This window comes from Metopolophium dirhodum, unplaced genomic scaffold, assembly GCF_019925205.1.
Source record: "Metopolophium dirhodum isolate CAU unplaced genomic scaffold, ASM1992520v1 scaffold1, whole genome shotgun sequence".
Classification (NCBI taxonomy): domain Eukaryota; kingdom Metazoa; phylum Arthropoda; class Insecta; order Hemiptera; family Aphididae; genus Metopolophium; species Metopolophium dirhodum.
In genome coordinates, this window is record NW_026869896.1 from 2046655 (window position 1) to 2118743 (window position 72089).

The 72089-nt window shown below is 34.8% G+C and overlaps 9 protein-coding genes across 9 annotated transcripts; 6 read left to right on the plus strand and 3 right to left on the minus strand.

The window, feature by feature from the left end:
- The first annotated feature begins 4883 nt into the window (after positions 1-4883).
- Positions 4884-5237, plus strand: LOC132953201 (uncharacterized). The gene has a single exon (XM_061025724.1). It carries the CDS (start codon positions 4884-4886, stop codon positions 5235-5237), a length of 354 nt encoding a protein of 117 aa, XP_060881707.1.
- A 3638-nt stretch (positions 5238-8875) lies between these two features.
- Positions 8876-9427, plus strand: LOC132953175 (ATP-dependent DNA helicase pif1-like). Its single transcript, XM_061025704.1, has one exon. The coding sequence runs from the start codon at positions 8876-8878 to the stop codon at positions 9425-9427; it is 552 nt and encodes a 183-aa protein (XP_060881687.1).
- A 1935-nt stretch (positions 9428-11362) lies between these two features.
- LOC132953176 (uncharacterized) lies at positions 11363-13014 on the minus strand. The gene is made up of 7 exons (XM_061025705.1): positions 12948-13014; positions 12754-12834; positions 12621-12665; positions 12459-12548; positions 12319-12357; positions 11651-11703; positions 11363-11380 (listed from the first exon to the last, which is right to left on the minus strand). Exons 1-7 carry the CDS (start codon positions 13012-13014, stop codon positions 11363-11365), a joined length of 393 nt encoding a protein of 130 aa, XP_060881688.1.
- A 5575-nt stretch (positions 13015-18589) lies between these two features.
- LOC132953177 (uncharacterized) lies at positions 18590-23002 on the plus strand. The gene is made up of 5 exons (XM_061025706.1): positions 18590-18651; positions 18719-18890; positions 21151-21474; positions 21525-22138; positions 22744-23002. The coding sequence occupies exons 1-5, from the start codon at positions 18590-18592 to the stop codon at positions 23000-23002; spliced, it is 1431 nt and encodes a 476-aa protein (XP_060881689.1).
- Positions 23003-24597: 1595 nt separating this feature from the next.
- LOC132953192 (uncharacterized) lies at positions 24598-25034 on the plus strand. The gene has a single exon (XM_061025718.1). The coding sequence runs from the start codon at positions 24681-24683 to the stop codon at positions 25032-25034; it is 354 nt and encodes a 117-aa protein (XP_060881701.1). The 5' UTR covers positions 24598-24680.
- Positions 25035-25621: 587 nt separating this feature from the next.
- Positions 25622-27333, minus strand: LOC132953283 (uncharacterized). The gene is made up of 2 exons (XM_061025807.1): positions 27168-27333; positions 25622-27065 (listed from the first exon to the last, which is right to left on the minus strand). Exons 1-2 carry the CDS (start codon positions 27249-27251, stop codon positions 25746-25748), a joined length of 1404 nt encoding a protein of 467 aa, XP_060881790.1. The 5' UTR covers positions 27252-27333; the 3' UTR covers positions 25622-25745.
- Positions 27334-30424: 3091 nt separating this feature from the next.
- Positions 30425-31459, plus strand: LOC132953178 (ATP-dependent DNA helicase PIF1-like). Its single transcript, XM_061025707.1, has one exon. The coding sequence runs from the start codon at positions 30425-30427 to the stop codon at positions 31457-31459; it is 1035 nt and encodes a 344-aa protein (XP_060881690.1).
- Positions 31460-45344: 13885 nt separating this feature from the next.
- Positions 45345-47217, plus strand: LOC132953196 (uncharacterized). Its single transcript, XM_061025721.1, has 3 exons — positions 45345-45689; positions 45740-46353; positions 46959-47217. Exons 1-3 carry the CDS (start codon positions 45345-45347, stop codon positions 47215-47217), a joined length of 1218 nt encoding a protein of 405 aa, XP_060881704.1.
- Positions 47218-51871: 4654 nt separating this feature from the next.
- Positions 51872-53775, minus strand: LOC132953288 (uncharacterized). The gene is made up of 8 exons (XM_061025811.1): positions 53583-53775; positions 53351-53464; positions 53130-53159; positions 52913-53044; positions 52757-52828; positions 52431-52678; positions 52207-52366; positions 51872-52116 (listed from the first exon to the last, which is right to left on the minus strand). The coding sequence occupies exons 1-8, from the start codon at positions 53641-53643 to the stop codon at positions 52001-52003; spliced, it is 933 nt and encodes a 310-aa protein (XP_060881794.1). The 5' UTR covers positions 53644-53775; the 3' UTR covers positions 51872-52000.
- Positions 53776-72089: the final 18314 nt, after the last annotated feature.

Genomic DNA, 72089 nt, shown 5'->3' on the forward strand with positions numbered 1-72089 from the left:
TGTTTCGTATTTAATGTTAATACGACATTTGTACTTCCGTGTTCATATCCGGACATAGACTTAAACGCCTACGTGCACAAAAATCTTTAAACGACGCTTTTTGCAGTTACGATTTCCAAGACCATATTGTGTGTGCGGACGTCACCCTACAATAGTATGTCACTTTTGTTTAGTTCATACTCAATACTCTATGTACACTTAATAATATTTTATACCTACCGTGAACAAATAATATTTACTGCATTTCTAAAAATAAACACAACACCGGATTATTAACTGATAACATAGGTACTGATAAGATAATTCCATTATACGAACACGGAGTTTTGCTTATATTATATTATATATTATATAATATAATAATAATAATAAATATACTAAATGTTTGGCCATTACCTTTTAAAAATGTTATTATATATCTTTTCAGACAAATATAACAATGGTCAAACATTGTATGATTTGTGGCAACGTCGAAGGCGTGGATGGCGTTTCAGTGCATGGGTATTTATATAATGTATACGTACTTATTACGATTACTTTTGACATATTATAACACAACTATTCATGATACGATGATTGTATTAGTTTTCCAGCAAATGTCGATCGGAAGCGTCAATGGGTGATGTTCACCGAGGACAATGGTGTCAATGCTCGACGAATATTGGCTCACTCCAAGCTCTGTTCAAGGCATTTTGTTGCCGGTCATGATTACTACGGAGGAGCCGTACATCGCCGTCGACTAACTGTTGGAGCAGTGCCGTCAGTAGTGAGTGACAACCAACATACAACCTTTGATCACTTTATTAAACAAATAGTGTCGGGCTGCACCTACCGTATAAGATTCACTCGCTTGATCATTACATTACTATACTCACTAATACAGTGTGCATTAAAATATCACATATGGGTTTATTATTTCAATATACCCATTTTGATACTATTCTATAGGTACTTGCATTAAGTTATTGTTGTTGGTTAACATTCTGTATTAAATTATACTCTTTTTTATTGTTTTTATTCTTTAAAAAATTACAAACAACATTGCTGTCTTATGGGCATAGCTTATTGTGACATTTATTATGGGTATTTACAACCAATAAACAAAATACTCAAACGTTTTCTTACAGTTCTTAATATTACTACTACTACTTACTACAGACCTAGGTCTACTCTTCTTTATTTGTAAGTTGTGTACTAGATAAGTATTTTATCATTTCACATGTGGTACTCTTAGAAATGTTTATACTATTTCAATACTTAATACAAACAATAGATTGTTAGATAGAGCTTACTTACACATTCAATTAAACATTATTTTGTACAGCTCTGAAAAATTAACTATAACATGTATACTTTTATTGGTATATCATAAATCTTAAATTATTATCATATGATTTCACTATAACACTTACTGTTATACAGTGCAATACAGTTTTACAATGCTTCAAAGTTATTAATATGTGGATTTCTTTGTACTATGATTGGTACTTGTTAATTTTTAATACAACATTTATCTTAACCAATAGCATTGTACAATGTTATTTAGGTAGACTTTTTTCAGTGCTCACACAACTTCAATGGCAGTATTATACATGTTCTACGGTTACAGTTAGTTATTATATTATTATAGGCATTTGGAATGTTTTCTTACACAGTTCAAAAAATTCTCACTGTATTTTCACTTTTATTATGGGTGTTTACAACCAATAAACAAAATACTTAAACGTTTCCTCACACTGTTCTTAATATTACTACCACTACTACTACTCACTACTTACTACTGACCTAGGTTTAAGTTACAATTATCTCACTTTATTTTAAATGTTACCTACTATATCAACTTTTGTGCATTAATATGTGTTTATTATTTCAATTTACCCATGTGGGCGGTATTTCACAGTGGCTACAGTTTGATACTTTACTAGACTGCAAACCAAATCCAATAGCCTACTTGCTGTGCTGATGGTTTATAATTCTCACATGATTTTATAACTAATTTTATTTCAAATAAAGTGTGTAGGTACACTGTACTCCCAGTACAAAATGACAACAGCAAAAACATTCTACAAACCTTATTGCCAATATTTGATATAGTTATGGCGTTCAATATACAGCTCACTTTTTAAACTTCATTCAACCAAAGTTTTAATTTAAAGTTAAAATTTATTTATTTCACTGTAACAAAATTCAGTGCATCTTTTATTATCTCAATATACCTACTGCAATGTTATCATAAAAGATTGCATTAAGGTTAGGCAGGGCTTGTATATATGTGTGACTTGATCACATTGAACACACATTCAGCTAAACATTATTTTGTAACTATTTAAAAAAAAATTTGAACCACAACATGTATGCTTTTATTTGTGTGACATAAACCTTATTTCATATAAATTCACTTATTGCATATTATAGGTACCTACGCTTACTGTCATAGATAGCAATAATTATTGTTGTTATTATTATAATTATATAGAATTATCAATACAATTGTACCTACTCTAAACTCAACCTAACTTTTAGGTGCTTGGGGACGTCGAGATGGAAGAAAGAGAGCACGTGGAGGTCGTCGGCGTCCCAGTGGAGGGTGTGGAGTACGTGGAAGTCGTTGGCGTCCCAGTGGATGTAGGGGATGATGTGGAAGGAGTAGAGGTGGTGGAGGACATTGAATTTGTCGAGGTCCTGATGGAAGGTGTGGAGGAAGTGGAGGACGAGGTAGTCCAGATGGAAGTGGTAGAGGACGAGGTGGTCCAGATGGAAGTGGTGGAGGACATGGAATTTGTTGAGGTCCAGATGGACGGAGGGGATGACGTGGAAGTGGTAGAAGTCCAGATGGACGGATGGGAGGACGTGGAAGTGGTAGAAGTGCAGATGGACGAAGTGCAAGCGGAACTGGAGTTTGAGGACATGCTCGACGAGTTGCAGCCAGACGTCGACGAAGAGGTCAGTAAATATGTCTTACTTATAAAAAAACCATAAATAAAACTTATCATTTAAATTGCAGTTCCGACCACTTGCCGTGGGTGAACAACCCCGAGGGCGTGCGCCAATAATTGACAGGCCGGCAGGCGTGACACACCCGCTTGCAGGACAACACGCGTTGTTGCCCGCCCCTTTTTTACTAATGAGTTTGTTGATTGGAGATTCACAGGATAGTCGTAGATTCCGAGACGACATTCGCCGGTACAACAACGCCCTGGCATTCGCTGCGTTTAGCTGTGGCACAAACGACAGGCGTTTGCGAGGGCGTGGACCGCGAACGATGTGTATCCAAGGCCAAACTTATCAGAGGATAAATAATGACGTGGCCGTTGACCGAGTAGATGCCAACTACTGTCAGTTGTATTTCCTCGAGTCCGCAGAGGCCAACACCCGCCGCGTTGGGATGGCTCTGCAGAGAAATCAGCGTGAACTGTCCGTAGTTGTGATGGGACTATTGGACGGTTTTCTGCGGGACGTAAATCCGTACGCAATGGCTTTTAAGTAAGATATAAATTTATTGTATTTATTAACATTAGGAATAGGAATTGCCCCTTAGAGTACATTTCTTTTACAGATACCTTTCTCAAAGTAGACAGAAAAACAAAAAAACTGTAACCAATAAACTAACTATGTCAACTGTCAAACTAGATACTACGTTGATATTAGACACTCGCAGCTACCAATATACTGCAGTTATTACTTAATGTAATATTACAACCATATTCATTATAAATTATGTTCATCTTGTAGTGATAGTATGACAATAAGTCGTGTTATGATTTGTATGTAGTGTACTATATAATTTATCAATAATCAAACATAATATAGTCACATTACTTCGGTGCTTAATTCCATGATTTGTTTGGACTTCATAACAGACATCACTTACAAATATACACTATAAATCCTTGGAATACAAAGAGATCAGAGTTAATATTTTTTTTACACATTGCCTTTCTTTTGCGGTTATGTACTTGCTATACTCACAACACAATCACAACTCCATCCTCTAACCCCCAGCTACTACAAATCGTTGATTTAGCAATTCACTTTAAATAATATATACCATTCGTTACATTTCACAAGGGTCGTGTCACTCGGATCCGATGTTGTATCCGCTGTTTTTCCCGTACGGCGAGGCCGGTTGGCATAACGGGATGTTGCAAGCGGGCAACCGACGAAACAATGTCCGCAATCGCAACAGTATCAGAGAGTTTGCGTGCTACCGTTTGGCTGTTAGATATCAGGGAAATAACGACCAAAGGCATGAACTGTTTAGTTTATTACATCAAGGTCGGTTCTTGTTGCAGATGTATGTGTGCGACCAGTATGTTCGAATGGAGTCGAACAATCTGAACTACATACGTTTGCACCAGAGGGATCTCCTCGCCGAAGCGTATCAAGGGCTCATGGACCATGTGAACCAACAGCTCCACGTCGATCCCATGGCGGTCGGGCGTAGGGTCATATTGCCGTCGACGTTCACGGGTAGCGACCGATTCAACAAGATGAATTATCAAGACGCCATCACCATAGTGCGTACCAAAGGGAAACCCGACCTGTTCATAACGTTTACGTGCAATCCCAGGTGGCCAGAGATCACTGAAAACCTGGCTGCCCACAGCACGGCAAGCGACAGGCCGGACCTGGTGGCCAGAGTGTTCAACAGGAAGCTACAGGAGCTAATAGGTGACATAACTGTGAATCGTGTGTTTGGTAATGTCGGCGCTTACGTGTACACTATCGAGTTTCAGAAACGTGGTCTGCCCCATGCGCATATACTGATAATCCTGGCAGAGGACTGTAAGTTCCGCACGGCCGAGGACGTGGACGACGTGGTTTGCGCCTTCTTGCCGGACCCCGCAATCGACAGGCGCTTACACGACTGCGTCAAGTCTCACATGATCCACGGGCCGTGTGGAACAGTCAATCCACAGTGTCCGTGCATGGTGGACAACAAATGCTCCAAAGATTTCCCGAAAGCGTACGCAGAGGAGACTGTGTACGTTGCGGACGGCGGATATCCAAAGTACCGCCGACCAGATGACGGCCGGGTGGTACTTGTGAGAGGTCGTGAGGTTGGTAACGAGTGTGTAGTGCCATACAACCCTTACCTTCTGGCCAAGTATGACGCGCACATCAACGTCGAGATATGCACGTCCATAAAGAGTGTCATGTATATCTACAAGTATATATACAAGGGACACGACCGTGTGACGTTGGAAGTTCAGGACCAGGATGAGATTGCCAAGTGAGTCTTAACTTAATTTTATAATAATTTACATATTTCTAAATTTAGGTATAATGATTATAATAGTATATTGTATATGTTTAATTAGTGTGTTTACTACTTTTTATGTTCAGGAATTTTAAATATTAAATTGGACAATTTTTAAAATTCACATAAAAATCTTAAATTTAAAAATTCTGTTACTTAATTACATTTGTTTTTATTCCATTGTATTACTCTTGTTTTGTTTTTAATTTTAAATATGTACACGTTTTAGTTTGAAATAATAAAATTACTTTGGTTTGACATTGGCTAAAAACTAAAATTTTAATGATTAAAGAACTTTACTTTTTTATGAAAAAATTTCTAAATTTTAATAAGAATATTCAGTTGAGCAAAACTTTAGGAACTTCTACATTTATTAACTATTATTATTATACAGTAATAAACATCAATTGAATAAATAGTTAACTAATAAATCATTTATTAATTTTTAATAATTCCCATCAATAGTGTCTAAGATTTTTATAATTTTATATTACATTTAATCCTTTTTTTCATGTGTCTTCATTCAAGCTGTGTATAATAAACATTCTATTGCATACAGTATTAAACATAAATTAAATAAATAGTTAATTAATAAATGATTTAATAGTGTCTTAAGATTTTTATAATATTATATATTAATTTTATAATTTTATATTACATTTAATCCTTTTTTTCATGTATCTTCATTCAAGCTGTGTATAATAAACATTCTATTGCATACAGTATTAAACATAAATTAAATAAATAGTTAATTAATAAATGATTTAATAGTGTCTTAAGATTTTTATAATATTATATATTAATTAATATGTAGGTTGTACCTTATATTATGTACTTCTACAGAGAGTTCTATAGGTGGTCTACATTATTATTGATAGATTTTTATTATAGGTATTACATTGAAAATTATTACCATTCCATCATTATTAGCATATAACAATATTTTATGCATGTGTCATTTTTAGCAGTGTGTCCAGTGTGTATGAATTATTTTACTCACTATTTTTTAGGTTTTTAGGGTAGTTGTAATCGTTTACCGATAACTTTTAGTTTTTTTACTATTGTATACTAGCTATATTATATACTTAACATTTAATGTGTGTTTTTTAGGTATTATTATTATTACATTAAATTTGTTATTTTATGCTTTTTCATTCAAGTTGTTTATACACATTACATTGCATACAGAACTGAACATCAATGACATTAAGTACACCAATTAACTAACATACCTAATAGATATAAATTTTGGTTTATAACCTGATCTAAGTTTAACCGTGATCACATAATATACTGTCTCAAATTGTAAACTTCAACACCTCGGCAATGTGAAACACGCTTTTATGGATTGTTATTTTCGTTGGCATAAATTAACATTCCTACAGCTTTGCCATTCTTAAATAATATTATACAGTTATAATGTATTCCACCTGATACAAATTTTAAAATATAATATAATATAATAATAATAATAATAATAATAATTTAAATTTTGAATATTTTATGTGTACACTGTTATCACCTTGATCACCTAATATACTACTAATATACTAATACCAACTCTGTACATTATAGATTAAATTGTATACTTATATAACTATAACTTTTATGTCACTAGACTAGACGTCCACTATGATTATATTTAGCTACTCGAGTTGACATTTCACGACATTTATTTATCAAAACATCATAATATATCAGTCACATTTATTGTATGGCAAACGTTTAAACACCGTTCAACGGTTGTAGGGATTCTTCGTCATATGCACATTGTAATGCAATGCTATGTGTCTACAGAACAAAAAATTAATTACATTTACTTGAATTATATAATAATAATAATACCAATCACAACACCAGACGGTATCATCTATAGAGCCATTGTTAGTTATCTTTTCAATATTAATTTTCAGTTACGTAAACTCAAGATATGTCAGCCCACCAGAAGGCATCTGGCGGTTGTTTTCGTACAAATTGCACGGCAAAAGTCACACGGTCGTCAGACTTCCTGTCCACCTGGAGGGTCGTCAGAACGTGTACTTTGCGCCGGGCCAAGCAGAAGAACGGCTACAGAACCAAGCTGTGCGTAGTACGAAACTCACGCAGTTCTTCGCGCTCAACACAACAGACGTGAATGCTCGACAATACTTGTACCAAGAAATACCGACGCATTACACCTGGCAGATGCCACGTAATCAAGAAAACGTACTCGTAAGAAATGTCACCCAATGGTTGCCGCGGCGGATTCGGATGGCAAACGTTACGTTGGCTCGGATGTACATAGTAAACCCACTGGACCGGGACCGTTTCCACCTGAGATTGCTACTTCTGAACCGAAGAGGCCCGAAGTCCTTTCAAGACATAAGGACGGTGGACGGGGTCGTTCACGAAACATTCACGGCGGCTGCCGTTGCACTCGGATTATTGGAAGACGACCGAGCGTGGCGGGATTGCTTGACGGAATCGGCGACGTTGGACACACCGCGGCAGCTGCGGTATCTGTTCGTCACTATACTGGTGTTCTGCGAGCCCTCAAACCCGCTGGCGTTGTACGAGGCGAACGATGCAAACATGATGGAGGACTTCAACCGCCGTCTCCAAGACGTCGACCGCGCGAGGGCCGCGTGTCTGGCGGCCATCGAGGATCTACTTCGTGTACACCGGAAATCGCCGGGCGACTACGGTCTGCCCCTCGCCGACCCCCGTCTACTGGAACCGCTGCAGGACGACGCGCTGTTACGGGCAATAGACGCGGCGGCACGGTGGGCCCCACAAGTAGACGCCTTGAACGCCGAACAGCGAACGGTGTACGACCGCGTGATGGCGGCCGTCGACGACCAACGCGAGGTGGCGAAAACTTTCTTCGTCGACGGACCCGGGGGTACCGGAAAAACGACGCTGTACGGATGCCTGATATGGGCGCTTCGGCACCGACCTCCGCAGCGGGAGGTGTTGTGCGTGGCGTTCACCGGTATCGCCGCGTCGCTCATGGACGGCGGCATGACCGTACACTCGACGTTCGGACTGCCTTTCGGCACGCTGACCGAAGACTCGACGTCCAGCGTCACCATGCAGTCCGAGCGAGCGCAGAAGATACGCAACGCGGCGCTCATCGTCTGGGACGAAGCCCCAATGTCGCCGGGACTGCAACTGACGGTGGTGGACCGCCTGCTCAGGGACGTCATGGCATCGGAATTACCGTTCGGCGGTAAAACCATGCTGTTCGCCGGCGACTTCAGGCAGATATTGCCCGTGGTCCGGAGAGGGACGAGAGCCGAGATCGTCATGTCGTCGATCAAGGAAAACGGTCTTTGGCGCGTCATGGAGCGCTTCAATCTGGTCCAGAACATGCGCGCGGACCACGACGCGGACTTTGCGACTTGGTTGCTTGAGCTCGGCAACGGCCGACTGCCCGCGGTTGACGGCGTTCCGAACACCGTGCAAATCCCGCGGCAAATGGTATGCGACGTTGATGATTTGATCGATTTCGTGTACCCGCAGCAAATGTCGTTGGCCAACGTCGACGAATTCGCTCGGAGAATCGTTGTGTGTCTCACCAACGAAGACTGTAGAGGTGTCAACTAGGACGTGCTGGAGCGCGTCGACGGTGCTCAGATGAGCTACACCGCCGTCGACACCATGATGGCGGACGATCCCGACGAAGTGGCCAATTTTCCCACGGGGTTCCTCAACAGCTTGGAACCGGACGGCCTGCCGCCGTACCGGCTGACGTTGAAGGTGGGGTGCATCGTGATGTTGCTCAGAAATCTCGATCCGAGGAGACGACTGTGCAACGGTACGAGGTTGGTGGTCACCGAACTGCGGCGTCACAATTTCAAGGCTAGGATTTTGGGCGGTGAAGCACAGGACGACGACATCGTCGTGCCCAAGATACCGCTCACGTCCAGCGGTGAGGACGACCTGCCCATCTTACTGCGGCGCCTTCAATTCCCGGTGAGATTGTCGTTCGCCATGACCATCAACAAGTCGCAGGGTCAGACGTTCGACCGTGTAGGTTTGTTACTGACGTCGCCTGTGTTCACGCACGGGCAACTGTACGTAGCGTTTTCGAGGGTGAGAAACGCACAGTCCGTGAGAGTCGGCATGTACGCCGATGACAGCGGCCGATTCGTCACCAAGAACATAGTGTACAGGGAAGTTCTGTAATGCAACGAGTGGTGACAATGGTAAGTATATTATAATTAGGTGACGCCTGCTGATAGTCTAGGTGACTTTAAACCTAACACGTGTAACATATTTTTCAAACATAATACGTTACACCGCTGTTCTACGTGGTATGTGTTCTACATGCGCCCGATGGTCAAAGATGATGATGATAGTCTAGGTGACTTTAAACCTAACATGTGTGACATATTTTTCAAACATAATACGTTACACCGCTGTTCTACGTGGTCTGTGTTCTACATGCGCCCGATGTTCAAAGATGATGATGATAGTCTAGGTGACTTTAAACCTAACATGTGTGACATATTTTTCAAACATAATACGTTACACCGCTGTTCTACGTGGTCTGTGTGGAGGTACTTCGTGGACCTTGCCTTCGGGCTTAACGGAGAGAAAGTTTGACAACCTCCTCGTGGTTCTCTCTGGATGCGAATTCACTATAATGTGAATTCGTAACTAATGTCAAACAATGTATGTAATGTCTGTGTTATTTGTATTGTACCACATCCTATTGAATAGTATGATATAGTACAGATAGTACAGACAATTTAATTTAAATGTTGTATTTTATTTCACACATTAAGATTCTAATGTACCTATATTATATGATGTATAAATAACATTAATAAGTTAATTTCACTATGTTCCCAATATTTATTACACCATTTTATTGTTGTATTTCTTTCTTAAGTAGTATTAATTTATATTGTATTAATGGTTCTCCTTTGTTTTTATGTAATCATATATATGCTATTGACATTAATCAGTCAATTTCACTGTACTCACAATATTTTTAATATTTTGTACACTGTATTTCGCTGAACTACTTGATTGATTTATATTGTATTAATGGTTGAGACATTACTTAATTGTATTAACGTATTGACATATTTTTATTAATTGTTTTACTCATGATTGAGATTTCATTACTATTAGATTCTATATAATTAAATTTTATTACTATTTACTTACTATATATAAATGTAATTATTTCAATATTTATATAATTGACATTGTATTAATTGTTTTGCTCAGTAAAAGAGTATTTGTTTTGTGTTAAACACCATTTGTTCAATAACAATTTTTTTAAAATACAGTAAATTAATAAGCACAACAGTTTTGTCCTATTTGGTACATGAGTAGAACCTAACCTAACTAATATAACTAAAATAACAATTTAAAAAACCATTGATACTATACACACAATTGGATATCTTAATAACAATATTTAGTTTATAATTTATTATATAAGATAATGTGTAATGCAACATTTTGTACACGCTACAACACTGCAAATTGCTGTTGATTATTTTTTACATAATTTGTTTTACATAATAAAACACCATTGATGATACTATTTTATTCACTAAAAACTTTAATATTATGTAGTGTGCTACTACATACTAGGTCACCGTGAATTGATATAATTTATTTTGCCACTGGATCAATTGCTATGAAAAGTAACTCTCGGATGAGACGGAAACACATATTATATTATTTACTTTTTTATTAGTTTTTATTAGTTTTATATTATTATTACACATGAAATTAAATTACTTTAACAATGGAAATATGTATACAATTTAGGTTGTATTTGTTTTACTCATTGTAGTATATTGATTCTAAAATCTTTAATTTTGTTACATGCAAATCTTTAGACATCCCATGCAATACCTACCTAATGTCATTAACTTCACTGACATCCTGACAACCATTATAACTATTTATAACTCTTATTTGATCCACACACCACACATAATTTATTGTGTTGTAATAGTATGAACTATATTATGTTTTTGGTAACTAATAGAAATTTAAAAAAATCCTTCATACTGTACCCAAAGTACACACATAGTAATTTAAAAATATCCAGTAGGAGAGGAAAAGGAAAATAAAATATAATTTTAAATGATATAGTCATGTTTTATTGATCATCTGAAAAAAACATAACAAATAAACATAGAAAAATTTTTGTTGAGAAAAAATGTTCCTGTTAAAAACTCACTTATTGGGTGTCTGCTATCGGTACCTGAAAATGATATGTTTGATTAGAATTATTAATTTCAAAAACTAAAGTATTTATATTATATCCTTACGACGTTTGGCGGTGGGCTCGGTGGCGTCTCCCTTGCTGTGACGTAGAGCTCCTGAAAATAATGTGTTTGATTAGACAAAACTTGAATTTTTCTTAAATATATTATATACTAATATATCCTTATGTTTGGCGGCTGCGCAGTTTCGGCGGTCTGATTGAGGTCCTGAAAAATTTGTTTAATTAGATTTATAAATTTCAAAAACTCAATAGCTTTTTTTTAATATACTAATATATCCTTACGTCTGCTGGTCGACTACTGCTGGCCTCCTGAAAATAATTTGTTTAATTAGATTTATAAATTTCAAAAACTCAATAGCTTTTTTTTAATATACTAATATATCCTTACGTCTGCTGGTCGACTACTGCTGGCCTCCTGAAAATAATTTGTTTAATTAGATTTATAAATTTCAAAAACTCAATAGCTTTTTTTTAATATACTAATATATCCTTACGTCTGCTGGTCGACTACTGCTGGCCTCCTGAAAATAATTTGTTAATTAGATTTATAAATTTCAAAAACTCAATAGCTTTTTTTTAATATACTAATATATCCTTACGTCTGCTGGTCGACTACTGCTGGCCTCCTGAAAATAATTTGTTTAATTAGATTTATAAATTTCAAAAACTTGATAATTATTTTAAATATACTAATATATCATTACGTTCGGCGGCCTCCGACTTTCCGTCTGCCTACGGTCCTGAAAAATTTGTTTAATTAGATTTATCAATTTCGAAAACTTGAACGCTTTTTTTAATTATACTAAATATATATCCTTACCTTCTTCGGCCGCGGCGAGGCCGTTTTCAGTAGACCGTCCTGAAAATAATTTGTTTAATTAGATTTTTTGATTTCGAAAACTTGAATGTCTTTTTAAATATACTAATATATCCTTACGCTTGACGACGGCCGCCGCCTACCACCATCACCACCCCTCCGCCTACCACCATCACGACCCCTGACACCGCCACCGCCACCGCCCCTTTTGGACGGACCACCTCTGGACTTGGCTACAATATAAATTACAATTATATACATAATATTAAGACTGTTATTAAGGAATATGTAAAGTAAACACTCACCGCAATCCCGGGACAAATGTCCCTGTTTACCACAGTTATAGCATTCTGAAACGGGTAGATATAATTTTAATCGTTTCTAATTGTATACAATATATATATATTAACCAATAGTCTTATACAAATGTATGCTTACTTCGGTCGCGACCTCCACCGCCACCGCCATCGCCATCACCACCACCACCGCCCCCTTTCGACGGGCCACCTCTGGGCTTGGCTACAATATAAATTACAATTATATACATAATATACATAACAGTTATAAAATTCTGAAACGGGTAGATAATATATAATATATTAACCAATGATCTTATACAAATGTATACTTACGTTGAGCGCGGTCTTGCCCGTGGTTAACATACACTGTGCAGCTCCGACTTATGTTGAAGACGCTCATTCTAAATTTAATAAGACAGTTGAAAAGAACAATTGATTGGTCTGCATTATTATGTTTGTGGCATTATAAAATATTCAATTCGTCTAACGAAATGCATATGGTGCACACTAAAACTAAGCCAGCGTTTGAAAATTTATATGGTATAACAATATACATTATACATTAATTGATAAATACGATCGGCGGTGACCGTGTTAAAAACAAAAACAAAAAATAGAAAAAATATTTAGTTTCACAGAAAGCATGTGTTGCAGACAAAACTAAGGCTCGATTTTCTTCGCAAATTTATATTATTATTTTATTATTTAAATTAATAAATTATTATATACGATCCGCGTTGAACGTGTTAACAAAACAAGGCCCTGATGTACGCTTGGCAATTGCCGTTAATGTTTTAGACTTTGTTACTCATTCTGAAGTTGACAAATAAAAAGCAATAAAGAAAGTGTATAGTAAAACAAACAATAAGTGATCTGTCGGTATTATTAAGTCGATGGTATGATAAAATATTAAATTCGTTGAACGGAAAGCATGTGTTACATTACATTGATTGATTAATACCTACGATCTGCGGTCAACGTTTTAAAAAGCAACAAATTAAATTAATACTAAATTGTATACTCACGTGTTTTCTGTTATTCACGGCTGTCGGATGTTTAATAACGGTTATAGTCAGACGTCGGGTCGTCGGCGCAGTCTTAGAGCGGCGACAATAACAAGAGTCAAGGCAGGTAACCCATGCGGGTGACGATATCGCACGGCTGATTTATTGAATTGACATATTATATCGATATTTTATATTTTTATTATTCATTCGAACACAGCATTACACCTTACACTTTTGACCATCATTCTTTTTTTCATTTTTGCAAAAAATTTTCATATAGTCATAATAATGCCACAGGATCATCACTCAAATTCATTAATACACACGCAAACATGGTTTTCAAACATTCCCGCCTTTGACAGAATACCGCCAAAGTGGTAGGCCTTATCACCGACCGTTTATCGTCGATCCTCTCACTATCAGCGAATGACTTACAGTAAGTTGTAGGCGCGACTTTTAACAAGCCGACCCCGCGTTACGTATCCCCCGATTACACGATACGGGAGACCTTGGGTCAAACATCATGTTGGTGCGCGGAAACGTTTCCGTGTTTTTCGGAGGTTCGTATGGGAAACAGAACCCCGATCCGCTGATCGAGTTTCGCTTCTATATTGCTCTACTCTACTACTAAGCTTATGACGACAGAAATTATTAACGTGGCCGCTGGAAATTCACATAATATTTCCAATATATATTACGCATGGAAATGTTTAATGTTTTTGTAGATCGTATTGGTTTTTGTAATTTGTAACATTATATGGGTTTGCTTATTATATACCTAAAGTTTATTTACATATATACATAGTATACATAGTATAACATTATACTGCATATATATAATTATCCGGACCACTGAGGTGACTGACCTGCTAGACACCCTAAAAAGACGGTTACTATAAGATTTGCATAGAAGCCCGAAATGTTTTGAATTTTTTTTCACGGACATTATTACTTAATTTTCTGTTTTCGGAGACAGTTACGGAGACAGTTAAGGAGACCTGGCCGTCGCATATTGTCTGCTATCCGACGAAGTCGGATTGCCTACTCGGACCCCTGAGGTGACTGACCTGCTAGACACCCTACCCTTATTATTACGGTGAACGTCATTCGAGGTGACTGACCACCTAGACACTCAAAAAATGATGTTGGCTATATGATTCGCATAGAGGCCCGAAATGTTTTGAATTTTTTTTCCCGAAATTTATTACTTAATTTCGTGTTTTCGGCGACAGTAATGAACGCTGTCCGCGATTCGACGCAGTCGGATTGCATACCTGACGACGTGACCCGGCCGTCGTACATTGTCTGCTATCCGACGAAGTCGGATTGCCTACCCGCACCACTGAGGTGACTGATCTGCTAGACACCCATAAAAAGACGGAGGCTATATGATTTTCATAGACCCCCGAAATGTTTTAAAATTTTTTTCACAGTAAAGAACGCTGTCCGCTATCCGACGCAGTCGGATTGCATACCTGACGACGTGACATGGCCGTCGCATATTGTCTGCTATCCGACGAAGTCGGATTGCCTACCCGCACCACTGAGGTGACTGACCTGCTAGACACCCTAAAAAGACGATGGCTATATGATTTGCATAGAATCCCAAAATGTTTTGAATTTTTTTTCACGTAATTATTTTTTCCATTTTCGGTGACAGTAATGAACGTTGTCCGCGATTCGACGCAGTCGGATTGCATACCTGACGAAGTTACGCAGCCGTCGCACATTGTCCGCTATCCGACGAAGTCGGATTGCCTACCCTTATTACTACGGCGAACGTCATTCGAGATGACTGACCTGCTAGACACCCATAAAAAGACGGCGGCTATATGATTTTCATGGACCCCCGAAATGTTTTACAATTTTTTTCACGTTTCACGTTTTGAACGTTGCATACCTGTTGCCGAGACATATAAGTTCAACGTCGAGGTAGGTGACTGACCCGCTAGACCCCAAATAAATCGAGGTGGCTCTATGATTATCCGAAATATTTGAATTCTATTACTTGATTTGGCGTTTTTGAAGGCAGTAAAAAACTTACAGCTCTCCGGTTAACTAATCCACTATCCTTCTCACAAATCCATCATTCTTTTCATTAATCCAACATCCTTATCAGCAATCCAAAATCCTTATCACTTATCCACTTTTCTTATCAATATCCACCGTTCTTATCATAACACTCATAACCGACATCGGTTGACGACCAGACCACAAGACCACTGCGGCATCCGACATCGACAACACTCATAACCGACACCGGGGGGTCTGGGGGTCTCCCCCAGCGACGCTCGGAGAGCTAGTCTTATAGTATAAAACAGAAACCCGAGGGCGCAGCCTGTGGCGAATTTCCGAACTGACTTAGTGAATTTTGGTGGGAAAACGGGTTCCCGGCGCTATCACTCCTTCTTATCACTTTTCGCGATTTTTTTCAACATTTTTGCAGATTTTCGAGTTTTACCCCCCCGGGCGGCCCCGTTCGGACCTTATTCGCGTTCCCCGCTAAATTTACATACCGCGCGCGGCCGTACTTTTTTCCCGGCGGGCCCGCCGCGGTGGCGATTACGTGCAAACCGTCCGCCGCCGTCGCGCGCGTTTTTTGCCTTTGTTTTCAAGAATTCGAGTTTTAGCCCTTTTCGAGGCGTCAGCCTTTCCCGTTTGCCCCTTATTCACGTTCCCCGCTAAATCTGTAGGCCGCGCGCGGCCGTACTTTCACCTGTACGATTCCTGGGGCCGCGGGACGGCGCCGAGAGTCGAGTGCCGATATCGCCGCCGTCGAGTAGGTATTACTATATACAGGCATAAATACGTGCGTCAGAGGGTCCGATATTTTTCGCGAATATCGCGTTTTCGACGTCCGACGGTGGCGGAGCCGGTCGTCCGCTGCCCGAAGCCGCGGGATCGCCGGCTCGAAAGCCCTCTGCGGACGTCGAATCCGCGTTCGTAATTCGCCGGGACGTCGAAACGGCTTAAGAGTCATAGATTCGACATAGGTTATCAACTCGGTAGGTAGGTAGGTAGGTAAGGCGTCGGTGCGGATGACCCGGGGGTCGTGGTTTCGATGCCGGACGCCGGGATTGAAAATAATTTGCGGCGGCCGTGTTAATTCGGAATTCTTTTTTTCGCGTTTTTTTTTTTGGTATTTAACTTTCGCCATCGCTTCCGCCTTATCGTGATATTCGTATTTAACCAACATTTTACGTTTTTTTTTCAAAATTCGAGTTTTACGCCTATCGAAGACGTCGGACCACCCCGTTGATGACTTATTCGCGTTCCCCGTCAGATTTTGAGTACTTTTTTGCCCTCCGCGGCCGAGACGACGCGCTTTACGTCCGCCGCCGTTGCGCGCGTTTTTTGCCTTTTTTTCAAATATTCGAGTTTTAGCCCTTTTTGAGGGGTCTGCCCTCCCCGTTTGCCCCTTATTCGCGTTCCCCGCTAAATTTATAGGCCGCGCGCCACCGTACTTTCTCCTGTACGAGTCCCGGGGCACCAGTTTCCAACTCAGTAGGTAGGTAGGTAGGTGAGGCGTTAGTGCGGATGACCCGGTGTCGTGGTTTCGATGCCGGCCGCCGGGATTGAAGTTAATTTGTGGCGCTCGTGTAATAACGGACCTCTTTTTTCGCCTTTTATAATTCTGACTCCCCGTTTGACCGATTGACGTCGCGGTGAGCGCATAAAAATAAATGAATTAGGCTTGAATATATGCGACGAAGAGCATTTTTTTCACGCGATTTTTCAAATATATGTATATAGATATACATATCATGCTTAATGTTTATGTAGGTCGTATAGGTTCTGATTATCCTACACGTGTATCTGATAAAAGACACCAATATACTAAACACGTATATCGTATGGTAACTTATAATAATATTATATCATGTACCTACATAATAAATATATAAACATAACGGTCACGATGTTTTCGTTGGGTCGGTACCAAATGTCTTGACACATAATAATTATTATAATAACTATTACTTCAAGTGTAGGTATACCAATTTGCGTTCAATTGTACACTAATGACGTAGGTAAATATAAGTACGTTAGGTTATGTGGTTGTTTTTTCTTATTATTATTGTGTGCGTACATACCCACAATACAATAATAGGTATAAGTGTTTATGCGTGCGTGAGAAATATTAAAAGTGGACCATCAATATTATACAGTGCACAATACTACGCGCGATAATACAGTACGACCGTTATTATACGCAACATTATACGCTTGGCGTGGGGTGGAGTGGAGCCGTGGGGGGACAACTTTGGCGACGCGAAACGCGCCCGTGTCAACCTGCCTCAACTCGTGACCGGCGCTCTTGCAACGTACATCAAATCTCACCGAAAAGCCTAATACGTTGTATTATTTAATATTCAGTGCTTTTCTTTGAGTTTTGTTGTTCTGCATTGGGCGCTTTTCACAAACCGGTGAGTAAACTTTTATATCTACTACTACTATATTATACTATTTAGATAGATAAACTACAGGTGTATTCGTGGAGGCGGCGCGTATCGCCAACGAACATATTTTCACCGCCTACAGACATCGTTCTCCGCTGCTCACGGCGCATTTCGAGTTTTTTTCGTACACTTTGAATACCTACAACGTTAATTAAACCGCATTCGTATTAGCTGAATACGTATTAGACGTGTAAGTCCGTTGGCCGTTTCGGCGCGTTGCCATTGCGGACACGTGTTTTACGGTTAATTCATAATATTGTGCTACTGCGAGCTGGGTATGTAATTTTTCGTATTTTTCTATTTTTTATGTACATCATGTAAGCCGGTGTGTACCTATTAATTCTAAAAATAACACACGATACTCATACATCACCGCTGATAACAAACTGTATCAGTCGTTTTTTTTTTACCACGAGGTTTTCATAATATTCAGTATTTACTTTTCACTTATTATTATTCCTATTATTATAATATGTTCGTTCGTGATGATGCTTTTAGGCTATTCAAAATGGTCAAACGCTGTGCTTTATGCGGAGTTGTGGACAACATCGATGACGTTTCCGTACACAGGTATTTCACACAACACGTTGATACATATCGATATATATATTATAATAAATAATGTGTCGCCTCTTAGATTTCCAACTGCCGTACATCGTCGTATTGAGTGGGTGGCATTTGTGGTGGACCATGGTTTTCCCGTGAACCAAACATCTCAGCTGTGTTCGAGGCATTTCGTCCCCGGTGTCGACTACGCTGTGGGAAACGCGCGGCGCCGCCGTCTGTGGCCCATGGCAGTGCCTTCTTTGGTGAGTGTGTTCAATAAATATCATTTCATTGCAGTACACCATGACTGTATGCCCGTCTGACTGGACTTCTAATACTGTTGTATACTCTCGTGAGTTTGATGTACCTACTGTGTATTTCAAACCTAACTTAATTTCTTAACTTAACTCAATGGCATTCAAGCTTTTTGTTGTAACATAATACATATGACCTCACAAAAGTATACTTCTAGACCTTATAAATACGGTTTAATACACAATATCAAGTGAATGACATATTATAACAAAATTCATGATATTACACTCATTTGGATCACATATCTTCATTATTTCAAGTTTGATCAATTTTCACAACATTTACAATTTCTGCAGTGCTAATTTCATTTCATTTGTTTACGTTTATTCCATAGTATGTAATTTTTAAAGTTAAGCCAATGACAATGAGTAGTACCCAACCTGCGGTTAAAATTCCTTACATGCTTAATTATTCACTGTGCTCTTAGATGCATATCATTGTTTCTGTACTCTACTATACTACCATACTATACTGGCTCGGTACAACATTCTTGAAAACTAAATGTCTATTTTATCATAAAACTTTCATTCAACTTATTATATTATGATTAAATTGTAGAATAACTTGAACGACATTCAATTGTGTTACTGCTGTTTCAGATTTCAAACACTTTGCTTATCAAATACTGGGTAAAGCTTATTTTACCTAGATTAACTCATAACTATACTAATATATCAACTTTTACTATAGAACACTTAAGGTTTTCTCACAGAAATTTACATTTTCTTAATGTTACTACTACACAAAGTAGGTATTACTAGAGACTCCTAACTAACCTCTCCTTTTTTTGTGAACTGTGTACTGGATAAGTGTTTTATAATTTCACATATTGCCGTACTGTTAGCAATGTTAAGATTATTTTAATACTTTCTTTCCTTTATTTATACAACTAACTTTGTTTGTACTACGGTGTAACATATTTACTACTGATGTGTGTTATATCAATACTTAGTGGTGATAAATATAGGTGTGCTTGATTTTATCACATTGAAGACTCTTTAAAAAATAACACCACATATATGATTTCATATTCAACCTTACATTCAACTTATCATATAATGATTTCATATAAATGCACTTATTGCATACGAGTACCTACACTTACTGTTATAGAGTGCAATACATTTTTTAAATGTAAGTCGTTATTGTTGTTGTTACAGTAATACCTAACCAACACAAGATTGAACACACAATCATTAAAATGTTTTCTTTTTATTGTTGTAAGTTAAACTTCTGTATTAAATAACACATTTTTTTTTCTACTATTACTACTACTACTACTACTACTACTACTACTACTACTACTACTACTACTACTACTACTGAACTAGGCCATTTGTAAGTTGTGTACTAGATAAGTATTTTATTAGTATTTTATTTTAATACTTAATACAACATTGTACTGATGTTAGGATGGACAGAGCTTAGATTTAGGCGTAGTCACACACATTATTTTGTACAACTCTTTGAAAAATGATCTGGACTACAACATGTATACTTTTATACTTTTATACAGTGCAATACAGTTTTACAACGTTTCAAAGTTATTGTTGTTAGAAAGATTATTAGTATGTGTGAAACAACTTAAATATTCTTCTGTGGATTTCTTTGTTCTATGATTGGTACTTGTAAATACAACAGATATCTTAACCTAGAGCATTGTACTGATGTTATTTAGGTAGACCTTTTTCTCTTGAAAATCTCTTAAAAACATTTATCTTATACTATCTATATTGTTGTATTGATGTTTTACACACCTTCAATGGCATTTAGTAGTATTATACAAGTTCTACGGTTACAGTTAGTTATTATATTATTATAGGCATTTGAAAAGTTTTCTTACACAGTTAATATACATTCTACTACCAATAAACAAAATACTTTTCTCGCACACTTCTTAATATTACCCCCACCACATCACTATTTACTACTGACCCAGGTTTACTCTCCTTCATTTGTAAGTTGGGCACTAGATAGGTATTTTATCATTTCACATGTGATACTCTTAGACTTAGACTCACTCTAACTACAACATGTATGCTTTTATTTGTGTGACATAAACCTTATTTCATATAAATATTCACTTATTGCATATTATAGGTACCTACGCTTACTGTCATAGATAGCAATAATTATTGTTGTTATTATTATAATTATATAGAATTATCAATACAATTGTACCTACTCTAAACTCAACCTAACTTTTAGGTGCTTGGGGATGTCGAGATGGAAGAAAGGGAGGACGTGGAGGTCGTCGGCGTCCCAGTGGAGGGTGTGGAGTACGTGGAAGTCGTTGGCGTCCCAGTGGATATAGGGGATGATGTGGAAGGAGTGGAGGTGGTGGAGGACGTGGAATTTGTTGAGGTCCAGATGGACGGAGGTGATGACGTGGAAGTGGTAGAAGTCCAGATGGATGGAGGGGATGACGTGGAAGTGGTAGAAGTCCAGATGGACGAAGTGCAAGCGGAACTGGAGTTTGTGGACATGCTCGACGAGTTGCAGCCAGACGTCGACGAAGAGGTCAGTAAATATGTCTTACTTATAAAAAAAACAATAAATAAAACTTATCATTTAAATTGCAGTTCCGACCACTTGCCGTGGGTGAACAACCCCGAGGGCGTGCGCCAATAATTGACAGGCCGGCAGGCGTGACACACCCGCTTCCAGAGCAGCACAACGCGGGCGCGTTAAACAGAATCTGCACACAGTGTAACGCCCGCCACTTCGAAGGCGAGGTTGTGGGCCAGGGTGCCAATATGCACTTCTCCACTTGCTGTAACAACGGTCAAGTGACCGCTGCAGGACAACACGCGTTGTTGCCCGCCCCTTTTTTACTAATGAGTTTGTTGATTGGAGATTCACAGGATGGTCGTAGATTCCGAGACGACATCCGCCGGTACAACAACGCCCTGGCATTCGCTGCGTTTAGCTGTGGCACAGACGACAGGCGTTTGCGAGGGCGTGGACCGCGAACGATGTGTATCCAAGGCCAAACTTATCAGAGGATAAATAATGACGTGGCCGTTGACCGAGTAGATGCCAACTACTGTCAGTTGTATTTCCTCGAGTCCGCAGAGGCCAACGCCCGCCGCGTTGGGATGGCTCTGCAGAGAAATCATCGTGAACTGTCCGTAGTTGTGATGGGACTATTGGACGGTTTTCTGCGGGACGTAAATCCGTACGCAATGGCTTTTAAGTAAGATATAAATTTATTGTATTTATTAACATTAGGAATATGAATTGCCCCTTAGAGTAAATTTCTTTTACAGATCCCTTTCTCAAAGTAGACAGAAAAAACAAAAAAAATTACACACTGTAACCAATAAACTAACTATGTTAACTGTCAAACTAGATATTACGTTGATATTAGACACTCACAGCTACCAATATACTGCAGTTATTACTTAATGTTCATTCAAAATAGTATACAAAGCAAAAAATTTTCTTACCTTTATTACTTAAATTATATTAAATATTATATGTATTTTATGTGTTTATTATAATTTTACTCTGCTACCAACAGAGTTATATGTACTTATGAATGATACAGGTAACATTAAATATAACTTAGGGCTGGGACGTTTTTATATTTTATATGAAGTATAGGTTTTATTGTTATTACCTAACCTATGTGGTCTCCTAAGCTTACTACACTTCACACACATTTATAATATATATATTTATTATTATGTATTATGTTAATTATACAATTATAGAGTTAAATGCACTGAATGATTTATTTATGATTTCTACGTGGAGTCTGTCTAAGTATAAAAATATACATGTCTATATTTGTTCCAGGAACATGCGTGAGGTGTGGCTGGCAGAAAGAGACCTAGCCGACGCCGATCCCGCAGGTGTGCGACCTAGGCCAGTGACTATGCATTTTGTCCGAGATGCGGCCCGAGACGACGGGCGAAACAACCTGCCTACCGCAAACGAAGTTGCGGCCGTGTTCGTAGGCGAAGGGGGTCGTCCGCCAAGAGACATTAATCTGGTCATCTACGATACGAATCCAATCAACCCGCAACACAGGATGCAAACCATACCAGCGGGTTAGTTAATAATTATTTCCTATAAACACAGCTGACTCAAATTGTTCACTTATATTCACTATATTTATTGCACATTAATATCAACACCATCAAATAGAATCATAGTTTTTGTTGTACAGTAAAGCTGACACTGCGATTTTAAATTTACATTAAGTATACACTACATTTTGGACATTCTTTTGAATGAATCTATTAAATTCTATTACTTAAACAATATGAGGTACAATTATTTTAATAAGCTTTACTGATAATTTGACAAATTTTTTTTTGCGAAATAAACAGATGAAAGACTATGAAGGATAATTATATTATTGTTCGCATCTCCGACAATAAGTGTCGTTCAAAGATTTATCAGTGATTAGAATGTTAGATAGACAGGCCAGGAATTCTATTCAGGATATAATTTAATCATAATAGATCAGGTATTGCTATTCGAGCTAGGGGACCTATGTATACATAAAATATTAGATAAAGTTAAATTAACAATATTAAATTCCTTACAACCATATTCATTATAAATTATATTCATCTTGTAGTGATAGTATGACAATAAGTCGTGTTATGATTTGTATGTAGTGTACTATATAATTTATCAATAATCAAACATAATATAGTCACATTACTTCGGTGCTTAATTTCATGATTTGTTTGGACTTCATAACAGACATCACTTACAAATATACACTATAAATCCTTGGAATACAAAGAGATCAGAGTTTATATTTTTTTTATACATTACCTTTCTTTTGCGGTTATGTACTTGCTATACTCACAACACAATCACAACTCCATCCTCTAACCCCCAGCTACTACAAATCGTTGATTTAACAATTCACTTTAAATAATATATACCATTCGTTACATTTCACAAGGGTCGTGTCACTCGGATCCGATGTTGTATCCGCTGTTTTTCCCGTACGGCGAGGCCGGTTGGCATAACGTGATGTTGCAAGCGGGCAACCGACGAAACAATGTCCGCAATCGCAACAGTATCAGAGAGTTTCCTACCGTTTGGCTGTTAGATATCAGGGTAATAACGACCAAAGGCATGAACTGTTTAGTTTATTACATCAAGGTCGGTTCTTGTTGCAGATGTATGTGTGCGACCAGTATGTTCGAATGGAGTCGAACAATCTGAACTACATACGTTTGCACCAGAGGGATCTCCTCGCCGAAGCGTATCAAGGGCTCATGGACCATGTGAACCAACAGCTCCACATCGATCCCATGGCGGTCGGGCGTAGGGTCATATTGCCGTCGACGTTCACGGGTAGCGACCGATTCAACAAGATGAATTATCAAGACGCCATCACCATAGTGCGTACCAAAGGGAAACCCGACCTGTTCATAACGTTTACGTGCAATCCCAGGTGGCCAGAGATCACTGAAAACCTGGCTGCCCACAGCACGGCAAGCGACAGGCCGGACCTGGTGGCCAGAGTGTTCAACAGTAAGCTACAGGAGCTAATAGGTGACATAACTGTACATCGTGTGTTTGGTAATGTCAGCGCTTACGTGTACACTATCGAGTTTCAGAAACGTGGTCTGCCCCATGCGCATATACTGATAATCCTGGCGGAGGACTGTAAGTTCCGCACGGCCGAGGACGTGGACGACGTGGTTTGCGCCTTCTTGCCGGACCCCGCAATCGACAGGCGCTTACACGACTGCGTCAAGTCTCACATGATCCACGGGCCGTGTGGAACAGTCAATCCACAGTGTCCGTGCATGGTGGACAACAAATGCTCCAAAGATTTCCCGAAAGCGTACGCAGAGGAGACTGTGTACGTTGCGGACGGCGGATATCCAAAGTACCGCCGACCGGATGACGGCCGGGTGGTACTTGTGAGAGGTCGTGAGGTTGGTAACGAGTGTGTAGTGCCGTACAACCCTTACCTTCTGGCCAAGTATGACGCGCACATCAACGTCGAGATATGCACGTCCATAAAGAGTGTCATGTATATCTACAAGTATATATACAAGGGACACGACCGTGTGACGTTGGAAGTTCAGGACCAGGATGAGATTGCCAAGTGAGTCTTAACTTAATTTTATAAATTACATATTTCTAAATTTAGGTATAATCATTATAATAGTATATTGTATGTTTATTTAGTGTGTTTACTACTTTATATGTTCAGGAATTTTAAATATTAAATTGGACAATTTTTAAAATTCACATAAAAATCTTAAATTTAGAAATTCTGTTACTTAATTACATTTGTTGTTATTCCATTGTATACTCTATTTTTCGAGAGTTGACCCACTTCCGCGCATGCATACTGAGCCGCCGGAACGTTCAGACCCCCCAGGCAGCAGACCGGCGGTCTGTGATTGGTCGGCGGTGTTCGGCGACCGACGGCGCTTTTCGTAGTAGGCAGCTGCCGCCATGTATACAGAATGTTACAAAATCATTGTTACGAAAATTACGATTATACGTCTATTATATTATACGTTGTACGGTACGCATGGCAGCTGCAAATTCAATATGACCCTAACACTGTATTCAATGTATTACTTAACCAAAATACTTACTGTTTATAATATTATAAGTATAATATAAGGTATGTTGTACAGATACGTAAGAAGACAATTACGATTATAATGTACGTAATATAAAATGTTTAATTTTGATTTCATCAAATATACAAATAATAACAAAAAAATTTAAAAAATGCTCATATTAAAAAAAACATATAGGTATTAAAAACAAATTACAAATAATTACAAAAAAATTTAAAAAATGGGTCAATCAGAGTCAGACTCTGATTCAGAAGATGTATTTCCAACAGTTAATGTAACATTTTGTGTCTCCGCTTCAAACACCTCGTCAATAATGTTATCAATTTCCCAAAATTTATTTTCTTCCGTTGTTGTGTGTTTGATAAAGTTCTTCCACATATCAGCATCAACCCTTTGTATGCCCTCTATCAAAAGATTTTTTACATCAGGTAGTTTGAACGTTGTGTTGTTCATCCTGACATGATGCTTAACCGATGACCATGCTAGCTCAATCGGATTCAGTTCACAATGGTATGGTGGCAATCGTAAAATAGTTTTATTTTGTGCTTTGGCGATTTCGTCAATAACATATTTGTCATTTAGTGGCTTAATTTTTTTTACGACGTCTAAAAGCTCTCGTACTATCATAGTTCTGTCCACCACTTCCCCTTTATCCTCTAACCACTGTATAATATCGGCCTTCTTTGTAGACGATGTTGGTGCTTTGTCCAATTTAACCGAGTGATACGACGCATTGTCCATAACAATAACACAGTTGTCTTTTAACCGAGGTAGAATATTTTCCATCCACTCGCAAAATGTTTGGCCATTCATCTCGTCGTGGTAATCGCGGGTGTTCTTCTTGGATTCAAAACACAATAATCCATTGTCAACAAAACCGTCTTCGGACCCTATATGTAGTACAATAAGACGCTTACCTTTTCCAGACGGATTTACGGAACCGGTCGACATTCCCTTTAAAAATGCGTCACGGTGAGATGTGATTGTTGTATCACGCCATTCGTAGTTAGGGCAGTCACCAGCATTCACCCAGGTTTCGTCTAAGTAGTATATATGACGACCCTCCTCACGAAAACTACGTATCGATCTTAAATAGCGTCTTCGCCAGAGTATCAATTCGGTTTTTTCAGTTAGAGCACTATTACGACCTTTCTTAACGTAACGAAATTTTAATTCTTTCAACAACTTAAATATTGTACTACGCGATACTGTTGGCAAATGATTATCATCGGACACAACTTTGTATATTTTATCTAAAGTAGGGATTTCGCGTCGAAACCAAATGCTGTGTACGTGCCTACGTACTGCATTCCGTGCGAAATCGTCGAATGTATCTGTCATTTGTGCTCTTACTTTGATTCGTTTAGGAGATTTCACCGTATTACTTGTATTGTATTCCTTTATGGTTCTGTGTACTGTTGATTCACCAATGCCCATTTCTTTTGAAATAATCGTCCTCATTTGCCTCAATGACATATTCGGATCTTTCTGAATGTTTGCCTTGTACATATTGACAATGAGTAACCTCTCACGTGAACCAACAATCTAAAAGAAAAAAAAGAAAAATTTTAAATAAAAAAATGTATGTTATAACTTACTATAATAATTGTATTTCATATTATAATAGGATAATAATTATATACTCACTTTTCCGCGTTGATTCTTTTTTATTGGTGATACTAATGGTAATTCTGCTACGCCTTCAATTCCCTGATCATCACTACTGTCCATAGCGAATTATATTGATGAAAAAATAACGTAAAAAGAATGAAATCAAAATCGTTGGGAGGAGTGCGCGTTCGCGGAGGTAGCGTCGGAACGTTGTGAATGCAATCACTATGTAGTATGTTGGCACCAGCTGCCGCCGCGACAATCGCCACCAGCGCTCAAACGAGCGGTGGCATGCGCGGCCGCGACCGGTTTTCGTCGGACGAGTGGGTCAACTCTCGAAAAATAGAGTATATTACTCTTGTTTTGTTTTTAATTTTAAATATGTACACGTTTTAGTTTGAAATAATAAAATTACTTTGGTTTGACATTGGCTAAAAACTAAAATTTTAATGATTAAAGAACTTTACTTTTTTATGAAAACATTTCTACATTTTAATAAGAATATTCAGTTGAGCAAAACTTTAGGAACTTCTACATTTATAAACTATTATTATTATACAGTAATAAGCATCAATTGAATAAATAGTTAACTAATAAATCATTTATTAATTTTTAATAATTCCCATCAATAGTGTAATTTTTATAATTTTATATTACATTTAATCCTTTTTTTCATGTGTCTTCATTCAAGCTGTGTATAATAAACATTCTATTGCATACAGTATTAAACATAAATTAAATAAATAGTTAATTAATAAATGATTTAATAGTGTCTTAAGGTTTCTATAATATTATATATTAATTTTATAATTTTATATTACATTTAATCCTTTTTTTCATGTATCTTCATTCAAGCTGTGTATAATAAACATTCTATTGCATACAGTATTAAACATAAATTAAATAAATAGTTAATTAATAAATGATTTAATAGTGTCTTAAGATTTTTATAATATTATATATTAATTAATATGTAGGTTGTACCTTATATTATGTACTTCTACAGAGAGTTCTATAGGTGGTCTACATTATTCTTGATAGATTTTTATTATAGGTATTACATTGAAAATTATTATCATTCCATCATTATTAGCATATAACAATATTTTATGCATGTGTCATTTTTAGCAGTGTGTCCAGTGTGTATGAATTATTTTACTCACTATTTTTTAGGTTTTTAGGGTACTTGTAATCGTTTACCGATAACTTTTAGTTTTTTTACTATTGTATACTAGCTATATTATATACTTAACATTTAATGTGTGTTCTTTAGGTATTATTATTATTACATTAAATTTGTTATTTTATGCTTTTTCATTCAAGTTGTTTATACACATTACATTGCATACAGAACTGAACATCAATGACATTAAGTACACCAATTAACTAACGTACCTAATAGATATAAATTTTGGTTTATAACCTGATCTAAGTTTAACCGTGATCACATAATATACTGTCTCAAATTGTAAACTTCAACACCTCGGCAATGTGAAACACGCTTTTATGGATTGTTATTTTCGTTGGCATAAATTAACAGTCCTACAGCTTTGCCATTCTTAAATAATATTATACAGTTATAATGTATTCCACCTGATACAAATTTTAAAATATAATATAATATAATAATAATAATAATAATAATTTAAATTTTGAATATGTTATGTGTACACTGTTATCACCTTGATCACCTAATATACTACTAATATACTAATACCAACTATGTAAATTATAGATTAAATTGTATACTTATATAACTATAACTTTTATGTCACTAGACTAGACGTCCACTATGATTATATTTAGCTACTCGAGTTGACATTTCACGACATTTATTTATCAAAACATCATAATATATCAGTCACATTTATTGTATGGCAAACGTTTAAACACCGTTCAACGGTTGTAGGGATTCTTCGTCAAATGCACATTGTAATGCAATGCTATGTGTCTACAGAACAAAAAATAAATTACATTTACTTGAATTATATAATAATAATAATACCAATCACAACACCAGACGGTATCATCTATAGAGCCATTGTTAGTTATCTTTTCAATATTAATTTTCAGTTACGTAAACTCAAGATATGTCAGCCCACCAGAAGGCATCTGGCGGTTGTTTTCGTACAAATTGCACGGCAAGAGTCACACGGTCGTCAGACTTCCTGTCCACCTGGAGGGTCGTCAGAACGTGTACTTTGCGCCGGGCCAAGCAGAAGAACGGCTACAGAACCAAGCTGTGCGTAGTACGAAACTCACGCAGTTCTTCGCGCTCAACACAACAGACGTGAATGCTCGACAATACTTGTACCAAGAAATACCGACGCATTACACCTGGCAGATGCCACGTAATCAAGAAAACGTACTCGTAAGAAATGTCACCCAATGGTTGCCGCGGCGGATTCGGATGGCAAACGTTACGTTGGCTCGGATGTACATAGTAAACCCACTGGACCGGGACCGTTTCCACCTGAGATTGCTACTTCTGAACCGAAGAGGCCCGAAGTCCTTTCAAGACATAAGGACGGTGGACGGGGTCGTTCACGAAACATTCACGGCGGCTGCCGTTGCACTCGGATTATTGGAAGACGACCGAGCGTGGCGGGATTGCTTGACGGAATCGGCGACGTTGGACACACCGCGGCAGCTGCGGTATCTGTTCGTCACTATACTGGTGTTCTGCGAGCCCTCAAACCTGCTGGCGTTGTACGAGGCGAACGAAGCAAACATGATGGAGGACTTCAACCGCCGTCTCCAAGACGTCGACCGCGCGAGGGCCGCGTGTCTGGCGGCCATCGAGGATCTACTTCGTGTACACCGAAAATCGCCGGGCGACTACGGTCTGCCCCTCGCCGACCCCCGTCTACTGGAACCGCTGCAGGACGACGCGCTGTTCCGGGCAATAGACGCGGCGGCACGGTGGGCCCCACAAGTAGACGCCTTGAACGCCGAACAGCGAACGGTGTACGACCGCGTGATGGCGGCCGTCGACGACCAACGCGAGGTGGCGAAAACTTTCTTCGTCGACGGACCCGGGGGTACCGGAAAAAACGACGCTGTACGGATGCCTGATATGGGCGCTTCGGCACCGACCTCCGCAGCGGGAGGTGTTGTGCGTGGCGTTCACCGGTATCGCCGCGTCGCTCATGGACGGCGGCATGACCGTACACTCGACGGTCGGACTGCCTTTCGGCACGCTGACCGAAGACTCGACGTCCAGCGTCACCATGCAGTCCGAGCGAGCGCAGAAGATACGCAACGCGGCGCTCATCGTCTGGGACGAAGCCCCAATGTCGCCGGGACTGCAACTGACGGTGGTGGACCGCCTGCTCAGGGACGTCATGGCATCGGAATTACCGTTCGGCGGTAAAACCATGCTGTTCGCCGGCGACTTCAGGCAGATATTGCCCGTGGTCCGGAGAGGGACGAGAGCCGAGATCGTCATGTCGTCGATCAAGGAAAACGGTCTTTGGCGCGTCATGGAGCGCTTCAATCTGGTCCAGAACATGCGCGCGGACCACGACGCGGACTTTGCGACTTGGTTGCTTGAGCTCGGCAACGGCCGACTGCCCGCGGTCGACGGCGTTCCGAACACCGTGCAAATCCCGCGGCAAATGGTATGCGACGTTGATGATTTGATCGATTTCGTGTACCCGCAGCAAATGTCGTTGGCCAACGTCGACGAATTCGCTCGGAGAATCGTTGTGTGTCCCACCAACGAAGACTGTAGAGGTGTCAACAGGGACGTGCTGGAGCGCGTCGACGGTGCTCAGATGACCTACACCGCCGTCGACACCATGATGGCGGACGATCCCGACGAAGTGGCCAATTTTCCCACGGAGTTCCTCAACAGCTTGGAACCGGACGGCCTGCCGCCGTACCGGCTGACGTTGAAGGTGGGGTGCATCGTGATGTTGCTCAGAAATCTCGACCCGAGGAGACGACTGTGCAACGGTACGAGGTTGGTGGTCACCGAACTGCGGCGTCACAATTTCAAGGCTAGGATTTTGGGCGGTGAAGCACAGGACGACGACTTCGTCGTGCCCAAGATACCGCTCACGTCCAGCGGTGAGGACGACCTGCCCATCTTACTGCGGCGCCTTCAATTCCCGGTGAGATTGTCGTTCGCCATGACTATCAACAAGTCGCAGGGTCAGACGTTCGACAGGGTAGGTTTGCTACTGACGTCGCCTGTGTTCACGCACGGGCAGCTGTACGTAGCGTTTTCGAGGGTGAGAAACGCACAGTCCGTGAGAGTTGGCATGTACGCCGATGATAGCGGGCGATTCGTCACCAAGAACATTGTGTACAGGGAAGTTCTGTAATGCAATATGTGTTGACAATGGTAAGTGTAAGTCTAGGTGACGCTCAATGATAAAGTCTAGGTGACACTCGATGTTCAAGTCTAGGTGACGCTCGATGATCAAGTCTAGGTGACGCTCGATGTTCAAATCTGAGTGATGCTAGATTATCAAGTCTAGGTGACGCTAGATTATCAAGTCTAGGTGTCGCTCGATGATCAAGTCTAGGTGACGCTCAATGATCAAGTCTAGGTGACGCTCGATGATCAAGTCTAGGTGACGCTCGATGTTCAAATCTGAGTGATGCTAGATTATCAAGTCTAGGTGACGCTCAATGATCAAGTCTAGCGTCACACCAGATGTTCAAGTCTAGGTGATGTGGAGAGAAAGTTTGACAACCTCCACGTGGTCTCTCTGGATGCGAATACTCAAAGGTGTATTCGTAACTAATGTCAAACGGTTTGTTAGGATTTTATAATATTGTACAGTCACACATACATTTGTCAATAATTAATTTACGCTATATCAATAATTATTTATTTATACCTACTTCAAAATACATGGTCAATGTAATGAAATGTAAAAAAACATTTAAATAATATTATGTAACTTTCTAACGTTAGTTTAAATTATTTGACCTTTTTATATGTTTTGTTAGTATTAATATCATACAATGGATTTGATATTGATGTCTGTATGAGTGACTTTTTAAATTTGTTTTTACTTTTACTTATATAATTTTTACTTTTACTTATATAATATTAAATTTTAAACACAATTTGCAATAACTTTTTATATTAATCTAAATATCTGTTAATATAATATTATTATAGTTGAAATTGCATTCACAATCCTATACTGTGATTGTATTTATATTTGTTATACTATGCTATTATGAAACTTTTTACATTTGTTTTTTACTTTGTACCAATGTACCATATAAGATAATTTGGTATTCAACCACTAATTGTTATTATAGTACTCTAGCTTTATATTTAGCTCTCTATAACTTTGGTATTCATGTCTGTATGAATAAATTTTAATAACAATCTAAATATCTGTTATTGATTTGTTGTACATATTATATTAATATATTAAGTAACTTTTTACATATGTTTTTACTTTGTAATGTATAGTTAATTATATTCAATATTTTATTGGTGTTTGACCACCAATTGTCATTACAATGTTTGTATAATATAATACATTTAAACGCCTATGTCAAGAACTTTGTGATTTATATCAGTATGAATTATTTTAAATAATAGTCCAAATATCAGTTAGTTTCAAGTAGACTGTATTGTTATGTTTGTATTATTTTTACTGTGATAGGTAACGTTTTAATTGTATCATCAATATTTTACTAGCTACCTTATTATTATTATTACCTACCTATTACACTATAAGCTATTTTACCTCTCATCACTTAGAATTACTGGTAATTTGTAAATAATTTGTAACGTCTATGTAAGAATAAAAATAATATTGCAAGGCGAATCATGACTTATATTTCATAGCCTAAAGTTTTATTTGTATCGTCACCGTATTATAATGACACATCAGTATTGGTTGGTGTTCTTTGTATTACACTACCTATTTTTGTGATACACATCTACCAATGGCACAAACTATTCAAATACATAATTACACAAGTAAACATATAGTGTACATCTAACACATAGGCTACTCATATTATTATACTCTAATATTACTACTATTAACTAATGTGTTAACCATGATTATTATATCAAGGTAAGAAATAAAAACAAGACATGTGAAAAAAAAAAGTTTTTATTCATGAGATCTGAAAAATATTAGAGGAAAAAATATTGTTAGGATAATGGCATTACAAAAAAATTATCCAATTGACTACTTACGGTGTTGAAATCATCAACGCCTCCAGCTGCCGCAACGCCGAATCACACGAGCCACCAGCCATCGATTCATACAACGTCTACAATTTATATAAACAAATTAAACATGGCATTAAAAGGTATTCTCAAATTCACAACTAACTGTGGTCTCTCCAATACCACATGTGTGCATTCATATCTTACAATTTTGTATTTATTTAGCACTATTAGGATTAAAAATATTACTTACGGTTGATGCCATCGGGGTTGATGTTCCGATAGGTTGGGGACCGGGAGTCTGAGTGCGTGTCGACCTTGCACTCAGACTCCGTGGCGGCCTTACCCTAACGGAACTCAACCCTCCACGTTGTGTGGCTGGTGCTCTCCTAGGTGTTTGTGGGGCTATAAATATAACAAACGTTATTAATTTAATTTTTATTTTATTATGAAAATGCGATATACACTCACCGAGGCATTGCCGGACCGTGTGCCCCATTTTATTGCATCTATAACATCCTGAAACACGATGTAGGCGTTAATTAATAGTAAACTTTTAAATTTTCCTATCACCTATGTACTTACGGCGTTTGGGGGGTGCCTTTCGCGGCGGTTGATGGCGATGGCGTGCGGCGACGGCGGTCTCGGCTGGCGGGCGGCGTGCGGCGACGGCGGTCTCGGCCGGCGGGTGGCGCGCGGCGGCGGCGGTCTCGGCCGGCGGTGCAGGGGCGGCGGTGCTCATGTTTAGTGTTTGCACCGCCGCATTGAAGTTGATCTTTATATAATTCATTCTAAAAAGAAAAAAGATGCAACATTTACAGTATGTCAGCGCAATATATTTGTTTTTTCTATATTGGTCTCCCCGACCTGTGCAACGTAGACACAGTATAGATATTTAACAACTTTGCCGGAAAGCGTGGACAGGTGCTTACAAAAAATCTAAGTTTAAACATTAAATATTTTAATTTTCTGACGGAAAGCATGTGTTACATTATACTGATTGATAAATACCTGCGATCTGCGGTGAACGTTTAAAAAAAAAAAAATTAAATTAATAATACAAAATATACTCACGTGTTGTCCGTCGGACGGCAGTCGGATGTTTAAGAACGGTTTGTGGGACGTCGGCGCAGTTAATTGTCAACGCAGGTAACCCATGCAGGTAACAAATTGATTAATTGACATTATATCGACATTGATTGATACACACGCAAACATGATTTTCAAAAATTCCCGCCTTCGACAAAATACCGCCAAAATACCGACTATTACTTATAACGACAACAATTACTTATTACTACGGCGAACGTCATTAGAAGTGACTGACCTGCTAGACACCCAAAAAAATACGGCGACTAAATGATTTGCACGGACGCCCGAAATATTTTGAATTTTTTTCATGTAAATTATTACTTAATTTTGCGTTTTCGGTGACAGTAATGAACGCTGTCCGCGATTCGACGCAGTCGGATTGCATACCTGACAACGTGACCCGGCCGTTGCACATTGTCCGCTATCCGACGAAGTCGGATTGCCTACCTGCACCACTGAGGTGACTGACCTGCTAGACAACCTAAAAAGACGGTGGCTATATGATTTGCATAAAAGCCCGAAATGTTTTACTTTTTTTTTTCACAGTGAAGAAAGCTGTCCGATATCCGACGCAGTCGGATTGCATACCTGACGACGTGACCCGGCCGTCGCATATTGTCTGCTACTCGGACCACTGAGGTGACTGACCTCCTAGACACCCTTAAAAGACGGTGGCTATATGATTTGCATAGAAGCTCGAAATGTTTTGAATTTTATTACTTAATTTTCCGTTTTCGGTGACAGTAATTAAAGTTGTCCGCGATTCGACGCAGTCGGATTGCATACCTGACGACGTGAACCGGCCGTCGCACATTGTCCGCTATCCGACGAAGTCGGATAGCCTACCCTTATTACTACGGCGAACGTTATTCGAGGTGACTGACCTGCTAGACACCCATAAAAAGACGGCGGCTATATGATTTTCATGGACCCCCGAAATGTTTTACAATTTTTTTCACGTTTCACGTTTTGAACGTTGCATACCTGTTGCCGAGACATATAAGTCCAACGTCGAGGTAGGTGACTGACCCGCTAGACCCCAAATAAATCGAGGTGGCTCTATGATTATCCGAAATATTTGAATTCTATTACTTGATTTGGCGTTTTTGAAGGCAGTAAAAAACTTACAGCTCTCCGGTTACCTAATCCACTATCCTTCTCACAAATCCACCATTCTTATCATTAATCCAACATCCTTATCAGCAATCCAAAATCCTTATCACTTATCCACTTTTCTCCGACATCGGTTGACGACCAGACCACAAGACCACTGCGGCATCCGACATCGACAACACTCCTCACCAACCACGGGGGGTCTGGGGGTCTCCCCCAGCGACGCTCGGAGAGCTAGTCTTATAGTATATAACGAAGACCCGTGTGGCGCAGCCTGTGGCGATTTTTCGTACTGACTTAGTGAATTGTGGATGGAAAACGGGTCTCCCGCGTTATCACTCCTTCTTATCACTTTTCGCGATTTTTTTCAAAATTTTTGCAAATTTTCGAGTTTTACCCCCCCGGGGGTCCTCGGGCGGCCCCGTTTGGACCCTATTCGCGTTCCCCGTTAAATTTACGTACCGCGCGCGGCCATACTTTTTTCCCGGCCCACCCTCCGCGGCCGAGAAGACGCGCTTTACGTCCGCCGCTTTCTCGCACGTTTTTTGCCTTTGTTTTCAAGAATTCGAGTTTTAGCCCTTTTCGAGGCGTCCACCTTTCCCGTTCGCACCCTATTCGCGTTTCCCGCTAAATTTATAGGCCGCGCGCGGCCATACTTTCACCGGTACGATTTTCGGGGCCGCAGGACGGCGCCGAGAGTCGAGTGCCGATATCGCCGCCGTCGAGTAGGTATTACTATATACAGGCATAAATACATTCGTCGGAGGGTTATATTTTTTTCGCGAATATCGCGTTTTCGACGTCCGAGGGTGGTGGAGCCGGTCGTCCGCTGTCCAAAGCGGTTGGATTGCCCTCTCAAAAGCCCTCTGCGGACGTCGAATCCGCGTTCGTAATTCGCCAGGACGTTGAAACGGCTTAAGAGTCATAGATTCGACACCAGTTATCAACTCAGTAGGTAGGGAGGTAGGTAAGGCGTCGGGTCGTGGTTTCGATGCCGGCCGCCGGGAGTTAATTTGCGGCGGCCGTGTTAATTCGGAATTTTTTTTTCGCGTTTTTTTTTTCGGTATTTAACTTTCGCTATCGCTTTCGCCTTATCGTGATATTCGTATTTAACCAACATTTTACGTTTTTTTTTCAAAATTCGAGTTTTAGCCGTTTTCGAGTGGTCTGCCCTCCCCGTTTGCCCCTTATTCGCGTTCCCCGCTAAATCTATAGGCCGTACTTCCTCCGGGACGAGTCCCGAGGCCGCGGGACGACGCCGAGAGCCGACTGCCCATATCGCCGCCGTCGAGTGGGTACTACTATTACAGGCATAAATACGTGCGTCGGAGGGTTCGATTTTTTTTCGCGAATATCGCGTTTTCGACGTCTGAGGGTGGCGGAGCCGGTCGTCCGCTGCCCAAAGCGGTGGGATCGCTGGCTCAAAAGCCTTCTGCGGACGCTGGGACCGCGTTCGTCATTCGCCGGGACGTTGAAACGGCTTAAGAGTCATAGATTCGACACCAGTTATCAACTCAGTAGGTAGGTAAGTAGGTACGATGTCGGTGCGGATGACCCGGGGGTCGTGGTTTCGATGCCGGACGCCGGGATTGAAGATAATTTGCGGCGGCCGTGTTAATTTGGAATTTTTTTTTCGTAATTTATCTTTTGCTATCACACTCAACGAAAGGTAATTTGTAATTATGGAATAGTAATTAAGAATGATAATTGATAATCATTAGTGTGCCTGTGTATTTACGTGTAAAATTAACTCAGATGTATGATACGACAACATATTATAAATGTACCTATACAGTATGTAGGTAGTTTGTATTTTTAAGCTATTACACAATAATATGTGCTGTTGACTTTATATACAATTATTATATTTGACTACGTTATATTATGACATATTATACATATATATATATATATATATCGATTAACAGGGAAGTCAGTTGGTAAATGATGGACTATATTATTATATATTTAGAAGTGTGGATTTATTAATTCACATAGGTAGGTATTTTTCGGTATTTATTGCTTAGGTTAAAATATATTATTCATTAGTCATTAATACAATTTTTTTTTATATTACAGCTTAAAGCGAGATAGTTGGTCGAGTTGATTCAATAGCTACCTACGAGCAGTATGTGCTTTCAACAATGTTGTCCGTGAATATACACACTATAATATTTGTTGTGGTTGTTTTGCGTAATTAATATACATAAGTATGTGTAATGTGTATATTGTGTGTTTGTGGGTATGTGTGTGTGTGTGTGTGCAATATATCACTGCAATACCACGTAGTTGTTACAGTATGACCAGTAGATTATGATTATACGCATTCGTCGTCGGTGGTGTGGTGGTGTGCGGGGGACAACTTTAGCGACGCGGTGCGCGTCCGTGTCATCTAACGTCATCTTGTGACCGGCGCTCTCGCAACGCACATTTACGAACACAGAAAAAACTATAAAGTGTTAGAGTTTGTTGTTTAGAGCTTTTCTCTGTGTTTTGGTGTGCTTTGTTTTGGGCGCTTTTCATACCAGTGAGTACAAGTCAAGATAGGCATTATAATATTCAGATTACCTTTTCCGCACACAGGCGGTAGCGTGTGCCGTTTAACTACCTACACACACATGGTTTTCCGTTATTTTGACCACGTCGCTTTTTTTGTTTTTGACACCGCAGTTTCATTGTACTTTTTAACTTTTTTATAGCCGCATTCGTATTGACAATTATCAGTTGCTCTGATCGACGTAAGCCCGTTGGCCGTTTCGGCGCGTTACCATTGCGGTGACTATTTTTTTTTATGACATGTTTTTAGTCGCTTTAGCATATTTTTACGCAAACAGTTAGGTGTGCTACGACGAGCTGGGTATGTCATTTTTCACATTTTCCTATTTTCTCTTACGTACACTACAATGTAAGGTGTATACCTATTAATTCTAAAAATACATCAACACTGATAACAGACTGATACCGTCGTTATATTCGATTACAACGATTTTTTTTTTTTTGAACGAGTTTTTCATATTATTTACTATTTAGTATATTTTACTTTTTACTTATATAAATAAATCTGATAAATTTACTATAACCTGTTCGTGATGTCTTTAGGCTATTCAATATGGTCAAACGCTGCATTCTATGCGGAATCGTGGACGACATCAACGGCGTTTCAATACACGGGTATTTACGATTTCACACAACACGTCAATGAATATCAATGTAATAAAATCAATAATATGTCACCTTTAGATTTCCAACCGACGTGCGTCGTCGTCTTGAGTGGGTGGCATTTGTGGTGGCCCAGGGTTTTGCTGTGAACCACACTTCCAAGGTGTGTTCAAGGCACTTTATTCCGGATTATGACTACGCTGTAGAAAATGCACATCGCCACCGTCTGTTGCACACAGCAGTGCCGTCTTTGGTGAGTATACATTTTATTATGGTGGACGTCAACACTTTGTCACTATTACTGTCGTGTACTCCCATAAGTTTAATGTAGGTACCTACTGTGTATTTCAAACTTGATTTAATAACTTAACTCAATGACATTCAACTCTTTTGTAGCAACATACAAGTATACTACTAAACATAATAAATAGGTATGTACTACGGTTCTGTAACAAAGGTCATGATATCACATTGATATACATTTTGATCATTTACAATATGGGATTGACTTAATATAGTGTTTTTCAGATAGTGTCTTAAACACTACTTGTATGCTTCGTTATTCAATTGCGTTACTGCTGTTCAGAGATTTGGCAAATCCAATTTGTTTGGATTTGGCCAGATATATTAATATTGTACCTAGTGCAAAAGATTTACTATTTTACGAAAGATAATTAATAATATAATATAATCCAATATAAACAAAATATATACTGGTCCCATATATACCAATGGAGATTTTAAATACTAACTATTATTTTATTGTAATCAAATATATATATGTATACTAACATAATTTATTATATTGTAATTGTATAATCATTGTACTATTATTTTAATCATCATTTATTCATTTTATCAATTATAAAAAATTATTCAAATTATTTTAATCAAATTACTAATAACAATTTTTATTGTATTTAAATAATATATTATGTTAACTAACAAAAATATAAATCTAATCAATTGTAATACTCTATTCGAGTAATAATAAAAAAAATATGTAACTAAATAATTATTATCATGTAAATTGTCATAATAAGACAATAATTAACCATTTTATCTATATACTATTGAATTATGTAACTATGTATAATGTAAACAAATTGTAAACATTATCTATGTAAATTGTATAATCTATGTAAAATTTAAATTTTAAAGCTTTTTGTAGTTCTACAAATTGTAGCCCTACAAAAACCTTTGAAAGGGTGGTGAGGTGTAGCGAGCTGTGACATTTTAACTATTTATCTAAAAATAAAACCTAAAAGAGCGGTAGATCAAAGTAATCGTATATAGTAAGAACCGCGTAATAATTACGTTAATAATAAAACTAGCAGATGCGCTGCCGTATTACCTAAAAATATAACACTAATTTAGGTGGTGTAAATGCGTATACATAATCGTATATCATAGTACGCGCCGCGTATCATTAATAGTAATAGTAATAGCGTATGCGCTGCGTGTGTAGTAGTACAAACGAATAACGAGCGCGCGACCATGAACGGCATGCGTCAATCTATATATGACTACTTATATAAATAACTCGCATAAAATGTCCATATAAAATCGTGAGTATTATGGAATAAAGCACCGTGCGTGTACAATAATAGCATATATATATGTTCAACTTCCTGTCAGGCGCGAGCGCGTGCCGAGGACACAGATGACCATATACGGTTATCCAGAAATAAGTAGGGACAGGGACAGACCCATCGAGGAGAGCTCAGGGACAAGCGTTCATCAGACGAACAACCAACGAGCTTAGGAGCAGTCATCAGAACTATTGTCACATCTCGCTAGTTTCATCCGTATATTTGGACTTAGAGTAATTTTTACATAATCTATCACAGTTGAAAAAGTTAAATAAAATCAAACATATTATACTAAAGACTCGAGATTTACATTTATTCCATCATCTTTCAAATCCTATTGACTGGGGCACGTTACAACATTGTAATTGGATATTAAACACTGGGTAAAGCTTATTTTAATACATTAACTAAAATTATTACGGGTATATTGACTTAACCTAAACAGAGTGCTTGACGTTTTCTTACATGAATTTACATTTTCTTAATACTACTACTACACAAAGTATTACTTGACTCATTACTGGATAAGTATTTTATCATTTAAGAACATGTGTCACATCTGTTAGCAATGTTAAGATTATTTCAATACTTTCTTTAACTTTGATTAAAATAAAATATGTACACTGTACACCCTATACACTACAGTGTAATATTACTACTAATGTGTGGTAAAAGGTCACGTTAAACTGCCATCTCATACACAATTGTAGTTAGTGTGAGTTACAATTATCTCACTTTATTTCAAACGTTATTTAATTCATCAACTTTTACTACGGTGTGCATTAAAATATCACATGTGTTTATTATTTCACAGCGGCTACAGTTTGATGCTTTACTAGACTGCAAACCAAATACAATAGGTACTTTTATTGTTGTTGGTTAACATTCTGTGTTAAATTATATTATATAATGTTGTTCAATTGGACTTTTTTCTATCAAAATGTCATGTTAAACTGTATATTATCTACTCATACACAATGGGTAGTGTAAGTTACAGTTAACTCACTGTATTTTAACTTTTATTATGGGTATTCACAACCAATAAACAAGATACTTCACACACTTCTTAATATTACCACCACTCACTACTTACTACTGACCTAGGTTTACTCTCTTTTATTTGTAAGTTGGGTACTAGATAGGTATTTTATCATTTCACATGTGGTACTCTTAGACTTAGACTTACTATAACATGTATACTTTTATGGGTGTATCATAAACCTTAAATTATCATGCAATTTCACTTTAACACTTACTGTTATACAGTAAGATTATTTCAATACTTTCTTGACTTTATTTGTATGACTAACTTTGTTTAAAATAAAATATGTACACTGTGCACCCTGTGTATTATTTGATAGGTGTACTTAATTTTATCACATTGAAGACTCTTTAAAAAATAATTTGAATCATATCATGTATGCTTCTATTAGTGTAACATAAACCTTATATTCAACTTATCATGTGATTTAATATAAATGCACTTATTGCATATGACACTTACTGTTAAACAGTACAATTCATTTTTAAAATGTAAGTCATTGTCCACTCATACACAATTGTAGGTAGTGTGAGTTACAATTATCTCACTTAGTTTTAAATATTACCTAATACATCAACTTTTACTACGGTGTGCATTAAAATGTGTTTATTATTTATATACACCCATGTGGTAGGTATTTCACAGTGGCTACAGTTTGATACTTCACTAGACTGTATTATAATCTTTTTTTGTTATTGCTTTTATTCTTTAAACAATTACGAACAACATTGCTGTTTCATTGCATATTAAACACTGGGTCAATCTTATTGTGATTCATTAGGTAACTAAAACAACCTATATAATGTTGTTCAGTTGGACTTTTTTCATTTCAAAATGTCATGTTAAACTGTATATTATCTACTCATACGCAATGGGTAGTGTAATTTCCAGTTAACTCACTGTATTTTCACTTTTATTATGGGTGTTTACAACCAATAAACAAAATACTTAAACGTACACCCATGTGGTAGGTATTTCACAGTGGCTACAGTTTGATACTTCACTAGACTGTATTATAATCTTTTTTTGTTATTGCTTTTATTCTTTAAACAATTACGAACAACATTGCTGTTTCATTGCATATTAAACACTGGGTCAATCTTATTGTGATTCATTAGGTAACTAAAACAACCTATATAATGTTGTTCAGTTGGACTTTTTTCATTTCAAAATGTCATGTTAAACTGTATATTATCTACTCATACGCAATGGGTAGTGTAATTTCCAGTTAACTCACTGTATTTTCACTTTTATTATGGGTGTTTACAACCAATAAACAAAATACTTAAACGTTTCCTCACACTGTTCTTAATATTACTACTACTACTACTCACTACTTATTACTGACCTAGGTTTAATCTCCTGTAGTTTGAGTTACAATTATCTCACTTTATTTTAAATGTTACCTACTACATCAACTTTTGTGCATTAAAATGTGTTTATTATTTCAATTTACCCATGTGGGCGGTATTTCACAGTGGCTACAGTTTGATACTTCACTAGACTGCAAACCAAATCCAATAGCCTACTTGCTGTGCTGATGGTTTATAATTATCACATGATTTTATAACTAATTTTATTTCAAATAAAGTGTGTAGGTACACTGTACTACCAGTACGAAATGACAACAGCAAAAACATTCTATAAACCTTATTCCCAACATTTGATATAATTATGGCGTTCAATATACAGCTCACTTTTTAAACTTCATTCAACCAAAGTTTTAATTTAAAGTTAACATTTATTTATTTCACTGTAACAAAATTCAGTGCATCTTTTATTATCTCAATATACCTGCCTACTGCAATGGCAGTTTTATATTATTTTACAATGTTATTATAAAAGATTGTATTAAGGTTAGGTTAGGCAGGGCTTGTATATTGGTGTAACTTGATCACATTGAACACACATTCAGCTTAACATTATTTTGTAACTATTTTAAAAACAATTTGAACCACAACATGTATGCTTTTATTTGAGTGACATAAACCTTATTTCATATAAATTCACTTATTGCATATTATAGGTACCTACGCTTACTGTCATAGATATCAATCTAGCGAAACCACAGCCAAGGAGGTGGGGCCTGTGTGTTTCGCTGGGCGTCGCGGGGTTGACGGACCGCGGCGCTTGCCGATGGCCGGGGCGTCCACGTCGCCGGCGGATGGATACTGACTTAGAAAGTTTGCTAACACCGAGCCAATCGTCCCATTTACGGTCGATTACGTGAATCAACCGGTGACACGAGATCCAATCATGGCGTCTCCGACGAACGACTCGCTGAAGTGCGTGAGATGAGAATCACAGAAGGCTCCTATACGCTTAAGGCGTCGCGTCGGGTGATTACTTCTCCGAACATCCCTCATGAGTACCTTGACCGATAGATGGTTCGCATTAGCTATGAGCAAAGATGCGTCCCTGGCGGGAGAGATCAAACCGAGCGGATGGGAAAGCGCACTGGCGACTCGGTTAGAGCTCGAACAAGGCTACACCCTCGAGCGCCCTCACGAAAAGCTCACTCATGATTGTGCAGAACCGTGTGGAGCAAAAAGAGCCGCGGGATTGAGACCACGGCTGACGATGTCCTGCCCGGGTACAGGACTGGGCGGATGACGAACGGCCGAAAGGCGTCTTCGCACCCCCGGGCCACTTGAGGGCCCCGTCCCGATCTCAACGCCAGTGGAGGGCGCATCTCCAAACCGAGCTTCCCGGGGTAATAGGAAGCACCTGGTGGTGGTCTCAGAGACTTACCGGTGGCGACGGGAAAGGGTCATCAATGAAGGAAAAGAGGACTGGCTAGGCAGTTTTCAGCAGACCAGCCACTCCAACAGTATACCCCGGAGATGGGCAGCTTGCCAAATGCAGGTCCTCAAGGATCGCAGAGCATCTGCTTACACATACGACTGCCCGACCGTCAACTACGAAAAAGATCCGCGCTCAAGGTGCAAGCGATCGGAGCGGACCGAAACGCAGAGCGCGGACCCACGGGAAAAACCAATAACCGTGTTCCAGGCGTATCAACGCACTGAGGAAGGGTAGACCTGATAGGCACGTCAAAAGACCCCGACGTGGGTCCCCGTATAAGGACGACCGAGGTGATGGAGGGCACCTTCCTTTTCCGCATGGGAACCATCTACCCAAGTGGGGAATCATACCACCTGCGACAAACCAGTGGGCTTGAGCGAGAAGCGCCAGAGCATGACGTGAGAAGCAAATGCGGACCTCCGTCAGCGCGCTGGTGCTTCTAGCACGAACCTGACTGAGAGCACACGGGCCCGACCAACTTGTGTGCGAACACGTGCAAGGTGGAAGTCCGGCTGGGGGACATACACCGTCAAGCACTCAAACCCGAGCATTCAGTACGGACACGGCACCCGGCAAAAGAAAACCGTACCACTCAAAAAAGGTCGCATCGCGTCAGCGTAAGAACTGCCCCGGTGTCGATGCTAGTGGGAAAAGAGTCGTTGTGAGTACTCTGGATAACGGATCCTTCAATCTCATCTCGCGGGCGACGAGGACAGCCCCACTGAAAACCCGACCTAGCTTACGCCCGAACGGTAACAGTGCCCGTCGAGCTGTGTGGCGTGCGACCGGCTGACGCGCGCGTGTACCGCGCGTGCTCGCGCTCGCCGGCCGCGCGTTCGCGACATATGTGGATAACCTCGCGGGGGCTGTCGGGAGTATCGCCTTAGTAGAAGGGGAGTTACTTGACTGTGTCGAATCCAGCGCTCGCCGACGCGGTTATACGAAACCCACCGATCTATCTCGTACGAGAGCAGCCGGCGGGGGATTGTCAGCCTGGCGCCAGGGCGCCCTGACGTAACCCGTCAGAGGGATGTTTCCGCGTCACCCAAAGGCGTGAAGGAGCCGCCCTCGTGACATATGGCTAAAGGTGTAAAAACCCCCGAGGGAATGGTCTTATAACTCCCCGTCACACAGTGGTTAGAAATGTCATAGATAGCAATAATTATTGTTGTTATTATTATAATTATATAGAATTATCAATACAATTGTACCTACTCTAAACTCAACCTAACTTTTAGGTGCTTGGGGATGTCGAGATGGAAGAAAGGGAGGACGTGGAGGTCGTCGGCGTCCCCGTGGAGGGTGTGGAGTACGTGGAAGTTGTTGGCGTCCCATTGGATATAGGGGATGATGTGGAAGGAGTGGAGGTGGTGGAGGACGTGGAATTTGTTGAGGTACAGATGGACGGAGGGGATGACGTGGAAGTGGTAGAAGTCCAGATGGACGGAGGGGATGACGTGGAAGTGGTAGAAGTCCAGATGGACGGAGGGGATGACGTGGAAGTGGTAGAAGTCCAGATGGACGAAGTGCAATTGGAACTGGAGTTTGTGGACATGCTCGACGAGTTGCAGCCAGACGTCGACGAAGAGGTCAGTAAATATGTCTTACTTATAAAAAAAACAATAAATAAAACTTATCATTTAAATTGCAGTTCCGACCACTTGCCGTGGGTGAACAACCCCGAGGGCGTGCGCCAATAATTGACAGGCCGGCAGGCGTGACACACCCGCTTCCAGAGCAGCACAACGCGGGCGCGTTAAACAGAATCTGCACACAGTGTAACGCCCGCCACTTCGAAGGCGAGGTTGTGGGCCAGGGTGCCAATATGCACTTCTCCACTTGCTGTAACAACGGTCAAGTGACCGCTGCAGGACAACACGCGTTGTTGCCCGCCCCTTTTTTACTAATGAGTTTGTTGATTGGAGATTCACAGGATGGTCGTAGATTCCGAGACGACATCCGCCGGTACAACAACGCCCTGGCATTCGCTGCGTTTAGCTGTGGCACAGACGACAGGCGTTTGCGAGGGCGTGGACCGCGAACGATGTGTATCCAAGGCCAAACTTATCAGAGGATAAATAATGACGTGGCCGTTGACCGAGTAGATGCCAACTACTGTCAGTTGTATTTCCTCGAGTCCGCAGAGGCCAACGCCCGCCGCGTTGGGATGGCTCTGCAGAGAAATCATCGTGAACTGTCCGTAGTTGTGATGGGACTATTGGACGGTTTTCTGCGGGACGTAAATCCGTACGCAATGGCTTTTAAGTAAGATATAAATTTATTGTATTTATTAACATTAGGAATATGAATTGCCCCTTAGAGTAAATTTCTTTTACAGATCCCTTTCTCAAAGTAGACAGAAAAAACAAAAAAAATTACACACTGTAACCAATAAACTAACTATGTTAACTGTCAAACTAGATATTACGTTGATATTAGACACTCACAGCTACCAATATACTGCAGTTATTACTTAATGTTCATTCAAAATAGTATACAAAGCAAAAAATTTTCTTACCTTTATTACTTAAATTATATTAAATATTATATGTATTTTATGTGTTTATTATAATTTTACTCTGCTACCAACAGAGTTATATGTACTTATGAATGATACAGGTAACATTAAATATAACTTAGGGCTGGGACGTTTTTATATTTTATATGAAGTATAGGTTTTATTGTTATTACCTAACCTATGTGGTCTCCTAAGCTTACTACACTTCACACACATTTATAATATATATATTTATTATTATGTATTATGTTAATTATACAATTATAGAGTTAAATGTACTGAATGATTTATTTATGATTTCTACGTGGAGTCTGTCTAAGTATAAAAATATACATGTCTATATTTGTTCCAGGAACATGCGTGAGGTGTGGCTGGCAGAAAGAGACCTAGCCGACGCCGATCCCGCAGGTGTGCGACCTAGGCCAGTGACTATGCATTTTGTCCGAGATGCGGCCCGAGACGACGGGCGAAACAACCTGCCTACCGCAAACGAAGTTGCGGCCGTGTTCGTAGGCGAAGGGGGTCGTCCGCCAAGAGACATTAATCTGGTCATCTACGATACGAATCCAATCAACCCGCAACACAGGATGCAAACCATACCAGCGGGTTAGTTAATAATTATTTCCTATAAACACAGCTGACTCAAATTGTTCACTTATATTCACTATATTTATTGCACATTAATATCAACACCATCAAATAGAATCATAGTTTTTGTTGTACAGTAAAGCTGACACTGCGATTTTAAATTTACATTAAGTATACACTACATTTTGGACATTCTTTTGAATGAATCTATTAAATTCTATTACTTAAACAATATGAGGTACAATTATTTTAATAAGCTTTACTGATAATTTGACAAATTTTTTTTTGCGAAATAAACAGATGAAAGACTATGAAGGATAATTATATTATTGTTCGCATCTCCGACAATAAGTGTCGTTCAAAGATTTATCAGTGATTAGAATGTTAGATAGACAGGCCAGGAATTCTATTCAGGATATAATTTAATCATAATAGATCAGGTATTGCTATTCGAGCTAGGGGACCTATGTATACATAAAATATTAGATAAAGTTAAATTAACAATATTAAATTCCTTACAACCATATTCATTATAAATTATATTCATCTTGTAGTGATAGTATGACAATAAGTCGTGTTATGATTTGTATGTAGTGTACTATATAATTTATCAATAATCAAACATAATATAGTCACATTACTTCGGTGCTTAATTTCATGATTTGTTTGGACTTCATAACAGACATCACTTACAAATATACACTATAAATCCTTGGAATACAAAGAGATCAGAGTTTATATTTTTTTTATACATTACCTTTCTTTTGCGGTTATGTACTTGCTATACTCACAACACAATCACAACTCCATCCTCTAACCCCCAGCTACTACAAATCGTTGATTTAACAATTCACTTTAAATAATATATACCATTCGTTACATTTCACAAGGGTCGTGTCACTCGGATCCGATGTTGTATCCGCTGTTTTTCCCGTACGGCGAGGCCGGTTGGCATAACGTGATGTTGCAAGCGGGCAACCGACGAAACAATGTCCGCAATCGCAACAGTATCAGAGAGTTTCCTACCGTTTGGCTGTTAGATATCAGGGTAATAACGACCAAAGGCATGAACTGTTTAGTTTATTACATCAAGGTCGGTTCTTGTTGCAGATGTATGTGTGCGACCAGTATGTTCGAATGGAGTCGAACAATCTGAACTACATACGTTTGCACCAGAGGGATCTCCTCGCCGAAGCGTATCAAGGGCTCATGGACCATGTGAACCAACAGCTCCACATCGATCCCATGGCGGTCGGGCGTAGGGTCATATTGCCGTCGACGTTCACGGGTAGCGACCGATTCAACAAGATGAATTATCAAGACGCCATCACCATAGTGCGTACCAAAGGGAAACCCGACCTGTTCATAACGTTTACGTGCAATCCCAGGTGGCCAGAGATCACTGAAAACCTGGCTGCCCACAGCACGGCAAGCGACAGGCCGGACCTGGTGGCCAGAGTGTTCAACTTCCAATCGACAGGCGCTTACACGACTGCGTCAAGTCTCACATGATCCACGGGCCGTGTGGAACAGTCAATCCACAGTGTCCGTGCATGGTGGACAACAAATGCTCCAAAGATTTTCCGAAAGCGTACGCAGAGGAGACTGTATACGTTGCGGACGGCGGATATCCAAAGTACCGCCAACCGGATGTCGGCCGGGTGGTACTTGTGAGAGGTCGTGAGGTTGGTAACGAGTGTGTAGTGCCATACAACCCTTATCTTCTGGCCAAGTATGACGCGCACATCAACGTCGAGATATGCACGTCCATAAAGAGTGTCATGTATATCTACAAGTATATATACAAGGGACACGACCGTGTGACGTTGGAAGTTCAGGACCAGGATGAGATTGCCAAGTGAGTCTTAACTTAATTTTATAATTTACATATTTCTAAATTTAGGTATAATGATTATAATAGTATATTGTATATGTTTATTTAGTGTGTTTTTTGTGTAGGAATTATTTACTACTTTTTATGTTCAGGAAATTTAAATATTAAATTGGACATTTTTTAAAATTCACATAAAAATCTTAAATTTAAAAATTCTGTTACTTAATTACATTTGTTTTTATTCCATTGTATTACTCTTATTTTGTTTTTAATTTTAAATATGTACGTTTTAGTTTGAAATAATAAAATTACTTTGGTTTGACATTGGCTAAAAACTAAAATTTTAATGATTAAAGAACTTTACTTTTTTATGAAAACATTTCTACATTTTAATAAGAATATTCAGTTGAGCAAAACTTTAGGAACTTCTACATTTATAAACTATTATTATTATTATTATTATTATTATTACTATTATTATTACATTTAATGCGTTATATCATGTGTTTTCATTCAAACTGTGTATAATAAACATTCTATTGCATACAGTAATAAACATCAATTGAATAAATAGTTAACTAATAAATCATTTATTAATTTTTAATAATTCCCATCAATAGTGTCTAAGATTTTTATAATTTTATATTACATTTAATCCTTTTTTTCATGTGTCTTCATTCAAGCTGTGTACAATAAACATTCTATTGCATACGGTATTAAACATAAATTAAATAAATAGTTAATTAATAAATGATTTAATAGTGTCTTAGGATTTTTATAATTATATATTAATTAATATGTAGGTTGTACCTTATATTATGTACTTCTATACAGAGAGTTCTATAGGTGGTCTACATTATTATTGATAGATTTTTATCATAGGTATTACATTGAAAATTATTACCATTCCATCATTATTAGCATATAACAATATTTTATGCATGTGTCATTTTTAGCAGTGTGTCCAGTGTGTATGAATTATTTTACTCACTATTTTTTAGGTTTTTAGGGTAGTTGTAATCGTTTACCGATAACTTTAAGTTTTTTTTACTATTGTATACTAGCTATATTATATACTTCACATTTAATGTGTGTTCTTTAGGTATTATTATTATTACATTAAATTTGTTATTTTATGCTTTTTCATTCAAGTTGTTTATACACATTACATTGCATACAGAACTAAACATCAATGACATTAAGTACACCAATTAACTAATATACCTAATAGATATAAATTTTGGTTTATAACCTGATCTAAGTTTAACCGTGATCACATAATATACTGTCTCAAATTGTAAACTTCAACACCTCGGCAATGTGAAACACGCTTTTATGGATTGTTATTTTCGTTGGCATAAATTAACATTCCTACAGCTTTGCCATTCTTAAATAATATTATACAGTTATAATGTACTCCACCTGATACAATATAATATAATATAATAATAATAATAATAATAATTTAAATTTTGAATATTTTATGTGTAATTCGAATATAAATCGAATTAAATACACCGATTGTACACTGTTATCACCTTGATCACCTAATATACTAATACCAACTCTGTAAATTATAGATTAAATTGTATAATTATATAAATTAATTCATAACATTCACTAGACGTCCACTATGATTATATTTAGCTACTCGAGTTGACATTAACAATTTGATTTCACCACATTTATTTATCAAAACATCATAATATATCGTTCAACGGTTGTAGGGATTCTTCGTCATATGCACATTGTAATGCAATGCTTTGTGTCTACAGAACAAAAAAAAAATTACATTTACTTGAATTATATAATAATAATAATACCAATCACAACACCAGACGGTATCATCTATAGAGCCATTGTTAGTTATCTTTTCAATATTAATTTTCAGTTACGTAAACTCAAGATATGTCACCTCACCAGAAGGCATCTGCCCATATAGCAAAGGGATATTTAATACATATTCTATGTATATGAAATTTTTTATATTGATATCGGTTAAATATCTCAAATGGCACTATAGAAAATTTTTAGATATCAATGAGATATTGAATGTATGTCTTATGAACCAAAAGTTCATAACTGGTGTATATATGAATTAAGATATCTATTCAATATTTCTACTATAATAACCAAGAGATATCTCACATATATTTAACCATTGTTTTATGAATATTGATTTGTGTTACAAAATATATCTGTAAGATGTCAATAAAATAACCGTAGAATTTTTTGGATATCAATGAGATATTGAATGTATGTCTTATGAACCAAGAGTTCACATCTGGTGTATATACAAATTACGATATCATCTTTTCATTATTTCTACCGTAATAATAGCCATCATAAGAAAATATATTTATTGATTTTTTTTATAAAAATAACTATAATATACACCTATATATATTCTGTAAGATATCAACAACATATATAAGTATATAACTGTAGATCATTTTTAAATATACATGATTATATTTTCAATTCAATATATATTTTATGTATATATTTAATATAATAATATGTGATATTAATCTAATTAGATAATAAGATAGTGTATATATATTATTCAAATAAAGATATTTATTATTACCAATTCCATAAACTTAACATAATAATAATTATTATTACATTAATTAATAAATGATTAACATTTATGAGTTCTATTGAATTAAGTTTTAATTTTATAATGTAAAATTAAATTTGAACTGATAGTGTAAATATATTATGAGCCTTATTTATAGCCTAAAAATACAAAATGCAAATAAAAATAAAAATATACCAATTAATAGTATAATATGCTCTCATTATATTGAAACTCTTTTATATATTATAGCAGTCGCAGCATAAAAAAAAATAATAAACTTTTAATATAATTATGTTTAGGTACATTATAGCACCTATAATTAATTGAAATTAACATAGAAACCTAAAAACAAATGTTATAAAAAAAAATAATAGTGTATCAACTATTATTACAGCTGTTGGTTTTTTTTCTCCAGCCTTCCCTTAGCACTGGTGAGCCATTTTCCTATAGCTGTAATTACCTCATCATCACAGCAGCTTTTGAACTTTGACTTTTTGATAGCCTCTAAATAACAGCAAAAGTTTAATAAACAATTATTCTAGGTTATGTCTAGGTATATTATTATACAAAAAAAAATTATTTTAATTAAATTACCAAATATTGCTTTATTTATAGATAAAATTGAAAAACTATTTTTATTTCTTAGTCCGTAGTAAGTATATTCAGTTAATACTTTATCTGTAAACACCTTTTTCAAAATTTTATATATCATATTTGGCAATGATTTTCCACCAGTTCTGGCTAATTCACACACCTATAAAATAATTTTAAAAAAAATCAATATATTGATTATAGCTGGTAATAATTTAAAATCTTACAATAAGTTTTTGAAAAGAATTGTCTGATTTCATTTTGTCTTCCATATAATTAATTCCGTTTATATCAGATATTGGCCAATTTGACACAAAATAATCTATTTCAAAATTACTTTCATCAGCTGCAGCTGTCAGAGATCTACTAAATTGCGAGTAATTAAACAATTCAAATAGTTCTTCCTGTCTATTAGATATCTTGCATACCTCTACTTTTAAAAATGCCAAATAGTTTATAATAGTTTTTTGAAATTCTATAAAAAAAAAAAATACATTTAAAAAATAATAACAATAATTTATAATCATATAGAAGTACAATCAATTTTATATACTTTCATTATTCGCAGTCTGCAATAGTGATGAAGAAATATCCTGTTGTGTGTAAGAATAATTTAAAGTATCAACTGAAAAATAAAAATCACAATATTTGTATTAAATATCACGAACATAAAAATAAAAATTGAATTGTGTTGACATTTTACACGTACTAGCTGGGTTTGGTAGTGTTTCATTTTTTTTTTTTTCGTTATTATTGGTGGTAGGTAGTACTACCATTTTTGAAGAATTTATAACATGTTTAGAATTATCATCTGCATTATTTGACTCATCATCGCCATAATCTAACAATAAATAAATTAAAATTCTTTAAATTGTAATAACTGTGTAGATTATTCAGTAAAAATATATTAAAAATGCATAATTTACCGTTCATCAATTCATCACGATCAAGAATATCTGAAAAAGTAAATTACAATGTTTAGAATAATTGAAGAGGAAACTTTTTCAAACATCCAAATTAGTTTGAAATGTTTACAATTTTAATATACAATTCATATTATATTATGTAATATATCACTTTTATTGTTATGTTATATCACATATTATATTGGACCTATATATTATGCATGTATAAAATATTAAAATACCTGATATATCAAATAAATTATTATTCCCATCATCATTTTCAAGAAGAATATTTTGATTGGTAATAAGTGATGGATTGTAATCTTTATCAAGATCAGCATCATCTGCAATTGATGCTATATAAATAAAATAAATAAATATTGATTTAACTTATTTGGTTTTTTAAACCATAATATATTATAGTCATTATCAATATAAATAATTGATATTCATTATTGAATAACATAGACTCACAAATCTCTGAAGAACATTGATCGTTATCAACATCATTATTACAATCAATTAACGGTGACATACTGCAGTTGGAAGACTTATCTTTCTTATTTATTTTTTTTTTTCATTGATGTTTTGTTTCTTAAATATTTTTAAATCTGGTGAATCTAATAATGTTGTATTCGGTCTTTTTAAAGAATTTCCTGGTGTTTTAGCAAAGGTTGATTTTCTTGGTAAATCAGTAACAGATGCTAAGACAAACAATAAAATAATATGTGATATAATTAGGGTTTTAAAATTTCATAAATACAGTGTAACAATATAATTAATATTATGAATTTGGAATGTACAACAAATAGATATTTTTAAAAGCAATGATTTTTTTATAGTTAGGTCTTATAGTTAAATTTCATTATGTTTTTTTTTTTCAGGAGAGAAGGTGTATTTACTACCTGACGGCTTTGAAAACTTGTTTTGTTTTACTGTGGTGGTTGTTGATTTTTTTGGTTTGTAACTGCAAATGGTTGTTTGAACATCAAAGTCATCCAGATCAGAAGTATACAGTCCCCGTTTTGCTTTGTCTAGTGCATCAGTAAATGATACTATATAAAAATAAACAAAACATAAATATCTAATCCTATTATTTAATAATATAATAGGTATAGCTAGGTACCAATTATTATCTATTTAATTATTTACATAAATTAAACTTACATATGTTTGTTGAAAGCACACGACAGTCATAATATGAAAAATCATATCCATTAGGCCTTGTTTTATTTGCTCGATACTTGGCAATTTGCGCATCATTATTTGGCCATGCGCATTGAGTGCTATTATGATTAAGCCAATCCGTTGGAACGGGCTCCACTGAATCATCGGTTATAAAGTGAACAATGGTCCACATTTTTGATATTTAATATATCTTAGTTGTTAACTTATTAACTGCAACTATTAGCAGGTATAACAGGTACTATTAAATACAAAATAAAAATTACTCAAATTGATGTAATTAATTGTTTGACAAGAATATTTTTAAATTAAAATAATAGTAATCATATGAATTTATACTTATAATATTAGTACACATATAATAGATATTCTATTATGAAATATAATACTATCACTAAAATAAAACATTTTTATAAAAGAAAAGTATAAAAATAAATTTCCCTATCAAGGTAAATTGATATAATGTTGAATGCGAGATTAAATGTAAAAATTAAAAATTAAAACTTGCAGGATACCTACAACTTGAATTAAGTTATTTAAAAGTTAATAAAATAGATACTATAGATTAGGTGGGTACTTAGAATGATGCATTAATAGTTGTTATTAAAATGAATGATTGGATAAGCAACATTCAAGTCGTTAATTGTTAGGATCATATATTTAGTTACCACATCTTCAATATTCCAAATTCTTATTTGCTTAGAGAATTTTTCTACTTTATAAATGCCTAGTTTTTCACTTTTTAATGGTTTGGAAAAAAAGCTACCAATTTTTTCAAATTGTCTTCCTAATAGAATCAACTTCTGTAGATCTTGACTATAGCAAATATTTAAGACTTTAATAATTATAAATATATTTTCTATTTTCAAGCCAACATATGAATTAGGAGCAGAATGGGTTTTAATTTTAATTTTATCTAATAATAGTATTTTATATTGAGGAGAAGAAGTTCCATCTATTAGAGGACCGTCACTATGCAAATATTGAAAGTTCTGGTTAAAATCATTTTCAAGTTTATCTGTTTATCTACTAAGATGTTGGGTTTGAATTGTTCTTCACACCTTCTCACCACTTGTTGTAGCGGTTTATCATTTTTTCGAACCATTTTTTTTAAATGGCTCATATAATTTTCAAATTTAAAACAGCTTACTGTATCAAGGGACCCATAGTTATCATAATCTTCAACCAAATGAATTAAGGCATGTATATTAGCCGAAATAAAGTGTTTTCCATATAAATTTCCAAACTTTTGTACAAAATTAATCATTAGTGATTGAGCAAAAGATGATAAATTATTGTAATTAGGACTTAGAAAGATAATCGTCGCTACGTGTAAACACAAAAAATGTTCATATAATTCTTTAGATACAATTGATTGAATAGCTATAGGCCCAATATACAATAAAAATAGCCTAAACTCAGTGGCTTTCCATCTCGGTAATTCTTCTAAAGATCTTGGTTTTCTTGCAAAATCATTAGGTATATTATATTTTAAAGACAAAAGTCTTTCTGAAATTTTCTTGATCAAATTGGGGTTTATTTTTTGTTTATTTACATCTCTACCTAAGCCATCTCCTCCTTTCCATAACATGATCATTTTTTTCATAGCACCAAGACATACAACATGCATATAGTCTAAACTAAAATTCTTTACTATATTAAGAGAAGGGATATTTAATATTTCTGTTGTATCATCACAGCTACTATGATATTGTCGTTGAATTTTATTAACAAAATCATCATGAGTTCTTCTAGGACATTCTGTATCAGGGAAACAAACTCTTCTAAATAAATATTGACCTTGAACTGTGCACCTAGTGCATGAAAAAAATCCCGTATGTGATTTTGTCTTAAGCAAAAATGATTTAGCTGGCATATCGCAACAAAAACAATCAATAACTAAATCTTTATGAACTGTGGTTAAAGTTTTATTGTTGAAAATATCTACATCAATACCATTTTGAATAAGGGCCTTTACTTCATCAACAAAATCTTTAATATAAATATTACTATCACCAGGTTTGTTATGGCCCCAATAAATTCCAATAGGAAAAACAGTTTGATTGGTTTGCCTTATGTAACCTAGAATCGACCAGAAACAACTATCAGAACTCTTGGCTAATGATAGGCCGTCTATTCCAATGACTAATTTAATTGTTTCATCAGAAAATTGCTTATCTAAATGTTGTTTAATATTATAAGCTACTCCGAAATGATAATAATACCCAGGAGAAACACTTTTCATTTCAACAGGCTTATTATACGAAACACTGGAATACATCTTATAGAAAGTTCTGCTCGTAATTGGAAGATCTTGAAAACATTTATGGCCTTTCAAAATTTTTAGCAATTTATCAAATGTATTATTGAGTACATTATTTTCAGAAGCCCATTGATACAAATTCTCAGTAATAATTGATTGTTTCAAAGATGAAATATGATCCAGATCACTATCTGTATCAGTACTATCCAGGGTACTATCAGTATTTTCGGGTTTTAAAAATGCACTAATGGTATTTGCTTCACCATCAAAATTTGTATTAGAACAAGACGTAGAAGTTTCAAATTGGAAATTATTTACTGTATTTGTAGTATCCTGACTAGTTATATCATTAGGACTATTGCTAATTTCTGATGAAAGAGCAACAACGTTAGGTACTTGTGGGGAAGACGCATCTGCAAGTGAATGGTTAATTAAATTAATCTCGTTGATTATTCTTCTGCGTTTAGTTGATTTACTTAGACTATTTTGTCTTAGCATTATAGCTGTAAAAATGTATTTTATGAAGAAATAATCTGAAATAGTGACAAATATATGAATGTAAAATAAGCAAAATAGTATAGGTAGATAATATTATGTAAAGGTTAATAGTAATATTATGGAGATCACAGCTGCAGTATCATTACAATATCATGTTTTATAGACTACCTTAGCTCTCAAATAATGCTAACAAGAACAAAATATTAATTATATAAATTTAAAATAGTAAATACTTTACGAGTCCACGACGTGCTTTACTGAATGTCGACATTAAAAAGATCTTTGAATCTTTTTATTCTTCGAAAATTATAACACTGTAATGATGTATGTGTGTGACACAATCAAATACGATGAATACGAAACGCACGGCAAAACAATAAATTATACGAGTACTAATGAGTACTAATGTAACGGCATAAGTAAACACAAGTCACAACAACTTACGATTCCACGTGCTTTACAAAATAACTTTGAATACCGTAAATATTTTATTGATTATTCTTCTAAATGAATAATTATAACATAACACTGTAATGTACTTGTATAACACAAACATATACGAAAGACGAAAAACACGGCACCACAATTATAAATGTATAATATGAGCTAGTACCTATCTATTATCTAATACTATGCACTATAGCTATGACAATAATACAATATGACATAATTTAGTAACATATATTATTATAGCTGCATCCCATGGTATAAATAACATAACGGTGAGACCGTTATTGCATAGAATACTATAGAAACGACACTCCCCCCACCACTTCACTTTTTTTCATTTTGGCAGCGGACTGATTGATGTTGTAAGCATAGCGGGAGAACATGAAGTTATAAACAGTATTCTATGGTTATTGTTTACTTGTTGGCGGTCAGATTATCATTAGGTACGAAAATAATATGCCATGAGTGATACTAGTATAATCAATAAAATTGTTCTGTGATAATATTATTATGCTTGACGTATATACTATAGGTATAGTGACGAGCGCGTACGCTATCGCGTCGATACGTCGATACGTATCGCACAGGCACGAACCAATAAAAGCAGATTTTAACGATCATACCTTTATCATTTTAAAAAGTATAACTGATGCAGGTACTCGAAGCAATATAATATTATTATATTATCTTTAATACCTATATGAATATAATATAAGGCGACATTCATTTTCAACCATACGCATTTGTGTCTAAATCCCATAACCATACACAGATGAACCACATATTAATACTATATTATGTATTAGTTACCTGCACTACGGCAGACGTATTGTTGCGTACCTACGTTAGACGTTTTGTACACGATTCAAGATATTTAGATGTACTATAAGGTATTATAGTATATAATTATATACCTACTATAATTTCTATAAATTTGCTTTTATATTTATTGCACAAATTCAAACGGCCCGTGACGATATTATAAAATTAGAAATATTTAATAAGCTTTTCAGAATAACAAAATATCTTACAATTTTTAAGTATATTAATATTTTATCAAAATGAACCGGTACTTATATATGTGGCCGGCAGTATACATTTTGAATGTGGCCTGCAAGTTAAAAAATTAACTTAATGAGTTTAAAAAAAAATTTTGAAATTGTCCAGCCTTATTATATTGTGTATTTGAGTTATTTGAAATACATTTTAACTTTTAAGTACTATTGTACTGAAAGTAAACAATATTTTTTTTAGATACATTCCTAGTGAGCAATTATATTGTTATAATGTATTAATCAATTATATTAATATGATACTATATATAGTAGGAATTATAATATACACTATACTATATATAGTACAGTGCATACTCCTAGGTTAGGTTAGGTTAGGTTAGGTTAGGTACAGTGCATACTCTTTTCACTTGCATCCAAAATTATAATAATAGTATATTAGTATAGGTATGTTAATAAATGAATATTAGTTTCATTCAAAGATTAAAATGCGCTCAACTGCAGCTGAAGATAGGTAATCTTTTTTTATTTTCTATTTATTTATCAAAAATCTAATTTATTCGAATCAGAGGGATTTGATCAGAGGGATTAAATATATTTAATAATAATTAGAAAAAAAGATAAAATTAAATACTTCTATTATTGCTTATGGACTTACCTGCTGATTTTTTAACCATTTTTGATAAATTAAAATGTACTTAATAGGTAATATATAATTATTACATTTTTATAAATTATTATATAGTAAAAACTAGGTAAATCGTTTACGATCACGTCATAATAATATACTGTGTCATCTACGCCGTCCACCAACCCACCATACCAATATAATCATAAATATATTTTGTGAAAACGCGTGCACGATTATTGGTACCAGTGCCGCAACTACACATTACGGGGCTGGTGTGCAAATCTTAATTTGGGGGCCTAAATATTTTTTCAAAATGAATTTACCTATTGTTAATAAAATATGATAGCCGGCGTTTATATTATGAAAGGTTAATATTATAAGGAATATTATGGAAATTATTAAATTATACAGATAATGGTTGTATAATGTTGTATAATTACATTTATAATGGTTATAAACATAAAACATTTGTAAAATTATAGTATAATTTTAACACATTTGAAACTTAAGTTAAAAGAATTGTTTTTTTCTCGCTTTTGCATATGCGAAGTTGTCAATTATTTTCTCTATATCTATATCTGAAGTTCTTCTTCTTTCTATGTTTAGTATAGAAATTCCACATAGCCGTTCTTGACCTATGGAATTGCGCAAATAATTTTTAATTAATTTAAGCTTAGAAAAACTCCTTTCTGCAGATGCTACCGTAACAGGAATGGTTAAAAATATAAGACATGCAGCTAAAACATCAGGAAAACTTGTTGATAAATCCATATCAATTATATAAAAAGCCAAATTCTGTATGGTCTTAAGTTCCGATACAATAGTTTTATCAATTTTTGTAATATGTAACTTAAGACATAATAATTGTCTTGTAAGATCACATGAAACATCTTCTGTATACGAATTTATAAAATCATATGATGATTTTATAATATAATCTTCATTTTGTTCAATAATGGTTAATGGCGATAGAAATTTAAAATTATTTACTATAGTAACCATTCCTTCAAATCGACTATGTAATTGAAACAGTATAGTATCCAACACAGGTAAAAATACTTTTATTTTAAAATTTTCTTCATTAATATCAAGTCGAAAGTCACCATCAAAATCATCAAACCTTTTATTTGCAAATTGTTTACGTACTAAATGGAATGGCACTGTTATGTTCCATTTAGCACATAATTCTTTTGATTTACTTAATATCCCATCATAATTGTTCCTTAATTCATTGATTTGAGTAATTGATTGATTCATAAGTGTAGAAGCCATCTCAATGGAATAATTAACTCCTTGTAATAATTTTGATACAACATTTAAGATTCTCAAAATATTTTCCCATAAACATAAAATTAAAATAAATTCACTTGATTCCAACTTTTTTTTTAAAGTTAAACTTGAGTTTCTTTCATCTGTTTTCTTGGTAGTTAATGATATTTTAGTTAAGCACTTAACAACATCTATGAACCTCTCTTGTAAACTGAATACTGCATCATGCCTTGCTTCCCATCTTGTTGGGCATACTTTTTTTAATGTTTTCTTAGAAACTTTACATGCTTGTTCATCACCAAGAGCTAATAATGCCCACCTTGGTGCACTAGACCCAAAGAAATTAAAAACATCTTGCACTATACTAAAAAATGAAACAATCTTTTGTGAAGTTTTAGCAGCATCAGAAATTACTAGGTTTAAATTATGTGCACAACAATGGACGTAAAGAGCTGTAGGCACAATATTAATAATTCGTTTTTGTACTCCAAAATGGGCACCACTCATTGCAGAAGCGCCGTCATAACCCTGACCACGACATTTTTTTATATCTAAACCAATCTTAGTCAGTATTTTTAGCAACAGTTCAGCATAATCAGATGAACCATGATTTTGTAATGCAAAAAATCCTAAAAAAGATTCCCTTATATCTAATGTGTGATTTTCATATTCAACAAAGACATACCTAATAATCACGCTCACTTGATCAATTTTAGTTATATCTTGGGTAGAATTAAGCATAATTGAAAACCAAGAACACTTTTTAACCTCATCACATATACTATTACGTACATCTGATGCTAAAATTTCTATAAGCTCGTCTTGAATTTTCCAACTTAAGTATTTTACATGTTTTTTTGAATCATTTAATAAATTATGAACAAAAGGATCAAATTTTGCAAGTAATCTAATAGTACGCATAAAGTTACCTTCAATTTCTTGAAGATTACCTTTCTTCCCTTCGTTTCCTCGGAGGGCAATATTACCAGATGTAAGAGTTAAAATTACATGAATAACTCGACGAAGAACATTCCTCCAATACTCTGCTTCTTCAGATATTTGTTTCTCTAAATCTGTATCTAATGTTTTATTTTTTTCCCAATATCTTTTAATTTCTGTTGCATTTATATGTTGAATAGAATTTTCATGTTTAGAAATTTGTTGTGATAAATGTTGCCAGTCGTCAACGCCAGAAATCCATTCATATTTAAAATGCTCATATTGCCGGTTAGCAAAAAGCCAACAAAACTCATAATATGCTTTATCTAATATTAAAGAATAACATAACCATTGCCGTGGAATTTTGATACCTGTTTTAGTTGTTATATAGTAATAACCAGTAGAAAAACATCTATTAACATGGTTCCTAGGAAATTTGATTGATGGTTTGCATTGTCCGAATAACAAAATACTCTTTTTTAATGATGTGCATACTTCACCTTCAAAATGTCCACGATCAGTTGGATACTTCAAAGTTAAATTTAGGCCTCCAAAATCTGAAATATATTATGAAATATGAAAATGAAATATATAAGTACCTATAATTTACAACTTATTTGTGCAATATTTAATGTTTTTTTTTTTAAAAAAAATATTTTTATTTATAAATATACAGGTAATCAATAAACATACCTTCTGAACTATCATTCTCTTTTATAATTTCATTTTGTGGATCATTTTCAACAGCATCTGAAGTGTTGGATATAACTGAAAAATAATTGGTAGTAAAAATGTAATTAAAAATTTCCACATTACACAATATAGGTGTCATAATAATGATAATACCTAATAGACTAGTCTTACATTTTTTTTTTAAATACATGATATTCTAATAATATAAAATGAAATATATAAGTACCTATAATTTACAACTTATTTGTGCAATATTTATTGTTTTTTTTTTTTAAAAACATTTTTATTTATAAATATACAGGTAATCAATAAACATACCTTCCGAACTATCAGTCTCTTTTATAATTTCATTTTGTGGATCATTTTCAACAGCATCTGAAGTGTTGGATACAACTGAAAAATAATTAGTAAAAATGTAATTAAAAATTTCCACATTACACAATATAGGTGTCATAATAATGATAATACCTAATAGACTAGTTTTACATTTTTTTTTTTTAATACATGATATTCTAATAATATAAAATAAAATATAGGTATAAGTACCTACCTATAATTTACAACTTATTTGTGCAATATTTATTGATTTTTTTTAAAAAAACATTTTTATTTATAAATATACAGGTAATCAATAAACATACCTTCTGAACTATCATTCTCTTTTATAATTTAATTTTGTGGATCATTTTCAACAGCATCTGAAGTGTTGGATACAACTGAAAAATAATTAGTAAAAATGTAATTAAAAATTTCCACATTACACAATATAGGTGTCATAATAATGATAATAACTAATAGACTAGTCTTACATTTTTTTTTAAATACATGATATTCTAATAATATAAACTGAAATACATAAGTATACCTATAATTTACAACTTATTTGTTCAATGCCTATTTAATAATGGCTATTTAATGTGGTTTTTTTTTTTTAATAAATTTAAAAATATAATAATATAATCAATAAATGTATATTATATGTTATTTATAATATAATTTGAACATTTTTTTAGATATTCACTTAACATTTCACAATTTACAAAATTCTATTTACTAATATACCTTATACATATAATTTACAAATACTTACCTGATTTTTTAATCCACGATTTCATAACATTTGCTGCAATATTGTTTTCGTTCTGTTGTTTCATTTTTTTTTTTGTGCTTATCCCAGCCACTCACATATATACGTTTTGACATTTTTAACAAATTTAAAATACTATTCAAAAATCAAAACATTATATCAGAAAAAAATCACTCAAAATCACTTTCATAATAAAACAATTATATGTTAGACGGTTAAAATTCTTACAAGGTACACTGTACAGTTACTGTAGGTACAGTTTAGTGTAATAGTGTACTATATTACAGTAAATATAAATTTTAAAAGTAAAACCACGTATAGATCGTACAGACAAATAATGAACAATCAATAGACAACAATTAAATGACAAATGTATGTTTTCACTTCTACAGATATTGTGATTACTAAATCGTGAATCGTGATTACCATCTTCCCCGATGTCCCGATATTGTACGTATACAAATTAAAAACCCATTGGAATGATCTATTTTTATATACGATTAAATGAGCTCACATTGGTTGAGTGGTTAGTCGCCTGATAACGTAGACCACGGGGCATGGTCGCACGGACCCGCATTATTATTATTATTCTTATTTCTTATTATTATTATTCTGTAGAAGGTATTTCGTACGATTAATTGTATCGCGTATGGCCCGTACATATTATACGTATGGCGGTATGGGACACTTATTAGAACTAGTATTAGCGTATTAAGTTTAGCTTTGGCCATTTCTAACATTTTAACAAGTTAACAGTTTGGCTGTTATAGGTGATGTGGGGCCTATAAGGGCTTGGGGCCTTGGGGGCCGACGTGCAATGCACACCTTGCACACCCGGTAGTTGCGGCACTGATTGGTACATACCTGCTGCAGATAGCTATAATATATTAATATAGCTATAGCTATTAATATGTTATATGTATTATAATACAATTTATATAATTAATCATTATTGAATTATTCGCTAAAAAAATATCTCACTATTATAGCTGATATGCTATTGCTGTATTATATTAAGTAATATTATAATAATTGTATTATTGTATCATAAAATATATTTATAAATTATAAGTAAGCAAAATTGCACTTCAAATCAGTTTTTTGAATTATTTTTCTAAAATTAAATAGATATAAAATATAATATACATATTATATATGTTTGGTATAGTATATACGCATACACAATATATATTATAAAATGTTAACAATTATTAATATATAGAAATATAACTATATATTATGTATAGCTATATAGTCCCGCGCACTTCGTTTCCCGTAAAACATTACAACTTTTAAAAAAATTATGTTTGTTCAACTCCTTTCAGATGCAACTTATAGCCTCCCTATATATATTACTATACTAGGCAATCCATACTACGTCGGGTCGCGGAAAATGTCTGAGGTGAAAATTCTTTAAGACCTATCCTTTACGTATCAAAATATACAATACGGTCAAGCCTTTCTGGATAAATACGTTATTTGAACATTATTATTTTCGTTAGACGGTCGTCGAGTAACCTGCACCATGATTTTGCACCTGATCTGCCCAATTAACCAATATTATGGTAACCAATAATAAATAAATACTAATTTCTATTAGTTATTTTTCTAAAACCAATAGCAACCATTTATAAACAAAAATTTCCACAGTAAATCTCAAAATCTCCGTTTGCATGAGCACCTCAGATTGGACCTATATGAAAAATAGTATACGTCCTATTATTCTCAGATGACCTAGGTATAATGCTGCCAAATATACACACAAAATTATGTCATGAAAATCGGTCAAGCCGTTTTGGAGGAGTTTTGTTACAAACACTGTGATATACGAGAATTTTATATATATAAAATTCTCTATTATTGATATAGATATAATTATATCTGCTATTCATCTATTCTATATTATAATATATAGAATATCGCGACCCTCGTGCTAATACCTCTTATCTCACTTTTTTGAAATTGTTCAGGAGAGACAATAAACTAAATAAATCACTTTTCAATCAGAAAAATTTAATTTTTAGACTTTAACTTTATTTAATAACTATGATTAACTAGTAAATTGTATTAATTTCAACAATTAAGACAATTTTTTTTTATTTGTATGAGTTAAGTGTTATTTTGAAAATTTATGGGAGATGCGTGAGTAGTATATATATGTATGTTCTGGCTCACTTCATATTATATCAATAAAAGATCACAAAGAAAACAATGTGCAAAAAGATCAGAAAATTGAAATGCAATAATAATTAAAAAATTTTTCTAAAAATCGAAATGCAATAATAATTAAAATATTTTTTCACAAATCTAATTGCAATAATAATTAAAATATTTTTTGCAAAATCACCCCAAAATATTTTTTTCAAAATCGAAATGCAATAATAATTAAAATATTTTTTAATATAATTGCTATATTAAAAATAAAAATCGAAATAACATATTTTTTGAATATCTTAGTTAAAGGAATTGAAATTTATAATAAAAGAATGGAAACAACTATCAATGATTTTAATAAATTACAAAAAAATGAAATGCAAAACGAAATAGAAAAATCAATATTAAATAATGAAATCTTTGTTAAGTTTTGTAAATATGAATACTATAATACTAATAATAAAAATATTAAAATTAAAATTATGAAAAATAATCTAAATAAAATTCCAATTAAAGGAAATATTTTAATTTTCGATCATGGAAATGGAAAGCCGTATGCTTCTAAAATACTAGAATCACCAACATGGCTAGAAATTTGTAAAATAGCTAATGATTTAATAAATACAACCGGTACTTATTCTTTCAAATATCTCCATGATATTTGTGTTGTTCAAGATTTAGGAAGTATTAAAATATGTTGTCTTGCCATGGGAGGTACAGATGCCGATCACAAAATGCTTAGAATATAATAATATAATTAATTTAATTTTTAATAGAATTGTTTTATTAAAAATGTTTTGATATTTAACGCGTCCCCCAAACCGGGCACGCGTTATTAAAATCCAAAAATCTTTGAAAATGATTTTACACTATGATACTATGAGGGGGACTTATAAAGAATTAAAATCAAAAATGTTTAATGTAAAAATGAAGATTCTAACATAAATAGCAACGGAGTTATACTTAAATGAAAAATATGAAGCGGGGGGTAAACTTTTAATATGTAGTGTAGATAAGCATATAAAACACATCTGTGTTGATCCGACTTGATAATATCAAATATTAAATGAAATATAGGACTTGTAATATTTAACAAGGTCAAATTATACGACCGTGTTAATAATAATTTAAATCGAAAAAAAAAATAGAAAAAATTTGCAAAAGTAGTCCCCCATTGTACAGACATCGATTTTTTTATTTTTTATATTTTTTTATATTTTTTTTTTTTTTTGTTGACATCTGTACAACAGGACTACTAAGATATATATAGCCGTCATCGTATCATAGCACAATGATGAGACGTTATTTGTAGACTCCAGGGACCAGTGAGGAGAACCTAGATATGATATCACAGGTCACACTAGTGTCTTAAATCCGACTATACTCATCATATAATCGAACAAGCCACGTGTCGTGTAGAGCTGAAAATACCACAAATAAATTCCCCCCAGCCAGTATCGAACCTACTATGTATGCATACAAAGCCTAACGTTTCCCCACTGCGCCACGACACTCGGGCATGTATAATAGTATAACAAACATTATTTAAATAGTGTTAAGCTAGTATAATTGTATCACATTGTATACTATAATATATAATACTTACGAATTATTATATTCACACTGTATACTAGTCAGCTGATAACATTCTACAACAGGATGTTAAAAAATAATCAGTCTAGCTATATATTATTATTATTATTATTATTATTATTAATAAATATATAAATATATAATACTTCGTAAGTATTATATGTTTAAAAAATAATTATTATTTATGTTTTTTAAATTTAATTCTTTCTAGTCGTTTAAAATTCTTAACATAACCATCATCACTATCATTATCATCACTATCATTGTCGCTGTCAGTGTTATTGTATTCATTAATCATATTTAAGATATGTAATATTTTATGTTGTTGTTCAACCAACTTTAAAAGTAATTCCAATTTTTCATTTACCATTTCTTTTATTTATTATAAAAAATAAAAAAAAATTTTTTTAAACAGTATTTAAAATTATATTAATTTCTAAATAACATACTATATTTAAAAACGTAAAAAAAAAATAAAAAAAAACGACTCGTTAACATAAACGTAAAAAAAAAAACGACTCGTTAACGTTAACGTAAAAAAAAAACGACTCGTTAACTCGTTAAGTCGTTAACTCGTTATTTTTTAATAGAAATATTTCTATTAAAAAAATTATGATATTTAAATAAATTTTTTATAATTTTCAATAAATTCTAAACATAAATGACCACAAATAGGTGGGTCATTATAGTATTGAAATTGGGAAACAGTACAAAAAAGATTATCTTTACCCAAATATTTTAAAAGTTCTTTTGGTGGCTCACCAACTATATGACCAAATGGGTCAAAATATATTTTAAATGTATTGTTTATTTTTTTCCATGCAACCCAATGAGAACCATTTTGAGTAGAATCATTTAAATTAAATACTCCACATTCATTTTCCCATGGTGTTGTAGGTAATTCATTTAACATAAAACACCCTCTATAATTTTTTATTTTATTTCCAAAGTAATTTATATCTATATTACTCAATGGGTCAATTTTTATATTATTTTCTTTAATCCAAAACCGTGTATAAATACCTTCAAATTTTTCAATATTATTTCGAAATGTTTTTATTTCAAATTTATTCATTTTTTTAATTTTTTTTTCAATATTTTTTTTTTTTTTTTCAAACCAGAACCTTGTGATCTAATTTTTTCCATCTCTTTATTATGTCGAATTGCTTCTTCTTCCAATTTTTTTTTATGTTTAGCATCAGTTATTGCTGTATAAACTGCACTTGCACCTGCAGCCGCAGCACTTAAACCTTCAATCACAGCAATAGCTATTGGTAAAAATCCACCTTTTTTAATTTGAACATGTTTAAGTTCTAATCTTGATCTGGTATTATTTTTTTTAGGGTTTTTTAATTTTCTTATTTGTTCTGACTCAAGAATAAATTTATGTTTTCCACTATCAATTTGATTATTTTCAATTAGAATTGATACATCTTTATTATTTTTATGAGCTTCCAATATTTTATTAAATTGTTTTTTATTTAAATTTAGATTCATTTTATAATACAAAAAAATAAATTAAATTAAATTCATTCCAAATCGTCTTTTAACATTCATTACATTTGCTGTAAAAATGGCTGCAGTTTTTTCACCTATAGAACTATGAGGATCATAAAATCTTTCCATTGCTTTTTGTTCTAAAATTTTATCAGCAATATGTCTTGTTTTAGTATCTTTATTATCTTTATAAAAATAATCATGTTCTCTCGCAGCTTCATCTAATTTGTTTATAGGTTTTTTATTTTTTTCTAACTTTGTTCCCGGTCCTAAATAATTATAACCAGGCCAATGTATTTGAGGTAAACTTGAACAATTCAAAAGAAAATTAACAATTCCTGAACCTGTAATAATTTTCTTTGGTAAACATGAAACATATGATGATAAATAATCTGCACCAATAATAGGTATATCAATTAATTTTTCCATTTCTCTAATACAAATATTAAGAATATCAAGTTTTTCATCATGGTAAATATTATTTCCTGTACTTTCTTCAATTGATATAAAATGTATACGTTTAATTATTTTTTCTTTTGATATATTTTTCACATAATTTGGTAAACAAGTTACATATTTTAGTAAATATTCAATACCTTCAGGAGTATCAATATGGTTTTCCATAATTATTTTAAACAAATGAAGAATACCAAGTTTTTCGTTTTTAAAATTATTATTTCCAGCTCTTTCCTCTGCAGAAATAAACTGTAAATTATCTATAACTTGGTTTACATTACTAATATAACGATATTCAATACGATTTTCTGTGTATTTCTTTAAACTCTCCCCTATTTGATTGTCTTCAGCTAATATTTCATTATTTTCTTTCTTTTTATTAATTTTTTTATTATTTTTTTTATTATCAGTAGTTTCTTTCTTTTTATTATCCGTAGTTTCTTCATCATTTTCATTCGTTTTAATTCCATTCATTTCTCTCCAAATGTTTTTAATCATATCATTATATTTTTCACCACGACTTGATTTAGCTCTTTTCGTTGAAGGATCATTGTTTTGATATATAGAATTAGTTTCAATTAATATATTTTTATAAATATTAAAATCATCATCTGTATAAAATTTCGGATTGGTAGTATCTACATGAGTTAATAATCTCCACAAACCTAGAGTTCCTGTATATGTTTTTCCATTTAAAATTATATTATCATTTTCAAAATTTATTTTATCTTTTCCAATCATATGAATATCATCTTCTTTATTATAATATATTCCAAAAGAATTAGTATCTTTTACAGTTGGTAAATATCTTGTCGAAATAGCACCTAAGTTTATAACATTTTTAGGTAATGGAGAATTACTTGTTGATTTTTGACTAGAATATTTTGGAGTTCCAAAAGTCTCTTCTGAACTTGTTAATCTTTTTAATTCTGGATTTCTAGGTTGATAATAATAGGGTTTATTTAATTTTTGAATGTCTCCTTCAGTTTTAATAGCAACATCTTTAACTGCATTCATTGTTGTATTAACATTTGTTAATGCGTTTATTATTGGTCCAAACTTTTTTTGTTGTTCTTCAATTACATGTTTTTGTTTTACAACTGTATTTCTAAATCTATCCTGTAAATTTTTTTGAATATTAATTATTTTATTTACATCTGTAGATTTATGTTGTTTTTTTTCTTTTTTAATATTATCTTCATCTTCATCATCTTTTTTTATAATAACAGTCTCTTTTTCATTAGGTTTAAAAAATTTATCTTTAAATCTATTTTGTAATTTTTTTTTAGTATTAATTATTGTCTGAATCTTTACATCTGATGTGTTTTTTAAATTATTTCCTACCTTAGAATTGTTTTGTTTTTGATCTTCAAATGTAACATTTTTTTTTAATTTTTTTTTTTAATTCTTTTTGAATTTGTTTAATATCCATTTATTATACAAAATAAAAATAAAACATAATCATTCATCGATATATAAAATTGTATTACCTTTACTGTCATAGATTAAATTTTTTATCAAGTCTATTGTTATGAAACCATATGATTTTATTTTACTTTTTTTATCATATTTTTTACAATAAGTTTTATTAATTTCTTTAAATTTTTTTAAAGGTACATCTTCACTAATCAAATCGGACCATATTTTTTCAATATAATAATTTGATTGATTAAAAACAATTAAAACATTCAAATTATTTCTTATTGTTTTTATATCTACTGAAGTATAACTTTGTGTTAAATAAATAACACTAATATTCTTTGATCTTGATCTTATAAAATATTCAATTATCATGTCTTGTTTTTCTTTTAGAAAATCATCAAAAATCACTAAAATATTTTCTTCACAATCATCTACAGATATTATTTCATCATTAGAAAAATGTGTGTTTATAGAAGGTATATCATCAAATATTTTTTTAATATATTTATAGACTGGTTGATCAATATTTTTTGTAAAAATATATAGATTTAAATAAGGAATCCAATAATTTATAATCAGATTATACAACAAGTTTGTTTTACCACATCCAGATGGTCCTATAATTAAAACACGTGAAGGTAATTCAAATAAAGATTTTTTTTTATTTTCATCTTCAATAAAAAATTTTACTTTTACTTTATCCATTTATTTAAAAAAAAATATATATTTGGTAATATAAATAAGAAAATGGAAAATATTTTAAATAAATATGATAATTATATAATAAATAGCCAATATGAAAGTTATATACCTCAAATCACAACAGAATTAAATAAACCAAACCGAAATACAATAGTTATAGTAGATGGTAAAGATAAATTTCTGAATGTTAAAAATTCAAAACTTTATTTATTACTTGAATATGTACAAGAAGATGGTACTAAATATCCAGCAAAATCTAATGTTATGTTATCTGATAATGGTGGAGCATTTTTGTTTCAAAAAATTACAATTAAATTAAATAATAAAATTATAGATGAAAGTGAGAATACTGGAAGACTAAGTACAGTAAAAGGTTATATGAGTTATGCTGTTGATGGAAATGGTCCTACACAAAATTCAGGATTTCAATCTACATCTGAAGGGGGAGGAAGTGTCGAACTCATCATTCCTTTATCACACTTAGGTTTAGGGTCAATGAAAGATATAAAACAAATTTACAATGCTAGATTTGAAATAATTTTTACAAGAAACACTGATGATGATGCATTGATTCTAGAAACAAACACTGAAGCTACAGCAGAGTCAAAAAATGTTAAAGCAAAACGTGGTAAAGTTAATATTTTAGAATTAAAAGTTCAAATGCAAACAATAGAATATGATGAAATAACAAAAATTCAAATAGTTGATGAATTAATTAAGAAACCGTTTATTTTAGATTTTAAAAAATGGCAATGTATTGAAATCAGAAATCTTACTGGAAAAAATATAAGATGCGATTTATCACCTAATTATCGAAATAATGAACATCCATTTTTTGGTGTTGTTTATTTTCAAAAAAATAAACTAGACAATCAAGATAGTAATGCTGCTTTTTTTGATGATTGTAATGTTGTAAATTATTCTTTTAAAGTTAATGGAAAAAAATATCCTAATGAATTGCAAAATCTTGATTTTAATGATATGAAATTTTGTCAAGCATATGAAGATCATATGAGTTATAAAAAAACCTATTATAAATCACATGAAGAAAATCCATTAATGTATTTAGATAAACAAATGTTTAAAAAGAGACCATTTTTTGTTGTTAACATGAGTAGACATCAAAGTC

Bases quoted from the DNA above. Each gene is read 5' to 3' on its own strand.
- LOC132953201 (XM_061025724.1), top strand. From the start codon at position 4,884: ATGATCCACGGGCCGTGTGGAACAGTCAATCCACAGTGTCCGTGCATG.
- LOC132953175 (XM_061025704.1), top strand. From the start codon at position 8,876: ATGAGCTACACCGCCGTCGACACCATGATGGCGGACGATCCCGACGAA.
- LOC132953176 (XM_061025705.1), bottom strand. From the start codon at position 13,014: ATGAGCGTCTTCAACATAAGTCGGAGCTGCACAGTGTATGTTAACCAC. The intron at 12,358-12,458 runs GTAGGCGGCGGC...AATTATTTTCAG, and splicing joins GCGGAGGGGTGGTGATGGTG to GACGGTCTACTGAAAACGGC. The intron at 11,704-12,318 runs GTAAGGATATAT...CAAATTTTTCAG, and splicing joins CCTCGCCGCGGCCGAAGAAG to GACCTCAATCAGACCGCCGA.
- LOC132953177 (XM_061025706.1), top strand. From the start codon at position 18,590: ATGGTCAAACGCTGTGCTTTATGCGGAGTTGTGGACAACATCGATGAC. The intron at 18,652-18,718 runs GTATTTCACACA...GTCGCCTCTTAG, and splicing joins GATGACGTTTCCGTACACAG to ATTTCCAACTGCCGTACATC. The intron at 21,475-21,524 runs GTCTTACTTATA...TTTAAATTGCAG, and splicing joins ACGAAGAGGTCAGTAAATAT to TTCCGACCACTTGCCGTGGG.
- LOC132953192 (XM_061025718.1), top strand. From the start codon at position 24,681: ATGATCCACGGGCCGTGTGGAACAGTCAATCCACAGTGTCCGTGCATG.
- LOC132953283 (XM_061025807.1), bottom strand. From the start codon at position 27,251: ATGGACAGTAGTGATGATCAGGGAATTGAAGGCGTAGCAGAATTACCA. The intron at 27,066-27,167 runs GTGAGTATATAA...TTTTTCTTTTAG, and splicing joins AAAAGAATCAACGCGGAAAA to ATTGTTGGTTCACGTGAGAG.
- LOC132953178 (XM_061025707.1), top strand. From the start codon at position 30,425: ATGTCGCCGGGACTGCAACTGACGGTGGTGGACCGCCTGCTCAGGGAC.
- LOC132953196 (XM_061025721.1), top strand. From the start codon at position 45,345: ATGGAAGAAAGGGAGGACGTGGAGGTCGTCGGCGTCCCCGTGGAGGGT. The intron at 45,690-45,739 runs GTCTTACTTATA...TTTAAATTGCAG, and splicing joins ACGAAGAGGTCAGTAAATAT to TTCCGACCACTTGCCGTGGG. The intron at 46,354-46,958 runs GTAAGATATAAA...TATTTGTTCCAG, and splicing joins CCGTACGCAATGGCTTTTAA to GAACATGCGTGAGGTGTGGC.
- LOC132953288 (XM_061025811.1), bottom strand. From the start codon at position 53,643: ATGTCACCGTTAATTGATTGTAATAATGATGTTGATAACGATCAATGT. The intron at 52,829-52,912 runs GTACGTGTAAAA...TTTATTTTTCAG, and splicing joins AACACTACCAAACCCAGCTA to TTGATACTTTAAATTATTCT. The intron at 52,679-52,756 runs GTATATAAAATT...TTTTTTTTATAG, and splicing joins GCAGACTGCGAATAATGAAA to AATTTCAAAAAACTATTATA.